The following is a 51,812-nucleotide window of genomic DNA, read 5'->3' on the forward strand; positions in this document are numbered from 1 at the left end:
AGCTAATTCGTGAATTACAAGTTATTTCAGTGTATCCCTTACTATTTTAAAGAATATGTATAAATTGGGGACTGGCTGAGATGTTAGGTGTAAAATTAGCCTACTGTACTTTTTCATGATCAAAACGCGCTTTTCACGTGTAAAAGGTATATATTTTACGACGCTTCGTTGACAATGAGTTTTGCCATGAGCATTTTGGTAGTGAAGCCCTATGGAATCCTGATTGGGATCACGTTTTCGAATTATTTATTGATATCAGTAAAAAGAAAGGTTATTATTTCATTAGATAGCGTAGCTATGAAATTAACATAGGCACTTATCCCCACAGGAATGTGCATATCAACTGCGAATTAAATACGGCGGAGAATAGTTGGATGGTTCACCGTGTTCGGCAGCTTCACTTCTGAGGGTTTCTTGACCTCCACACTGCAGCACAGGTGATGTCTCCTTGCACTAGAGACTTTGTTCGAAATATGCCTCAGTGAATTGGCTCCCGGTAGGATCAGATGGTGACTGTTAAACCCTCTGGCGCCTCGTGAGCAGCTTGGCTTGTATACTCCCCAGGAAGCTGAGAATGAAAATCAAATGCACACTGATCCATTGACCGGGGTAATAATAACGAACTAGTGTTGTTGTTGTTGTTGTTGTTGCTCTTCTTCTTCTTACGACTCTGTGAAAGCCTCTCGTCAAATCTAAATAAAAGTGTTTGACATAGGTTTGAGCACAGCGTATAACCTATGGGAATGCTGGTTGTTCAATTATGCCAATGTTCTTAAAAAACGAATACCCGCTCTCAGAGTGAGTGAGTTGGAATACTGACCGCTATAGAAACAGCACCACACTATCAGTCATGACTAGAGGAGGGTCACACAATTTGAGTATATGGTTCTCGCATCGAGTTTAATCGCACGGACCATCTCGGCTTGTTCCGGTACCGAAAGTAGAAAACAAGTATGTTCTAAGGGGAACAACTCTGGATGTCCTGGTTACAATGTCATTCTCAGGGTTCCACGACCTTCAACTATCAAGCGTATCGTACATATCTCATCTTATTATGATTCATACCATCTCCAACACTGTTATCGTTGATTTTCTCGAGAATGTATCTCACACGTGGATGTAATGGGACAAGAGGGCTATTTTTAGCGACGTGTCATTTGAATCGGACTCAAAACGCAGGCACTGTGGCGAATGGGTCCAGCATATTTGTATATGCCATTAGTCAAAAGGAAAACACTTCACGATTCAAAATCACCCATGTTCATATTCAGTTGTGATAATGTGATATACTTTTCTCTCATTCACTGGTTTTACATGAATCATATACTAACATTTTTTTTAATATAAACCCGTGAAGATCCGGGTTAGAGTTTGTGTTCAGCAACCCATGCTTGCCGTAAGAGGCGACTAACTGGATCAGATGGTCAGGTTCGCTGATTTGGTTGATGCATGTCATATCCCAATGCATTAGATCGATGCTCATGTTGTCAAACACTAGACTGTCTGGTCCAGACCGCCGTCATACGCGGCTTTAAACAACAAACAAACATTTATATTTAGTCATTGTCATTGAAGCGCCCGTAAAATAATTACCTATTCTGAAAGTTGAAATACACGCACGGCAAATGCATGTATGCCTCGGGGAAGATAGCGACTAATAAACAGGCGCGTCGGTCATGTATCTAACCTCTGCATACAGCACGGTTGCTTTTACGCCTGTTAGCTTACATCAATAGAATAGTTTGACATTTTCGACAAAATTGTGGCCTCCTTGTTTAGAATGTTGTTAAAATTGTGATTTCACAACCAGGGACAAACTACTACATTAGGAGATATCAAATAAAACAAATATACATTTACCGTAGGGTGTTTTCTTTTCTTTTCAAACACACTCGGTAGTTCCTTAGAGCTGACAAATATATCCGACGAAGGACTTGTTTATGCCCTGTAGCCTGACATGTTTTATTTGTTCAAAATAAACTGGCGGGCCCAAGAAGGTACACACCCATGTTTGATGTTGGGCAACAATTAAACAAACAAGAAATGGTTATTCGAGGGTGATGTATCAGATACGGGAGGCTTATCAAAGCTTGTACCTTAAGTTTGTAGTGTTTCGGCGACTGTTTTCAGACAAGTAACGCTCTGATAACGTTTGTAATGTTTTGATCAAATCCAACTTTCAAGTTTATAAGAACACAGGAACATGCATCCACGCCTTCGTTAGATGCATGTAAAAGCCCCAGGCTTCACTGTACAGGTTTAAACTATTGGTGGTTGTTTTTACCAGAAACGACAACGACGACGAAGCGATAAAACCCCCTGTTGCTGAGACGAAGACCTCGTCATTGTCAATCATTCACAGGAATCCATCTGTCCTTCTACTTACGGGTCGTTCGTTTCAAATATAACTGCTTTGAAACAGAAACAAAACCTTACCATACACACTATTTTCATAGCATTTGAACAGCGATACTCCAAAACAGGCGTAACTTTACAATCAATAGCCGCCAGTTATGTAAGGAAACTCGTTGCTATTCCAGCGATACTTTGCATCCATGCGTTTCCGACGTCCCAACATGAAAGGGGCCGAACAAAGAAACACGAACTCGTGTTATGGGGTTACGTCACGACCTAATGCCCATCCTGGGGGAGGGGATGCGCGCTTTCCCCGACCCCTCTCCCCACGGGCAATATGCTGTAACATGTGTTTACCTAATCAATGTACGCGCCGCCCGATCGTCTGTCTTCGTCTCCGGTCTTGAAACCCAATGGCAGAACAGCCTTTGGTTCTCAGACTACAAGAAGCTGATTGTCTGTTGTTATCGACGAGGTATGATTACATCATAAGGAACACCGATGTTGCCAAAATTATTCCCTCTGAAAAACACAACATTTGACAACCTTTATCAGTCAGGAGATAAAACTTTGTTCAAAAATGCATACCAATCGATGAATTGTTTAAACATTCCACATATCTTCTAAAAGGTTCGCTCGCTAAAATACTTATATTTGTATGATCAACACTATGCCAAAATGACCGCCACTTAATTTTTTTTTTAAATACACAACTACCTTTAACCGCCCTGAGATAAAACGCCGTTTATAAATGCGTACCCGTCGATAAATAGTTTTAAATATTTAACATATTTTCTTAAAGGTTTGTCGCTTGACAAATGCTTATATTTGTACGGTCTAACACTGTGTGTGACATGTTTAAGGGATTATAGCAGACTTGGCGGGCATTGCGCCATCTTGGAGGGGAAGGGGTTACCGACAATCAGGAATGTCCGAGATCGCGTCAAACAGTCGATATACGTCGCTCAGTCTTCCCCTCCCGACCTCTCTCTGTCGAGAGGGGGTTTCCTCCGAGCTCTGGCGTTACGGAAATGGTTCCACTGTTTTGGCAAAACTGCCCAGATGTGGCCAATTCTCCGGTATTTATTTGTCTGCGAGAGCATTTATTGCCATTGTTTCTATAATGGCATAGTCCTCAATATAACTGGCGCGTCTGTATGCTAGTCTGCCCTGCCCCGGGAGCAAGCCGCCGATATAGTATGCCCTTCTGTTCTCTGACATTTTCCTTGTGAGACCAGGTCTCTTCATGTGTTATTGTGTTTTATATGTGTTAATTGTGTTAGGCCACGTCTCATATGGATGTGATTTAAGCTCCACTGCAGTAGCGAAACGATCTGCTTCACGTCTCTGAATCTCTTCTCTGTTAATTACCGCCAAGCTTGCCGGAACCTGAATACGGAAACCAAATATTTATGTGAAATAGATTGGAGAGTATACATAAGCTCTTGAAAGCTTTGACTTTAAAAAGTGCTGATTTCAAATATATCGAAATTCAGTCAGCTGTGTGTAAGTGGGAAAAAATTGCCTGGAAATAAATTAAAAGAAACATTTTCAAACATAACGGTTCTTTTTCACGCTTCGTAAAATAACACGTATTTGCCGGAAAATTGGATTTTTGTAATTTTTTAAGCCAGTTGCACGTGTTGTATACGAGGGAGAGTTTCGCCTGATGATATAGACACGGGATGTTGGACGTGGTGGAAAAGCAACGCAAACAATCTCCGAAATGTTATTCATTGAGATAATTGAATGTCCAAGTTAATTACTTTCCTGCGTTACTAGATACAGTTTGTATAAATATGCAGTCGGGTTATTTAACACAGAATGTTAAACACGTGGTGCCCCGTGTGCAAGATTACCTCAATTGAAAAGTGCATGTGTTTCACCGAGCAATGAATGGGTACCCGGTAGGGGGAGATGATAATGTACCTGAAAATTCTTTGTTCCTTGTATGGTGATTGGATTATATACTGTGAAGGTAACTGAGTGAGTGAGTAAGTATGGTTTTACGCTGCTGTTAGCAATATTCCAGCAATGTCACGGCGGGGGACACCAGAAATAGGCTTCACACATTGTACCCATGTCGGGAATCGAACCCGGGTCTTCGGCGTGACGGGCGAACGCTTTAACCACTAGGCTACCCGACCGCCCCGAAGGTAACTGAAAGGAGATTTGACTAAAACTAACTCACCAAGGTAATAGCCCGCTACAAATACGCGAATTGGAGCCTGGCGATTCATAAATTTATTATTATCGTCATAGTTACCGCATTAATGTGTATGATGTCACTTATGTTTTAGAAGGACTGTACACAGAAACCTGTCACACGGTTGATATTAAACTTGAAACACATATCTGTAAACATTCAAAAATCCATTTCAGCTTTTTTGAAAGACCTAGAAAATAATTCAAATTTGTCGGTATAAGTTGTATAAGGCCGTTATACGAGGGCTGCCCAAAAAGTGCTGACACTAACAAACAAAACCAACAATTGTGAAAGTGTTTTCAGATTTAGTTTTCAACATAGTCTCCATGCTTTTTAATACACTTCTCATACCGATAGTGAAGCTTTTCAATTCCAGTCGTTATCGAAGAAAACGTTTTCACCCTGAAAAACCCATTCACGGCACCTTTGAGGTCATCGTTGTCGTCACAGCGCTTTCCACGACTTAGGGTCATCATCAAGGCTTGTTCTCCCAGTCTTAAACAAAGCTCTCCAACGTGTAACAGTGAAATAGCTAGGGTACTTATCCATATACACTTGTGACACGCGGTCATGAATATCTTGGGGACCCCTTTTCTCTGAAGTCAAAAACTTGATGACTGCTCGGTACTCGTTCTTTTCCATTTCTGTGTCCATTTGGACCTCTATCACGTTCAACTGGCTGTCACTAATATACAAACGGCCTCAACAGACTAAATACAGTTGCAACGAACTATTCAAACAATGTACTACATTGACTAGTTCACTTTGTTATGGCTCATAGTTGAAAGTTAGTCAGGCTTAGAACTTTCTGACCAGCCTTCGTACGGACATGTTGACACTCTTAGAAAAAGAAATGGCGTGCTGTAATGAGTGTGTACAGTTCACATGCTAACATATTGTTCATAAAGGTCACATTTGTATGGCATCTTGTACATTGCAGTATACAAAACGTATTATCAAATATGATTCAATGCAAACATCCCTGTCGAGTTTAAACCTTTGGGAGCACGGTTGTCCCAGTCGTCAAAGGCATCGCTATTCGATGTGCAGAGTTGCGTCCCTTGGGCATGCCGGAAACATTGTTTGTTTGTTTGTTGTTTAACGACGCACTCAGCAATAGTCCAGCTATATGACGGCGGTCTGTAAATAATCGAGTCTGGACCAGAAAATCCAGTATTTGACATCATGAGCCTCGATCCACGTAATTGGGAAACGATTACATGCATCAACCAAGTCATCGAGCCTGACCACCCGATCCCGTTAGTCGCCGATCGAGCGTTCAACTCCCGTTTCGCCCTTATTATGTTTCTAGGTTTGTCAGCACCATACGCGTGCTCGTGCGTTTCACCGAAATGGTAAAAGTCCAAGACCTGCATCACTTTGGGCTTTCCTCCCACACCAAGCTGACACAAGAATTGGAATACTGTTCAAAGCGGCGTTAAACCCAACTCACCCACTTAAACTTAGTTTAATATTAATACGGCGAAGCCCAAAACGCATTTTCAAATGACGTAACATTTTAGTCCAGAGCGGCGTTCCACCAGTGGCTCACAAAGATCGCTCCCTTGCATAAAGAAGATAAGCTTATCCCTTTGAGATAAATTTACAAAAGAAAGATAGAACATGTTGGCTTGTATCCACACGTTGTATCAGATATCTGAGTAAGTTTGTTAGACGACGCCAGAAGCTAGTGTTTCCCGACTCCACTGTGTTGGCATGTCCGCCTCTCTCATCAACCAGATCACGTGAAAATGACCCCTGTCCGAGGCCACAACGCATTCCTGGCCATCTACACCGTCGCAAGTTAACCTTTGATCATCAACAGGTGATTAACGACGTCATTTACAAATTCACTCAGCCTCTGATGTCTCAGGTAGGTCTACCTGGCCTCACCTGGAACATTCACCTGTAATGCACCTGAGATGTTTCAGGTAGGTCTACCTGGTCTCACCTGGAACATTCACCTGTAATGCACCTGTGATGTTTCAGGTAGGTCTACCTGGTCTCACCTGGAACACTCACCTGTAATGCAATCTATCGCCTACTTTACCTGACCCCAGCCGGACGCTGACCAGCCACTGAATTCACCCTCTTATGATGGAGATATCAATATTTCAATATCCTGGCCAAGGATATGATGAGAGTTATTATGCTACTAGGTGCATAGATAATGATAGATAATTACATACTTATATTTAATATCATTTATGCCAAGTTGTCAGTTTTGTGCATTTTAAGCAAGGAACAATAAAAAACGGTCAGAAAAAAAACATGAAAATATTATTTTGGTTTTGAAATTTCGAACGTAAATACAAACAATTAAAATCATTATTTACAGACAGACATACTAAATTATTCTTTAACCATTTGTTAAAACCCTTGTCGTAAACTAGAATTGCAGCTGTTTGAGGTTTTGTTTGTTTTGTTTTTTTGTTTAACGCCGAACTCAGCAATATTCCAGCTATATGACGGCGATCTGTACATAATCTGTACCAGATCCACTGGATCCAGTGATTGATATCATGAGCATCTATCTACGCAATATACTATGTCATGCATCAACTAAGACAGAATGAAGTATCCCTGTTATCGCAATCTTCGTGATTCTTGGTATATGGAGAAACGTTAGTTTGCAAAGAACGATTATTGTGTCAGTGTTCTCGGGTAATCACGGTCCGGACAACAAAGTGATATTAGTACTATGACTGCGTACTCACTGATCAGTGCATGAGTGAGTATTGTTTTATGACGCGTGTTATTTGCCGTATTGACTTTGATTGAAAAGAAACCGATCCTATTTTCTCGTGAAACTTTGATCAAAGTTTGATGACGTTGATTTAGTTTAGCCAATCAGAAAGCAAGGAACATTTACCCCTGTTCAACCGGAAGTGCACAGAGTCACGTCAAAACGAGCCAACTATTTTGGACTGGCGAGATGTTGGAAGAATTAATTGATCTGGTTCAACAACGAGCAGCTATTTTCAGGACCAGATATGCCCTTGCCTACCCCAACAACGCCTTCTCAACATGACAATACACAAAATACACATGACAACAGCAAAACATTCTTTGTCAGTAGCATCCATCTTGGAAATATAATTCACGCCAAAACTTTGACGGTCTGTCAAAAACGTTCATGAGTGTAAACAGCCCAACTTGGACCAAGAAAACATTTCTTTAACCAAGTTTTTAATCAAAGTTTTTGATAGTGTAACCGGGGCTTAAAAGCGTGACCGTCAACCATGACGTCACAATCTGAAATGACGTCACCTCCATATTGTTTTTTGCGGGTTTTATTGTGCGAACGTCACAGAAACCTTGAAAACAGCATAACCACAAAATAACACAGCATGAGAAAAAAACTAAACATTTGTATACAGGCGCGGATGTTTGCACCCCGTCTGTCAGGCACAGCCCCTTGGCACCGCTTGGTACGGCAACAGGTGTGCATGCATGCACGAGCAAAATATGAAACGGAAAAATAAGAGATTATTTTGTCAGTAATTATCTTCGTACTGGCGCCAGCGTTAGACGAAACTATGCAAGAATCTGTATTCTGTATTCACCCCTCTGCCATCTCATTATACTCCGTTCGGAGCTCACCGACCTTCCGGAAAACGATGTAGGGCGTGGCATTATACTTTTAAATGCTTTCATTTTTCTCTTCGTTATTATCTTTAAACATGACTCAGTCGACGAATGTTAACTACAGATAGTTACGGGCTATGTACGCTATGAATACGAGTCTTTCTTAATAGAAAGCCTTCATGATGAAGCTGTTTGTCTGACATCCATCATATTATTTCCTGATGAAAATGATGATTTACCCATCACTAATTCTGGTTAATATCTATACACTGAAACTATAGTAGTCGTTCTTGTAAGCCTATTTGGGCCTGTTTTCCCTGTTTAACTTAATTGTCAATAAAATACCGTATTCCCTGTATTATCTGTTCTGTTTTATGCTTACCGAATTGGTACGAGTACATCTGTAGGAAACAGTCATCATTAATCATCAACATGTCACAATATTGGAGACCCGGCTTCTATTTTGAACAGAGCGTATTACCCGGCGCCAATTAGTGGTCGACGTGTTTTGGAAATCCCTAATAGTCTAATAGAGGAAATACGGTAGTTCGAATTCATCTGTGTTCGCGACGATAAGATCTCCATGTATGGTAACGCAATATCCCTTCCACCAGAAATAAAATCCGACTGGTTATTGTAATTTTAAATTACCCTTTTGGAATCCTATCAGCATCCAATGCGTGTCATTTTGTTTTGAAAGATCGAGATAAAATGACATCATGTTTAATGTAAAATATAATCTAAAGAACACCCTTGAGAAATCGATCAAATTTCTGGAATAATAGAAAAATTGGTTTGAATTTCTCCACCGAAATCGAGATCCAGTTACCGAATATAATGACATGGCGGTCAGGTTACGCGGGGTAGTGGTCAGCGACGGGCAGCCTGCTCGAGTTACCATGGACCTTGTGAAGTGGGAGGGTGACAGTTGGACTGGATACCCCCAGGACTGCCCCCAGGGGATATGATCATGGTCTGTTATCACTTGTTCTTCTTTACACAGTGGCCACAGACAGAGACGAGTTCATTCACCATACACGGACATTGTCGCCCGACCACTGCAACCGGCCCAGGCTATGTTGACATCCTCCCAGGACAAACAAATCCTAATGTTCTAACACTACCCTTTGGCGGTCTAGGCCACGGTTCTGTTGTCCACTTGCGGTCAAACGGTCCTTTCTATTAAGCTTAGGAAGTCAAGGGTCATAGGTCCTTTGTTGGTGTGGTCAAGCAAGCGTGTAAACTCGGCCATTCTGAGTAGTCTTGACCGACTCACGTCTGGCGACATGGGCGGTCTGATAGACTTCGTCACGTAAACGCCGCCATGGCGGGCAACGGTTGCTGATCATAGAACCAGTCATCTTGTGTAATTTACTACAAGTCTTATAGAGACTATTCCCCTTCGGGCAAGCTCCACCTTTGTAAGAATCTACTAAGCGATAATTGAGTTGCAGTTACACGTCTCGATAATTGACAGGCTTATACTATCGTCGGGGCTAAATTCCACCAGCGAGAGACTTTGAGACTTAAATAGTACCTATGTATGAACGGCCCGGGAAGAACTTTTCTATCTACACTAAGGCCAGACATTGTTTTCGATTACGGATTTTGGGCCCAAAATGCCAGGTCGGTAGGGTTGAGATTTGTGGGGTGGATCGGGAACGGGATTGGGGGAATCAAGAGTTGTACGTAGTAGTGGAGTTGAGGTGGGCGGGGCGAGGTGCTGGGGCCATTGAGTAAGCTGCGTTCAGTTATGGAGTAGTAGGGACATGGAGTGAGTAGAGGTGGGTAGGATTTGATGGTGTGGTGGAGGTGCCGTTTAATGAGAGTTGGTGGGTGTGGAGGGGCTTGTACGCAATCGCGTCATCAGGCATGTGATGCCGTCAGCACTCACTCACTCACTCAACCACTCAATCACTCACTCAACCACTCAATCACACACTCAACCACTCACTCAAGCACACACTCAACCACACACTCAACCACTCACTCAACCACTCACTCAACCACACACTCAACCACTCACTCAACCACTCACTCAACCACACACTCAACCACTCACTCAACCACTCACTCAACCACTCACTCACTCACTCATGTGATGTTTAACTTATTTAAAACTACCTTCTACGATGTAATGTAGTTTAAATGGGCGTTATTTACAAACACAGTGTGGTGCAGCACGATATAACCGATTACCTGCTTGTATGGCTTGCTGTGTCCCTTGAATAAAATGAACTTTATAATACCCACTTCGACATGACCTTTGCTATAATCCGACTGCTATCTGTTGAAGATTACGTCTCGCCACCAGAATCAGTAAACAGGGCACCATATGACCAACCTCAACACAGTACATAACACATAATCTCCCAAACCTGACACACTCGTCGGGTAACGCTGGGGTGAGGGGAGCGGGGTATAAATCTCCTAAAGGGGTCGCTCAACATGCGCATAAAAAGAGGGCTGTTTGCATATACATCTCCGTGTTTCTTACTCACTGGGGAAATATTTGAGTTGTGAGAGAGCGTTAGTGAGTGGATATCGGTTATGGCGAAACATGCTGCGGTGAATGACAGACTGGATTAGACGCTGTCCCCCATTACTGTCGTGCCACCCAAACAAAACCTCGTCATTCATGGGGTAACATATGTGTGGGAGAGGACGAAGGGACAGTGGGGTGGGACGGACATGAGGGGTGGGGGCGGGGAATGTGGGCAGGACGCGGCCGGGGACGAAACAACACTCTACGCTCTTATCAACAACTTGCTAAACGGTCCTCAGATTAAGTACTGACGGACTTGTGTATTTCAACCTTATGATTTACAATGTATGAGGCCCGATTCGGCTGCCCGAAGTATAGACTTGCACAAGTCTCTAAGGCTAGAATTATTCATTTAAATCTTAATTTCTGGATTATATAAACAAGTTGTCCCTATAAGAGACTGGCGTCTTGTATTGTCGGTTTATCTAGACTTGCCTATAATAAGGAAATAATTACTAAACATCAATGGACTTACCAGTCAGTACAGCCTTGGAGCAAGGCTACCCGAAGTACAATTGCTGGAAATCTGGAATAGCTGAAAGCGGCGTAATACCATGGGGGGTTCAATGAGGTTCATATGAGCTTATATACTGATGAAAAGTAATAAGGGAACGGCTATGACTGGTAACGTGTTTTGGCATGACGTTTCGTATGTATACTAAAGATAACGGTAGTCTATTTTGACATGCCCCAAAATATGTATTTATGTCAATGAAATAGTCTCATATACACCCCGTCGAATATGACAGATATCTTGAATCAAGTTAAATGTATCGCGAGTGAAGGTTTTTTGGGGTACGATGATACACTAAGACAGCCAGCACCCAGTCCGTTTTGTAGCCTTTAATCACATGCATAGTAGGAATAATGGCAATTTGTGAGACTAGTGAGTGAGTGTGGTTTTACGCCGCTTTTCGCAGTATTCCAGCCATAACCCAGAAATGTGCTTAACACAATATACCCATTTGGGGAATCGAACCCAGGTCTTCTGCGTGACAAACGAACACTTTAACCACAAGGCTACCCAATCTCTCCTGTGTGAGAGTAATGACGATGGATGGGAGTTTGTTTGTTATTGAACACTCGACGATCGTTCGCAAATACTCGAATCAGAACCAGAAATGAACATCGATCTATGCAATTGGGATACGATGTCATGCATCAACAAAGTCAGCGAGTCATGATCACCCGATCCCGTTAGTCGCCTCTTACGACAAGCATGGGTTGCTGAAGACCAATTCTAACCCTGATCTTCACAGGTGACGATGAGTGATGTTCCACCTCGCTTTTTTTAATATTCCACCAACGTGAGAAACCAGAAATGGGTTTAACATTGTACCTTTTGAGAAATAAAACCCGGGCCTTCGGCGTGACGAGCGAACGCGTTAACCATTAGACTACCCACAGCCTCCGTTGGCGATGACCTTGCTGTGCAACCTTCCAAAAGTTCCTTAATTAATATAGCACAGGCGACAAAGTCGTTGCGAGCCATGTGGGGGCGACACCACAGGTGCCTGACCCCTGGGCTGGGTGCCCGACCCCTCATCTCATCTCTCATTTATATCGCTAAGTTTGCGCCGCTAAGTAGGGTTCGTGCAGACGGTGAGCCTGTCACGCACGAGTAGGGGCTGAAGCGGCTTGAGGGACTGTCTCAGCAAAAGGCAAACTTTGATCTTCCGTGGAATCACATGGGGCAACGCTGTTGGCTTCTTTGCTCTCGAAAGTGAGAATATCGCTGTCTGATAGCCAGGATACCGACGTTGCTACAAACACCACCAGGGTGTAAACCTCGTTGTCAACGACATAGCGACATCGTCGACCACGGTATCTCCCACCACGTGACCTCCCCGTACCTAATCCGACCCGTCATGCTGCGACGGCTAAGTCTACCACTCAGTCGACTCCATAGGTAACCCGCAGCAAACACATTAAGGTCGGAAATACTTAACTGCAGATGATAACACTAATCTTCCTTCTTGTCGCGGACAATTAGGGACGTTTGATAAAAGCAAAACATTCACACGAATTATCTGCCCTTGGTCAATGTCGTTTGCGTCTTGACTAGTTGGTAGCCACTGAAGTCATGGGATTGGGACAGACTTGCACAAGTCTCTTAGGCAATGGTTATAAGTTTCAATCATAATTCCTAGATTATAGAAATACTAAGAACATGTTGTCCCTACTAAAGACTCGCGTCCTTATAATGTCAGCTTATCTGGACTTGCCTATTATAAGGATAGAATTACTGTATATCCAATTGGAGCAAGGCTAGGTTTGGTTCTTCTATTGATATACAGTAAACTACGTTTATAACGAACACGCTTATAACGAAGTGACGGCTATAACGAACTTCCTTTTTTATCCCGACTATTTGCTGTAGTTATGCTGTATATATGCTTATAACGAACTACGGTTATAACGAACTAAAATTAGTGGTCCCTTTGAGTTCGTTATAACCGTAGTTTACTGTAGATTGTTTTGATTGTTGTTTAACGCTGTACACAGAAATATTCCAGCTATATGACGGCGGTAAATATATAATCTGGGCCAGACAATCCAGTGATTAACATCATGAGCATCGATCAACGCATTTGGATACGATGACATGCATCAACCAAGTCAGCGATCCTGAGCACCCGATCCTCTTAGGACAAGCATAGGTTGCTGAAGATCTATTCTAGCCCGATCTTCACGTGGTATATCTATATATTTGTCTTGTTTACTTGTTTTGTTTCGTTTTGGGGAGGAATGCAGCTGCACCTCTTTTCTTCACGTACAGAAGAGTGGGTGAGTGAATGTTGTTTTACGCAGATGTCAGCAGTGTTACAGCTGTGACGCTAGCCTGGAAATAGTTGAGTCTTGGCTTGGCTGTTCTGTGGTTAAAAGCACGAGAAACGATCCTCGCCGTCAGGACACCATATCACGAAAACATATCATGCCGGACACGCATTGTGACCATCCAATACTCATTGCTACAATCATACAAAGATAAGAGTGAGTGAGTGAGTTGGGTTTCATGCCGTTTAACAGTAATCCAGTTATATCACGCCGTGTCAGCTTGATGTGGGAGGAATTCCCGAAGTGATAGAGGTACCAGAAGTTACCACTTTGGTGAAACCCACGAGCACAGGAATGGTGCTGACAAAACTAGTAACATAATCGGGGCGAACGGGTATTCGAACCCACTTAGGTTTTCGGCGTGCCCAAGGGACGCAACTCTGCACATGGAATAGCGACGACTTAGACCACCGGGCGATGTATATGAAGGCGAGAACAAGGATGTAATGTCCAGGGAGTACGTGTATGTGTCCCCATGTGTGCGTGCGCGAGTGCGTGCGTGTGTGCGTGCGTGCTTGAGTACTGAACTATTCAGCAAACGACGTTCTGGACTATTTCGTCTCTACACTAATATGATGTTGAAGTTTTAAAAACCCCATTATGTTTGACAATCTACCACACACATACAACCCCATCAACCACCGCTCCCCCACCCCTCCCTCCCTCACTCCCTCCAACCTCTTCCATGGTTACGCGCAGCTACCCACGTGTACGGGCCGGGCCGTCTTGGTTGAAATCACCCCGAAACATTACATCCATCCATGCCCAGAACATTAAATCGAGCCCCCATAAATATACTGATATCATAACACAGGCATAATCCCTGACCTAACGAAGCGGAAACTATGCGACGACATTCTAAACTACAGAATAGCGAGAGGTGTATGAAAACATGGCATAGTTTAACAGACAGTCTACAACCGATGTACGGAAAAGGTCACACGCAACGTAACCCCAAGTTTATGTTTTTTTCAAATTTTCACGTCGTGTGTCGTCATGGATTATTCACGGTTCGCGGTGTTTGTAATCTGGGTCCATTAATCTTAAGAGTGCCCATTTAAAAATGAAATTGCTTCGTTTGGAGGCTGGGGCCATGGAGTGGCCCTTTCGCGTCATCCAGCATCAATGCCAGTTATTCATGATGCGAGTCTTTTATGTTTTTTCACCATTAACGCTAACCAAAATATCATTTCGGAAATGAAACCCCGTATCATGTGTCGTTGATGCTGTTCATTTGTTAGCAAATGACAAGATGGTGAAATTGGAATAATTTAAAAAGTAGAGTTAATTTTCGAAGGCTATGGTGTGGATCCAGGTCAATGTATATGGAAGTTCAAGCGTGTGTTATGAAACAGATATTGATGTCGCTTTTAAAGGAACTAGGCAGTACGTACTTAGTTTATATTTTTCCACGTATGTGGTCTTTTCAGAGTTAAATCAAGATGGTTTTGGAAAGCTGTTATAACAATATACTGTATATACAATAATTCTGGAACCCTTCGGGAAAGACTTTCTCCCTTTCCCTCAACCAAACAGATGAAAGTGTTCACCATCTCCTGGGGATTGGAACGAGGGAAACTTGTGCGAAAGATTGAGTCTTTAACTTCATCTGCAAGGTGTCATTATTACTCTACGTGTATTAATGTAGCATCATCTTCAGTCTCGGTAGTCGTGACTGTGGCGGGCTGCTGTTGCTGCAGCTGCTCCTCCTGATGTAGAGGCTGAAGTAGCCTTGCTCCATGGCTGTACTGAAACAAAAGTCCATGGATGTGCAGTAATTCTATCATCGAAATAGGCGATTTGTGGACAGAACATAGGGACAACTTGTTCTTATTAATTACATAATCTAGAAATTGTCATTTAAACTAATAATTATTGACCTACAGATTTGTGCAAGTCTAAGACTGAAGAGGACGTGGGGTGAAGTAAGTGGTTTGTAACGGATCAGCAATGGAATGCCATATTTTCAGCCATATGACGTGGAAAACCTGAAATATCTAAACTTTATATGAATTGTTTGCTTAGTTTGTTGTTTAACGCAGCACTCGCCAATATCCCAGCTATATGACGGCGGTCTGTAAAAATATCGAGCCTGTACCACATAATCCAGTGATTGACATCATGAGCGCTTGCTAAAACTGTATCAGCAGTAAAATAGTTTAGTGAGAAAAGAATGTGTTTTTTATTATCTCCATCGTTCCTGTGTATCATCTGTTTACAAACGTGAACAGGGAAGTATCCCGCCACCCAAAAATCCCACAACGGCACTAAATAATTACAACGTGAACGCCAGCGAGCCATACCATGTACGTTGTGGCTGGCTATGAGGCAACGTTAAAGACAGCGACTAGCTGCTTAATTATTATCAGTCGTGTTGATTAAGAAGTGTACAATGAGAGGTAAGATAGTAATCCTCTTGCCGCCAGGAGACAATCTTATCATTGCACTGCAATCGAACACCGCAGGCTTATAATCCACCTAAGCACATTTAGGCTTGTATTTATGTAATCGATTGAGAACAGACGGCCGCTCTCATGTAACCCTTTGTCTTGCTGTAACCTCGTGTGTTGTTTTATGTTGTGGAAACAGGGAGTCTGGTCTTGTTCCGATCGGTGGTTGGAGGGGTTTGTTTGTAGAGGCTGTGCCATCAGAGAAGCTGTGATAGGATAGACAACCAAACAGCAGCTCGACCCCTCTGACTGCGCCATTACCGTGGAGTATCGGCCACACGGCCTGTCGTGTTTGCTCTAAACCTAGGCCCCAACTGTTAGCCAGGCAATCTGACTCGCCACCAGCCCCCATTCACTGAAGGGGGCTCCACACCATAACGTTGTCGTCTGCTACGAGTTGCAGACGTTCATTATCGTCTGCTGGTCGGGAAGTTGCAGACGTGTTGTGTCGTCTGCTTGTGTTGTGGGTGACTTGAGAGCACAATTACCTACAACACATAGCAGCAACGTGAGATAGAGAGGGGCACACGAGAGTTTACAACGCATAAAGTCAGGACAAGGCGACCCTAGCATGCTCGCGGGGTGTCGGATCGCGCTGTGGAGCACTGAATTCGAGACAGGAGTCTTTCACACAACTGGATAGCTGCCTGTCATTTCTCACTCGTCCGGGACTCATTGTCTACAGTAAGTACAACCCATAGTTGTGTGTCCATGTTCCCCGAGTCCTCTCGACCCCGGGGCTGGACAAGACCATGGTATAATATAACATGCCTTGCAATGGTTCTTGTACATAAGAGGGTGTTTGCACCATTGCTGAGGACAGAGTAGATTCATTCAATCTTCTGGTGGATAGTTGTAGGATTCATCCCTGGGTAGGAATTATTTATTTCCTATTAGACGATATAAGGTGGGTATTTGATACGTGCAGCAGCGTGGTTTTGTCATAGTCTGATGAAGGAGTAAATCATTGGGACAAGGCCAATTACAAAAGCCTTCTGTGTAGAGGCTCAACGATTGTGGGGTTTACGTGTCTTATGTTCTTAGTCTTGCTGTATAACATGATATATGAACTGTGAGGTGAAATGGCCTTTAAAGTCGCCTTCAAGATTATTCCACTTTTGTAGCGACGTGCATACACGCGTGTGTGTCTGCTTGTAGTTCGGGACAAATGTCAGTTTTATAGTGTAGCCCACTGAGATACCATGCCGCAGTTTAACGTGGATATCTCAAACACAGTATACTGACTCCGAGCCGACAGCTTTTGCTTTATAGGCTTATAAACAACGTGTAGAGTGTAAAACGTAATATATAGACTGTAATACTAGAGACAGTACAGAATGATGAATATAGACTGTACATGATGTATGTACTGTAATAATAAACGAACCGTACAACACAATTTAGACTGTAATGACATACAGACCGTACAAAATAATATACTACTCAAAAGAAGTTAAAGAACACTCCATCTTTTCATATGGCTATAGTTAGTCTGTCATGGGTTGTGGGTATTGCAACACACCGCCTTCCACCTGAGGGTGTTCTTCTACTTGTTTTGAGTAGTATACTTAGACTAGTGATATATAGACCTTACAGCATGATGTATGCATTGTATGGATATATAGACGGTACATAGTGTATGTACTTTAATAATATATAGACCGTACAACAAACTTTATAAATAGTAATGATATAGAGATCGTACAAAATACTATTTAGACAGTGTCCTGCAAAGTCTAGACCAAACTAAACTAAGTCTAGTAACCAAAAGAGGAAATGTTCTTATACAATTATTTTAAAGAAATCTTTTAATAGTCTATCTATAGAATGTACAACATGAGTGTAAACTGTTCAGGGTGATATATAGACTTATAACCTGATATAGATAACATTATGACAAAAAGAATGGATAACATGATATATTAATGATATATATAGCCTATACTATTCGAAATGGACAAGGCCTATCCTACATAAGAAGTTAATGTTGAAATACCATCTTGGCTCAACCTGTGACTGGACCACTTCACATCTATAAACGCTGTGTGTTTGCTACACAACAATCGGGAGATCGGGGTTCATGATGTTAATCACTGGATTGTCTGGTCCAGACTCGGTTATTAACAGACCGCCGTCATATTGCTGGAATATTGCTAAGTACGGCGTTAAACAACAAACAAACAAAGTTATTACTCTTAGGTTGTGTGGTGATTCTCTCAAACAACCTGTATGCTTGCTCGCCACATCAATACTGACATCCCTCTCGTCATCAATGACTTATAATTCACCGAACATATATATTTCTACTTGGCACTAAATGTAATTACATGTAATACGACAGTACTAGAGAATAGACACACATTGTACTGGGCGTCCCTTTGGATGTAAAAAGATATGGGTATTTGAATCGTTAAAACTAATACAGTTGTAGCCATGGTATCTTATTTAAAAATGTATATCTTCAAAATAAAATATATAATCCAAATGTAAATGAAAACAATGCTGAATTTATAGAGCTGATGCACACTAGACTTGCCAAATCATTCTAGACTGGAGTTGGGTTCGTTTTTTTATTTATTCTCTTGTGTCTGGGGGACAGACTATGCGCCCACTTAACTGTCTAAATGATTTTTCCCATGAATCACTAATTTTGTTTCGGACAAGGAAATCTCCATCCATTATTTGCGTTAGATTTCAGAAATACTTTATATATTTTTTCGTCTGTTGGTATTAACTCTGGGACCCCAAAACTCGAGAGCCCACTTGACTTAAAAAGATATAAAATGCATAGAAATCACTACATTTTTTTCAAATCGAAAATATATACCACCCATTGTTTCCCTGTATGCTTGTAGTTCGGGGCTCTCGCCATCACTCCGTGCACAACAGACAACATGGCGGATAACGAGTCATATAAACTCGCCGTTACCTCTACTACAACACACTTGGTTTCTAATCCACCCAACATGCCCTTCGTTCACCAACATACCCTAGTCGCTGTTATCTGCGGGTGGGTACATAATGTCAAGATCCCACCCGATAAGCGAATTGTAATTGCCTTTAAATCACTATCTCGCATGACTTAGATATCATTCGTCATCCCTTGTATTGTACCCCGTGTCACAGCGTAATGTCAAACTGGGACCTGACTAGCTCGGCTTGTTGCCACCCACTGAGGGGCACCGTAAAATAAACCCGCTCTCATTTATATCGACATAATTACCCGTCTGTAGCGTCCAGTACACCCACCCCTCCCCCCGTCTCCCCACGTCTCCCCTCGGGGGAACCGTTTTGTCTGTGTCACTGCTTAAAATTCTCGTATTAATCTACGTCACTGTGTGAGAACTTATGCGAACTTGCCTCATTTATTACATCGTCAAGACCCTACCCGTCCAAACACGTGCTACTATCAATCTACTGAGCCTATCAAAATCTAATTTACCAGGATTATGTAGAATCCTTCCCCATTACCGCATTTTAAGGGCCGCTTCCGTGGGGTTGCCTTGCCATTCTGCTCATACAACATAGACTAGCAATGTCCAAACGGGTCCATGTTGATGTTTGCATTGGTTCCCGGCTCTATGTTGTACTGGCGCATCAAACAAAGCGTTTTTAATCACAAGCCCGGCTGACTGTATTAGAGGTTCTGTGATGTTTAAGCTATGAATTTGGTAAGATATTTTCGGAGATGCCACTTGAGAAGAAATTGGGAACATTTACGAGCCATTACACCCTCTTAGACAAATATATATGCGGGATGTTTGTCCAATAAATCGGTGGATATTTTCATAAGGCTCTGTCGCTTGTGTACCGAGTAAATATACCCAAAGCAACATCTCTGGGGGCAATATGTTGGGAGGAATATTTGATTCACATGTGTGTTAATCATTTTGTTGGTTTGATAAATATTACGTGTTGTGCGATGCGGGTGATGTGCTGTGCTGAAGTGTTTAATTTCAAGGCAGAATATTAAAATAGTTAGTGAGAGAACTATAGAGGACAAACACATAGTCATCCGGCAAAGTGGTAGCCGCCGTGACACACGATGGCTATAAAAGTCTTGCTAGAAGATGATATTTGTTTTCGCTATGGACATATATAGAGATTCTCACCCGAGTGTCTTTTGATATCAAATATATCAACACCAGTTGATAAAAGTGGAAAAAATCCGAGGCTTGCCGAGGATTTTTTCCACTTTTATCAACGAGTGTTGATATGCTTGATGTCAAAAGACACAAGAGTGAGATTTTATTTATCATCCAACATCTTTCTTCCAACTTTTTCAATTTGTAGACAGTAATTAGCAGTGTCTTCAGTGTAAAAAGTACTGCTAACAGCTTCATTAGCAGAGCCATTATTGATGTCATTTGATTGTGACGTCATGGTAATCAGTGATGTCACAATGGTCTGCAAAGCATCGTGATGTAATTTCATTGCAGCGATATCTACAGAGTAGATATCGCTTGATTTCATCCAAGCGATATCTCCTGTGGGAGCCAGTTTTGGATGATAATAAATTCCTTTGTTCCTACATTCGAGTCAGTGCCATCGTAAACATACAACATGCACATGAATTCATTTTTAAACTAAATATTTCGTGCAGTAACATACGGATGGTGAATATTCACTATAAACATATCAAGGTCTAGGAATTTTTAAAATGAATATCGAAATCGTCATGGCTGGTTTGGCAGAAATCATTTATTGTTTGATAGGCATTACTTAGAAGTTGAGGTTGTTGGTTGGTTTGCTTGTTGTTTAACGCCGCACTCAGAAATATTCCAGTTATGACGGTGGTCTGTAAATAATCGAGTCTGGACCAGGCTATCCAGTGATTGATATCATGAGCATCGATCCACAGAAGTTGAGGGATGACAAAATAGACACGATGTACGGATAACAACTTCTTTGTGTACTGTAAAGGCGCCGTTTCGGTATAGAGGTTATCCATAAATTCTGTCTACTTTGTTAGAAATCAGTTGTACTGGCACGCTATGAAAACGCGTAATGGAACTTGGAAATAATTATTAGCGAACTGGGAAAACAAAGAAATAGTATGTGGTAGGCCTGGAGGTAAGCAACACCTCAATAATAGTGTCCGAGTTTGAATCCTCATTCACGTTGTCATACTTGGACAAAAGCTTCGTCTCTTACGTATCTAGAGTCAAAATCTGTGTGTTTTCAAAGTGTTTCAGTATAAGATGTATTACTGCCTACACTTGGTGTTTTCATGAGTGTTTTGTTACCGATTGATTAATTACTAAATGATTAATTACTAAACCATTCCAAATTAGTCATTTTGTCTTCCATCTGTGTATAATATAATGTAAATGGTTTTGTTTAGAAATTTGACCCGCAACGTTAGTTGTTTGCTCCAGAGCGTAATGTATTGATCCACCGCCATAGCCAAGGTTTCGGGACAACGAGCTTGACAATAATCTATGAACGCTACTTGGAGAATTCAGTGAAGATACTGCTAGAGGTGCCTTGCTGTAAATGTAGAACGAAAAACAACAACGTGGGTGTAGTTAGAAAGGGCGACGCGTGTTTAAAGTGTTAAAGCAGCACTCCAAATGAATCAAGGAGGGCTGTGCATATTCCCTGCACTGTTCACTGTAGATGCGTGTTGGTGTATAAGTACATGTTTTAGCCGTAGTCAACACTACATTTCTGGTGTCCCCCGCCATGATATTGCTGGAATATTGCTAAAAGCTGCGTAAAAAATACTCACTCACTCGTAGCCAGCCACAAAATAATAAATAAATAATCGTGTCTAGACTAGGCAAACCAATGACTGAAAGCAAGAGCGAAGAGCCAAGCCATTGTGCACGATGAAGCGCACTCCAATCACAGATCCTCGCCACAGGGTCCAATTAAGTGGTTATTCTAGGCAGCAAAAGGGTGCTGGCGACCTATCTAACCCGGGTCCTACTGGGCATGATATTAATGGAAACAAAATCTGTTAAAATACGGACTTCATTCATTGTATGTTACAAACGTGAAGTTATTTTGATATTCAAAAATATGGATATTTGCGTATATGTTTAAGAGAAACGCCCAATAAGGGCAGAAAAAAAAATATAATTGTCATTACAAAAAACTGTCGGAACAGTATGTTAAAAATACAAGGATGGATGTAGAGGCCCGTTCGACTGCGTAGGCCCACAAGGCGGGCCAGACAGAGACACGGGAGCAAGACTCTGCCGAGTAGCCTGATATTGGTCCCAGATGATTGCATTTCCGGAAGAAGTTATGCAATGGGGAAAATGCACTTAGCAAGTTCTCAAAAATAACTTACAACTCGCCCCACAATTCTATCTTTAACATAAAAAGTATGCTGAGTTTATGAATGCCATCTTGCCACATGACGATAATCAGCCCCATATATCTGTAGAAATATCTCGGGTCGGTTGCGGAGGTAGGTCAATTTTGACAATATTTTGCGATGGTGAGATGGGCATGTAGAACCCGAGGTTAGACTGTAGGATGGGCAGTAGTTGGCGATGGTGAGGCAGGATGGTGTAGAACCCGAGGTTCGACCGTGTAGGGGGACAATACTTAACAATGGTGAGGTAGGCTTGTGTAGAACCCGAGGTTCGACCGTGTAGGGGGAACAATACTTGACAATGGTGAGGCAGGCTTGTGTAGGACCCGAGGTTCGACCGTGTAGGGGGACAATACTTGACAATGGTGAGGTAGGCTTGTGTAGAACCAGAGGTTCTACCGTGTAGGGTGAACAATACTTGACAATGGTGAGGTAGGCTTGTGTAGGACCCGAGGTTCGACCGTGTAGGGTGAACAATACTTGACAATGGTGAGGCAGGCTTGTGTATGACCCGAGGTTCGACTGTGTTGGGTGAACAATACTTGACAATGGTGAGGCAGGCTTGTGTAGAACCCGAGGTTCGACCGTGTAGGGTGAACAATACTTGACAATGGTGAGGCAGGCTAGTGTAGAACCAGAGATTCGACCGTGTTGGGTGAACAATACTTGACAATGGTGAGGCAGGCTTGTGTAGAACCCGAGGTTCGACCGTGTAGGGTGAACAATACTTGACAATGGTGAGGCAGGCTAGTGTAGAACCAGAGATTCGACCGTGTTGGGTGAACAATACTTGACAATGGTGAGGCAGGCTTGTGTAGGACCCGAGGTTCGACTGTGTTGGGTGAACAATACTTGACAATGGTGAGGCAGGCTTGTGTAGAACCCGAGGTTCGACCGTGTAGGGTGAACAATACTTGACAATGGTGAGGCAGGCTAGTGTAGAACCAGAGATTCGACCGTGTTGGGTGAACAATACTTGACAATGGTGAGGCAGGCTTGTGTAGGACCCGAGGTTCGACTGTGTAGGGGGACAATACTTGGCGATGGTGAGGCAGACTTGTGTGAAACCCGAGGTGAAGCAGGGTAGGAAGGACGTAATAGGTTGTGCAGAAATAGAGAGCGAGGACTGATTGGCACGTGCTGGCACCGAGCCAGATATCTCGACAGACGTAGTTCTGCTACATGAGTGAGTGTGTTGGATTTAACGCCGCATCGATCAGTGTTTTAGTAAATGCATGTCGGTTAGATGAGGGAGGCGGGTGATGCAGGTTACAGACCACTTTCTTGAAACCGACGAGCGCGGATACCAGTATATTGCTGGTCGAACAAGGATCATTATTTGGAGAATCCTCAGGCCTTCCAATGAAAACTGACAGACTGCAACAGAAAATACGTATGTCATATGCCTACATATACGAGGAATCTCCAACATAAAGCAATGACAACGTAATCAAATACTAAGAAACAGCATCATAAATCTGAGAGCACGCTGTCGAAAACATGGAAACAGCAGCACTAAAACACATAGACCGCTGCTTTCCAAACTTGGCATGCGCAGAACAATAAGGAAGTTGACAGTCATGATAGTGAGGATTCCTGCGTAAAGCTTGATTCTAGACCATTGGACGAACACCGCTAGGCTCAGTAACTTGCGATCCATTAGACTATGGGGCCACCCTATATAGAAACATTTTACAGAAAAAGAGCATTGACAGACATTAAACCAGTCCTGTCCAGAAACTGAAGCCCAGCTGGTAGACTTTAGACGGGATTAAACCAGTCCCGCCCTGAAACTAGTGTAATCCTGATTGACATTTAAAGGTATCACAGCCATTATTCCGCCGCTTTGTTTTAACACCATGGACGGATACAATCTAAAACTAAATATATACATTGTACCTAGAATCTGCTTGACCTATGGCAAGTGGTTTACCTTATCGGGTCGTATGTCAGACCACTCTAGGGGCGGTTGGGTAGCCTAGGGGTTAAAGCGTTGGGTTGTCACGTCGAAGACCCGGGTTCGATTCCCAACATGGGTACAATGTGTGAAGCCCTTTTTTCGGTGTCCCCCGCCGAGAAAATGCTGGAATATTGCTAAATAGGCGTAAAACCATACTCACTCTCCCACTTAGTCTAGGTTATAAATTGGTTCACTATCCTTGAATATTGCTAAAAGTCACATAAAAACAAGATTCACTCACTCATGTTCTGGGACATGAATTAATATTCTCCAACATTCTTTTCAAATTTGGGAATAGTATTCAAGAATGTCCTATCAAACATTGATATTATTTTGAACATCTTGTCGCATATCAAAACCATTGCGTTTTGTACGACCGGCCAAGTGAACAGGAAATATATGTTTCATCTGAAAAAGAATTATGAGTTGCAGTTTTTAAAAGATTTAACATTGTCCCTTTGTATATAATTATCAGTTGATTCTCATGATTTACACAGTACAGTTGTTTGATCTGCCACCCTAGCGTTCAGCGGAGACGTCTCCGGGGGAATAAATTCGTGGGAATGGGGGAGAATTATGTGAGTAAATAGCCCCGTAGATGTGTGGGGAGGATTGGAAATGAATGCGGAGACTGCAGCAGTGTCGTCCCGGAATCATCCTTTATCTAAGTCCACACACTATACCAGGTTCCGAACTCTCCAGATCAACGACAAACGTCTATGGAAATTTTGAGACAGGCAAACATGCTTTTTCAGCAATTTTATTTTGTTGATATCACGCCAAACAGACATCTACCTGTGTCATGTTCGGTTTCAAAAGGCCATCAACCTTTAAGCATTTTTGAAAATTTGGACAGAAGGTTCGAAAACTTCATTTGCAAACTGCATTTCTGGCGAGTAACAAAAGCTTGCGACCCAAGGTAGAGTACACGGCCTGGAAACAAACAGAGAAGTCGGGGACCGGTGAAAGGGGGCTATGTTAGAGGCCCGGTGTGCCTTGTTCAAAGGTGGCTATTTGTTTGCTGAGTGGCTGTAGCCGACCCGGTGCTTACGGCAGCCATTTGACGTGTTTTCATCCCACCATGTTTACAAACAAGCTTGACGAACAGGAGAGAAAAGCGGGCAAGCTCGGTTTTGTTTCCCTCACGTAGCTGGCTGTAAATACCCATCTCCCATCTCTAATTGATCACATCACATACTACCATCATCTATATAGGTGGGGGAGGGCGCCCCTCCCAGCGTCCCCCGTAGATGGAGGGTACGTGTATCCATCAGTTTTGTGTAGATGGTCGATCTTCTCCGTACCGTTCGGGTTTACAGAACCCATCCTTCCTCTATTCATACAACTTTAGATGGTACTTATCGCTCTAGAACCCATCCCATTCCCCAGGTAGATGCTTTTTGGGCTATCACTCGGGCTCTCCTCTCCTCGTCACTATCCTCAATAGTTTATGATTTGACACACCACTTGGGTACACTATGAAATGACTCTCCATTTGGGTAGACAATGAATTGACCCTCCACTTGGATAAACTATGAATTGACCCTCCACTTGAGCAGATCAATGCCAAACATCGGATCGTTTTTCGTTTATTTTATTTGAAAACCTGTTTCCATTACCCCAGCGTTGTTTTCATTTAAGGGCAATGCATAACTACGACTCTTTTTTAATAATCAATTTTAATTCAGCCAAATTGTATGTTTTGTGCAGATTTAACTATTCTGAAAATAAATGAAAAAGAATTTTCACGTTCCTCTAAATGTGTATATAGTGATCGTCATTTAGATGGTTCACATGGAGCAAAGCATGTTTTAAAAGTGTCATGTGACCAGTGCCAACCGCACGTTAGGTAAAATAAATAAATAAATAAATAAATAAATAAATAAATAAATAAATAAATAAATAAATAAATAAATAAATAAATAAATAAATAAATAAATAAATAAATAAATAAATAAATAAATAATGCAAGACTCAGAACGGTTGAACTTCAACCAACAGTACTATTCTACACACTAAGTCAACACACGATGCGTGGGCTAAACCAACACTTGCTAAAATGGAGAGCTAATTAGCAGAAAGCTAATTAGTGTAGTTGATGCCGATTGCATCCCATCAAGGTAAGCCGGTTTAACGAAGCATGGCCGTGCAGCACCTCCATCGTACAAACTGCTATTGTGGTAACCGAGGGCGCGAGACAGAGTTGCATTCCTGCTAATTACTCAATCCCGCATAAGCGTATGGACAATCGCTTGTAATTAACCTTTCCATTATTGATTCAAGGAATACTTTTTATTCAGTTAAACGAGTTGATCTCTGTGTTTTCGTTAAAGTGGATTAACTTCAAACCGTAAATGTGGAAGGTATATAAAGTTAGTGTTACGTTTTTATCCACGTCAGTTTACGACTTGGACTCATTCGTCACACATCTGAGCGTGTAAAGGTTTTAATTGAAGATATTTCACAGGAATCACCAGATGGTACGTACCGATCAAACCGTTTTGTATCACTCTGTAGCAGGGGGCCATCTTGTAATTCTATCAATCGGAACTGTTTGCGTTATTAGTCGAATGGCGCGACATAAAAATCTTGGAGGGTATGCCCTCCAATTGATCTTCGAGACGAGGTGGGGGTCCCAGTGAACTAAATTGAAACTAGACAAAGGCAGTATGAACTGAGATTGATCAAGATGGTCTGTCGTCTGCTTCAAGCTCCAACGTGGCGCCGGGTTTGGATCGATCGGTTCTTTAATTTCATTTAGACATAATTAGAACTTGCAGATCATGTCCCGAGTCTCTAATTGACTACCAATTTAAAAGAATCCATTCTTCCGTGTGGAAGAAAGGAGGCTTGTCCCGACAATATCCACGAATCTTGATACGATGGAAGTGCAGCGGCGCACATAGTGCAGATCCCCTCTGCTTCAGAACGCACGATAGACAAATATTTTGAGAGAGCACTTTTGTCGTTGTCGTGAATGGAACAAGCCCTAGTACAAAACCCGAGCCACTTTTCATTTGCTATCATTACCACCCTTTAACACTGAGTCCTGGTGCATGAAACAAGTATTTAGTCCTACAAAGGGGGAGCGAAGTTAATGTAGCAGAAGAGGTGATGTTAAAGATGAAGTCCGGTAATTGTCCTGTCCTGTCGGGACACAATGGGGGGAGCCCAAGCCTCTACGTCTATTGACTAGTTTCCCCGTATATCAAATTGCCTTCTATCCCTCAGTCTAATGACAGCCTGTCACGGCGCAGTCCTCTCCCTTCTCGTTCTGCCATTCATCGCCAGCCAAGCACCAGCGACCTCATAGAGGGCAGTTTCGAGCTGGTAGAAATGAACAGCAATTTTCTCAGCAGAGTCGCGCTTCAAAAGGAACACGATCAAATTCCCTACCCCATTGAGGCTCAGCCTTTGCGGCAAGAAGAGGGAGAGATCATTATTTTTTAAAGTCATTTCTTTGTAAAGGGCCCGGACGGAGGGTATTCACTTGTTATTTTCCGCCATAATTATGCATATGAACTGAAAGAGGGCCAAGGCACGGGAAAACTATTTTTTTCTGAATTCCATGCAAGTTTAAGGGCGATAATGACAACCTGTCAGAGATTGTAGAGATAGAACGGACACAGGTTTTGAGAGCTCAAGAGTGCACGACCTCAGCACCATGTCTCGTGCAGCACGAGCTCCATCAGAGCAGACGGCAATGGATAGCAGACGAGACTGGAACTAGGATGTGACCTGTCAAATGTTGTGTATTCTGACTTTTTCTTGAAACAGGTAGGATCGGTGAACACTTTTTTTATCAAAATTATGATATATATTCCATACTTTAACTTCTTACTTATCTTCTACATGAAGATAGGCGAAGTAGGTGTGGTGTTAGTGTTTACACGGACAAAGGAACTGTGAACTTCGTTTGTTTTCTTTTGTTGCGAATAATTCTCGAGGTACAGTTCCTTTGTAGGGACAGTCTCTTTTGGTTTTTCGTCCTTAGGAAAACATGTTATTTTAAAGGTTATGTTTAATTGTCTACCCGTTAACGTGGACAGAAAGAATATTGGTATATTTATGTACAAATACAACCATCTTGCCTCTTTCCAAGCGAATGGTATGTTGGAGGTTAACCACAGTACTAATGAGTGCAATTCTTCGTGCGGTATGCAGAATCCGTTGAAATATCTTATTTGAATCAATTTGAAAATATTATCAGTACAAGAAAACATGTATTTTCTGAACCAGGATTTACGTCAGGGTAAATTAAGGATGAACCACACATCAAACTTCGTTTTGAAAACAGTTACTTCAGTGTATGTTCATGTGAGCTGTAGAGGAATAATACGTATGTCCCCTAAGTCTAAGCCTAAGTGTACCAGTATTAACTCGACGTTATTTTGACGCCAAAAGTAATCTGGCTCGCCTGGAGTCCCGACACAGTGATTTCTTCCGGAGCAACACTGCGTGAAGAGAATTGCAGTCTATGGAGGCACTCTGCATACATAACAAGGATAACAGGTCGACCTTTGTGTATCATGCGTTTGTCCCTTTTGGGCTGTTTTCAGGTTTAGACAATATCAAACTTATTTATTAACATCTTGTCCAGACAGTTTAACATGTTAATTATCAAAGAGAACGGTTTTTTTCGAAAATGTGAAAATTGTATATTTGTGTATTTCGCTCGGTGTCGTGGAAATAATTCAATTATGTATTCTATAGTCAAACAAGAAAAAGCTCTTTGATCTGTTAAGGTAGATTTACACGCAGCTTATATTTCATATTTTAAACCACATAACACAGCATTCTGTCTCAGAAGCACCGAATATATTTATTGAGCTCTTGAACGCTTCGCCGTGATGAACCCTGGAAACAATGGTTTCCAGTACCCCTACTTGTGTAAGTCGACAAACACGATGACTGTGAGGTTGCTGTATGAGACCTTGCAATAGCATGACATCGTCCCTGACACCTGGCTTGGTGTCTATGCTATCAACCACTGTTTTATGTTTTGCCCAGACTCATTGAAATAATGCCGACTAAAGCATAAAATAACTCACTTTTAAAAATAGTTTATGCAAGTCTTGCTTCCCTGTCCGGTCTTCATTGAAAGGGAGTATGTATTGTTAAAATAAATAATAAATAAACTCGATCACAATACAGTAATGGAGAGGAGACAAAACACACGTGGCTCTAAGGTGCAACAGTTTAACTCTTGACAAACGGTATCACAGAAAGGGTGCATTTTTTAAAATGGTTGAGTTTTCAGGTAAACGATTTTATTCAGAAAGTGATCAATATTGACAGGCTTTAAATACATTTTACATTGGAGCCAATACGATCCAACCTTAGCATCACCAGACTAATGTTTAATTGTTTGTGTCCTGTAGTTGCCATACAGGCGATACTACTGGCGTCCTTGTGTAGTGTTGTTGAAACTAACACACACATCAATTAAGTACGCTTTCAACATTTAAATTCAAAATATTATTCTAACTCGTCTTAGGAATCGATACTTGTCCCTTTAGCAAATGCTTTGAAAACCAGGCGTCCCTGTTTTCTATATCAGCTGTTGTGTGTCCATTGAGAAGGCTTATATTTACAGATTGAATTGAGCTTATTTGTATCATGTTCAGCAGGAATAACATCAATGAAACCGTCAACAAAGGCATGTGAAGCATAGGCCGAATTATTCGTATATTTGGTACTTGAAGAAATAACGTAAAGCGCTTGAGATCCTGAAAGAAATTCGGTCAGTCATCCCAGCACGAGACTGGAGCTTGTAGCAGACGATAAATTTCGAGGGTGTGCACGGGTGCAGTCCTCGCGCGCTCACGTAGAAGTTGTGGGAAATTTAAGGCTAAAACTTTTGGCGAGTTCTTAAGAGATACTTCCAGTTGATTGCATGTATTCATTTTCTTTCGCAGGCTTTACAGTCGAGACTATAGAAGCCGCAACACGCTCCAGTGCCGACTGACGAGCCTCGCCGAGCCCGGCCGGACTTATTGCTGAGTACCACTGAGGCAGAAGCGATATACTACACCAGTACGGGCGAGACGGCCAACGCTAGGCGCTCCCAACAAGAAGGAGCGGACTGTGGATAGAGGATCGGGACAGTTGTGCAGAATATATACAGAAAGTGTGCCCTATACATGCTTCAGATGGACATACACAAGTAAGATGGCGTCATGATGCATCCCACCTCTTCCTGGATCCCCACCCCTGACGGTTAGCCACGTGGGTGATGGCAGTTCTTCGTGTTTACAACTGTACTCGACCGGCTATGGAGCTCACAGTGTTCCAGGGGTCCGTCCATACCGCCTCCCTGGCAGTGTGTACTGTCCTTGTGTTGTTTGTGCTCATCCTTGGATCTGTGGGTAACGGAGTCGTCATCCTATCGGCCATCAAATGTCGGAAACTGAGATCGAACTTCGATCTGCTGATTGTGAACCTTGCGGGTACGGACTTTATATTGTGTACCTGTTTGTCGCCCGTGTTTCTATACCTGTTGTTCACAGACCCGCCCACACCGAAACTCTTCTGTGGGAGCTTCCTGTTCCTCGGGACAGCGTGTGGCATGTTGTCTCTCCTGACCATTGTCGCCATCGCCATCCACAGACAGGCCCGTGTTGTGGGACACGCCAAGGGGACGCTCACCCCTACCCAGACCGCCGTTATTCTAGGAACAGTGTGGTTTATTAGCCTGTCCACAGCGTTAGGTGGCACCATGCATGTGACTTCAAACTGGAACGACTCCTTCCACAACTGCCAAGTTATCATCAACAGTGCAAATCTGAAAACCCACAACTTCATCTTGTTTTTCATCAGCCCCGTGGCTTTACTTGGCTTTGCAATCATCATCGTATCCTATTTAATCATCGCACGGGCTGTGAGGACCCAAAGTCAAGTCCGAGCAATAAAATCTCCTGGCACTCAGACCACCATATACAGACCGCCGAAACCAAAGTCCAATGACAAGAAACCTCTAGACAAACGGCCGTTAGCCTTGGTACCAAAGGACAAAGGAAAGAGGTTGTATCCCGGAAGATATTGCCCGTGTTGCAGCAACCAAGCTATCCTTGACAAGGAGAACAAGGCGGTGACAATGTGTTTAGTGGTTATTCTGACTATAGTGTTGTGCTGGAGCCCGTTGGTGATATCTCAGTTCGTGGAGTTGATTACAGGAGAATCTATCATTCTGTATCAGGTAAAGCTGTGTGGTATTGCCTTAGTGTTCCTCAATAGTGCTCTGGATCCGTACATCTATGCCCAGCATAACGGTCGGATTAAACACAAATATGGACGGATGATTTGGGAGGCGTTACGATGTGATTGTAAAGGACCCAGAAGGAAAATCATAACAGTGCCAGGTACGGGGAAAAGGGAAAAGTTAAAACACAAATCCCAATCTCACGTTGACCAGGACACGCATACGCTCAATCTAGCCTCACCAAAACAGACTAAAAAGTTCATGGAGAAGCGTGCTTTCCATGCTAATAATGTACTCCAAAAGACGTACACATCCAACATACTGCTGTACCACAATGCACCAACTACTAAACTTGATAAACCAACGACGCCATGCGGTAACAATGGTAGTGCATCTGTTAAAAAGACCAACCAAGTTGGGGACTTGCAAGCAGTTGTGTACGAGGTGAAAAGTTTTGTCCACAAATCCTGTTGCCACACAGGGTCCCCCGAGGACCATAGCTGGGTGGAGTCTTGACCCCGTCCCCTTATCACCCCCTCCGTACCAGAAGGGGGTGTTGGTTTACATGTACCCCCCGCCAGTGTTTTGCTACCCGCTTGGATTCAAAGGCCCATTCTTGCGCCAAGGATTAAGTTTCCCTTCTTATGGTAATGCCGAGAACACAGCGACTTAGCTGTCCCTTGTGATGTAAATCTGTAACTTCTTCAACGGCCACTTTTCAACTTATCACGGGACCCGAAACATATTTTTCACCTCTGACCTAAGTATTATCCAAAGTTATCAAACCATTTCGGCAGAACTGTACCTTGAATTACGCTCATTATGCTGCTAAGACGTTATCGTTCTCCACCTCGCCTTTGATGTGAGTTTTAACATCAAAAGCTCATAACAGCACAGGTTTACACACCGTAACAATGGAAGCTGTAATGGCAATGTTTTTTATCGAGCGTTAACAGATATATATAGTCTTTTGTCTTGAACATTTTATGTCGGAAGGCAGGAGCAAAATGTATTCTGATATGCAGTGTTCAGGCTGTGTGCTTTTGACATGCTCTCAGGTCACTGAGTCCGGCGACGTGTAACATGCCTGTTCTTACTTCCCAGGTGCTTGTATGCGCTATGGCAGGTACCAGCTTGCCATTTTCACGTCAAATAGAACTCTTGAAACACTACGATTTTGACACATGCTTCTAGAAACCCCAAACTGGCATTTGACGAATTCTCTGATGTATTAAATATGTAGTTTGTGATGTTTCGGCCTTTCCATATAGCAACGCCGTGAATTGTGCTGTTCTCAGCGTAAGTGTAAAGCATGATTTTGAAAATTAACATTTACTTTTTGCCTCTAACATGATTCAGCAACCTTTCCGCTGCCATAAAAGAAAAAGTCAATAGTTTTTTAGATCCTTCCCATATGGTGTACATTCTCTTTGATAGAAGGAAACTTTCTGTGGCTAGGGGGAACTGGCATTTTCGGTTTGGAAATGTTAGGATGTAAGGAAAAGGACTTGGATGACGAATGACTGGTTATTGACCTTCACTGCGAGTGCGGAGGGGGATAATGTACACACAACAAGTGCAATGTGACTTATAAGTTTCGAGATTTTACGAGACTTGGGCCCAGCCATCGTGACGGCTGGTGGTAAAAACGGCCAACCAAATCTTGGAAAAAAAATACCAATGGATTTTTAATGACTCACGCAATACGTAAAGATGTTTTATTAATAAACAGAACAATCAGTACGTGCTGGGCTTATAGTCGAAACCGTAGCTGCCATTTACTTTTTAAAAAGACGTTTGGCAGTCTGGAACAAAGAAACAGTATGTGTTACTTTGGCGAAGTAAGAATGTCTTTGTTGGAACTTTGTATTGTATTACAATGTGGGTGAAAACCGTACTGGTTGTATGTGAGACGGAGCAGTATTTTATGTGTGAGAGAACTTGTGTTCTCTGAATTGTACATATGTGGTAACTGTGATGATGAACGTCTATTAAATGACAGTCTTGCTCATCTTCGTCCGTGTTGTGGTTTTCTATTGCTGTTAATCGACACCTTTATGTCAAGATGACGTCACAAGATCGTTGCCATGGATACGTGTACTTATTTCATTACGATATGGTATATCCTACTTAGGTTTTCGATCAGAAAGTGATTGACTATTCTGTTTAAGTTAAGTGTTGAATACAGACATTTGGACGATGGAATTACCATATGTTTTCTTAAAATCGTCATCCATTTTTTAGAAATAAATCTTGTTAGGGTTTTCTTACCATGTGAAGGTTACAATATTCAAATATTTCCTACTTCGCAGAACAATGACCAGCGATTAACTATAGGGAGATGAGAACTATTTAGAAAAACTAAGAAACAAACTGAACTCAATGCTATCAGTCATTAACATGTGGTACTTTCAGAATCAGGAATGAGACTATCCATATGGTTTAAATATTTATGTGATATAAAAGTAGAAAACAAACATGAAAACGAACTTGTAATATGTTTTCACAACAATGACTTCCTGAAAATATATTGTTTTCAAGGAACAAGGGGTATTGGGTTGACACAATCATAGTGGTATACATGATACTGTTGACGTTTTTAATATATTTTCATGATTAATCTTTTCAAAGTAATAACTACATTGTTGTAATATTATTTTAAAACGAAGTTGATCTGTGGAGGCATGCAGGTACTGTTAACATTGAAAACCCACAACGTGAGTGCGTTCGTTATTTGTAACCATGAACTATACTTCTCTATGAGCGTTACCTCCGTAATTGTATGTTTATTCCTATAGCCTGACACATCAATTATTCACACCGTCCAGAAGTGCTAATATCTCGCTACATGGAAAATGGGTCAATGTTTCCCGCGATTTGCTATTGGCCTGCCCCAACCCTCTCGACAGGCAGAACCCGCTAAATGGATCAGCGTTTCTGAGGCACTGATTCTGATATCTTGACGCTACATCGATATACATTAGGTGTCACGATTCCCCAATGTATCACAAATGTGCACATGGAAATAGATATACGGCATGCCTACCTATGTATCGATTCTTGTTTTAATTCTGTGTGGATTTAAAACAAATATACATGCATTTTCATATTTTTGCAATAATCAGGCCTGACTACTCGGGCCAGTGCTACACTACTACCAATCATGAAACACGTTTGTTCCAGTGATTGGCATCATGAGCATCGATCCACGTAGTTGTTATACGATGACATGCATCAACCAAGTCACCGAGCCTGACCACCCGATCCCGTTACTCGCCCCTCACGACAAGCATGGGTTGCTGAAGAGACAAGAACCACAATTGCATATATAAACTATCAGAACTACCCAAATTTACCGATCACTCGAGATAAACTTAAACTGCTTCATAACAAAAACTTCAGATGAACCAGGTCACGTCGAAAATGGAGGTTTTCAAGAATAAACAGTGCATTGCCAAATGAGTATCGATATGTATCGATACTGAATTAGGCGTATAGTGACTTTAGTATCGCGATATGTACCGATACTGACGTAGGCGAAAAGTGACGAGTATTGCGATATGTATCGATACTGACGTAGGCGTATAGTGTCTCAAGTATCGCGATATGTATCGATACTGAATTAGGCGTTTAGTGTCTCAAGTATCGCGATATGTAGCGATACTGACATAGGCGTATAGTGTCTCAAGTATCGCGATATGTACCGATACTGACGTAGGCGTATAGTGTCTCAAGTATCGCGATATGTACCGATACTGAATTAGGCGTATAGTGTCTCAAGTATCGCGATATGTATCGATACTGAATTAGGCGTATAGTGTCTCAAGTATCGCGAGATGTATCGATACTGACGTAGGCGTGAAGTGACAAGTATTGCGATATGTATCGATACTGACGTAGGCGTGAAGTGACAAGTATTGCGATATGTATCGATACTGACGACATAAGCGTATAGTGACAAGTATCGCGATATGTACCGATACTGACGTAGGCGTAAAGTGACAAGTATCGCGATATGTTTCGGAATATAATATCAGTAATAGTTTTCTGTCAAAACACAGTTATTTTTATATAGTGAGATACGCTCATCGAAACACAGAAACGGGAATCACTAACCATACAGTGCTCTTTCGTCTGCCATACAGACCCCGAGACAAGTATATCCAACACAGCCCATGCAAGTCTATAATAGTTGGCAAGTCAAGATTACTGCAGTTTGAGAATGTCTCACGGCTCCTTTTTAGTATATTTAAATAAAATAATCAACGACTGTTTTTTTATGTAAAATATTTTAATTTCAGGGACAAGATGTTAGTCTAAGTGTTCTTGTACCAGCCTTGTGTTAGGTATCGATGGTATGACAAGATTTATCTAACTCAGACCAGTGTCAGATTGAAGTTCGGAAATAGAAAACGGAGAAGAGGTGGTGCCAGGCCCCACAGTTTTCATTGGCGATAGCATAAGGCATAGCTAAGCTTTGTTCTTCCTGAAATAGCGGTTGTTCAATACATAATTTATTGATAAGTGCCTTAAGAGCGGGAACAAACAGCAACATTTCCACAGAATCCGCGCCCTAAACACACACACGTGAACAAACACCCATAGTCGTACATAAGAAAGAAAAGAGGCCCACATTTACCAACTTTAACGATTGATAGCTGTGTTGTGTTATACAATGCTCCTGTGTAACCGTCAACATGTGTGTATATAGACGTCATATAGGAGATTACAGAGTCGCGCTTGATGCGGCTGCAGAACAGTCTGAATTCAGCGCGAAAGGTGAATTATGTCATTGTTGAAAGTGATGGGGTCGAATCTGGAACAGATAAACGAGTAGATTACATAACTACAAAAAGGTAACAAATTAAAAGCCCATCTGGGCCTTTTGGCCAACACGCCAGACGATGTGTGTGTGTTGGCCCGACTTTAACTGGGGAGCCAGCGCGAGCGAGTATGTTTGTACGACGTTTTTAGCAATATTCCAGCAATATCACGGCGGGGGACACCAGATATGGGCTTCACACATTGTACCCATGTGAGGAATCGAACTCGGGCCTTCGGCGTGACAATCGAACGCTTTAACCACTAGGCTAGCCCACCGCTCCTTTAACGAGAGAGAGTGAGTGAGGATATTTGTTTAGAATCCCTTATTATTAGACCCATAATTTCCCCAGCAGAATCCTTTATTATCTGACCCATACTCTTCCCAGCAGAATCCTTTTTTATTTGACCCATCATTTTCAAAGCAGAATCATTTATTGTTAGACACATAATTTTCCCAGCAGAATCCTTTATTATTAGAGCAATAATCTTTCCAGCGAAATCCTATATTTTTATCCTAAATGGACACCTTAATTTCTCAACAGAATCCTTTTTTATCCTAAATGGACATCTTATCTTCCCAGCAGAATCCTTCATTTCTCATAAATTGACTGTTGATGCTTATTCCAAATTCAGTTTACTAAGCAATAGACGTTAGGACAGGTAAACTTTACCGAGAAATATTCGCGCCCAAGTGCCTTACCCACAATCATGGCACCTTATGTAAACACAGATGATTTCGGTTAAAATCAGCTGTTTTAAAATATGGCACAGAAAAGCGAGCATGAATTATCAACACTATGACACTTCTCGAATTCTTATTCGTTTGAATGTATTTTAAGCATCTTTAGGACGAATGAATTGATTGGAATTTCTTTTAAGATAACAGTTTCTGTCCAAAGTTCTCACGCTTTGCGAGTGGTCTTAGCGCATCTGCACTTAGATGCGCCAGGCTTCAAACTAAGTGAACATTATTGTTTAAAAGTAAAAGAAGAAAAATGGAGTTCTTAAACAACGGTTCTATTTTCGTGCGATACATCACCAGTTTCTGCTGGTTTAATTGATGCCTTCCTGCACCTGGGAGCACAACGGAACAAACGATGAAACAAATATTCCTTCACACAGTGCCTTGGAGCCTTTTCCAAAATCGACAGAATTCCAAAACAACAGAAAGAATATGTCTGAAAAGGAGCACTTGGTATGGTAACTTTGAACTTGTCAAAGTTCTTGATGTGGATTCAACTATAACATATTGATCACTTCAGACTTTCCTCTCACAATAAGCTAATACGCCGTAGTATAACTGGAATACTGTTCAAAGCGGCGTCAAACCCAACTCACTCACTCACTCACTCACTCACTCACTCACTCACTACATCATACTGTTTACAGCTTTTAAAAAGAAAATCCATAACGTCGGTAGATAGTTGAAACAATGCTGATGAGAAGACAATGTTAACTCGCTCACTCGGAATGACTTTATAAAGAATATTATACACTACCGGGCAAAAGAAAGTATACATACATGCTTGATAGTGGCTAAAAATGAAACATACAAGAAATGGTTATTCGAAGTCGCTGTATTTGCTACGGGTATCATAGTTGTGTTTTAAGACCTTAAGTTTTCAGTGTTTCGGCGACTGTTTTCAGCCTAGGAACGTTTTGATGACTTTTGTAATTTTTTGTCAAAATCATTTTTCAAGTGTATGTGCCCGGCATTTTAGTATCCCAACTCTCGGAAACACCAAAAAATAACTTCACGCATTAAACCCATTTTCGGAATCAAACATGTTTTATTCTGCCTTAAGATCGAACCATTTTATGATGAGGCTACCTCATGTTGTTGATTACGACCTTACCCGAATGCAAAAGCTAAAATGTGGTACCCTTTTACGACCACTAGACTAACATTAAGTCTATGAAATCTTATGTTACACAACACCCTTCTCGACTCTAAAATTGAACAAATAATTTCCCCGATGCTGTTTATAAAATAGAGCTTGCTAGAGCTGGCTAGACTTGCTTTTGTATACATACCTAGATTGTTGGGTTTTTTTCATAAAATAAATATATTCCACAGTCATGGCGCAGGACTATACGAACACCTGCATGTCACTCGACCGATATGTACGTGTCTTTGTTGGCTTGTTGATACAAACTGCATGTGTTGAACCTTTTAACGTGAAAAAAAATACATTTTTTAAATACCAAAATGTACAGGTGTTGAAAAAAACACCCATCCGTGTTTTATACCACTCAATGGAAACTGAACAGCGATCAAATGTTTTCAGCATTCTCACACAATACATGTATATTTATCCCAAATATGAAAACTGTTCAAACATTTTGGGAGACTTTATTTACATAGCATATAAAGAATATACTGGGCGTTGCTGAACATACAGGGTCGATACGAACAAAGCATCTAACATGTCTCTTATGACTGCTATACCAAAGACGATGTACGTTCTAGTGTCTTAATCACGTAACTTTTACAGTCATAGAGTCAACAATCAAATCCTATAGACAGCGTTTGAAAACTGCAGGAGAAAGACTGTAAATTTTAATGTCATTTCCGAGTGGGTTTATTCACGGATATATGAAGACAGGTGAGCTTCAGTCCCGGTGTTTAGAATCTTTAGTTCTACTTATTTGTTTTTTAACCTTTTCTACATTTGCCGACAAGTATCCTGTTAAAGCGCATGTGTTTGTACATTCAGCAAATGCACCGGTCAACACTCAAGCGATATATGCATAAATCAGTTGAACTCAAACAAACTCGAGCCGACGTTTGTGAAAATTGTAGACCTAATTAAGCTTTAGACGAACTTTAAAGACCATCACCGACAGGAACGTGTTCAAAACGTATTACACGCTGTTAAAAGTTTCTCAAAGGAATAGAACCATTTGCTACATCATGTAATTCGTTATGAAAACAAATATATCGTGTATTCATATTTTGTAAGATTTATGTTCCGAGAGCTTAAGGATCGTGCCTGTGTTGGGGGCAGGACAGCATGGTTGTATTGTTGTATTGTCAGACGGGTTGGGCTAAAAGGAAGAGATGTCGCTGTTGTATTGTCCTATTGTCCAGCGAGTTGGGCAATGGCTGGTCAACACCGTGTCACAAGCACCTGCTGGGTGGCACTAATTTACCGCGTCGTCTTTGGCCGCGTTTTCCTCACCCAGCGCGGATATCATACCCACATTAAATACCCGTGGTCCGTGATGGCTAGAAAGGCTCGGTAAATCCGAGTCTGAATCTGGAACCCACCCACAAAAAATATGTGTTGCCAAACGCGAGAAGATAAAAGGGCGCAGCCTGCGCCGACAATAGAGTCCCCGCTTGTGTCAATATTGAATAAGGTCGGGAAGCAAGTCAACTTTCAACATCTCCGTCCTTTTCTCGACCAAAACGGGCTTTGACCAAGCCAGTAAACCAACAGGTCTTTAGCAGGGCCCCTCAGTCTATATGCTCTCTCGGTTTGTTGTGTGGCGGCACAACATACCAGTGTTTCTGGGGGGATCTCTAGGTCGCCAGCTAGCTGCGACATGCGGCCTCATCGTGAGAGAATGACGACAACAAATATTTCGGCGGTTCGCGGCACTATTGGGCTCAACTTGCTACTATCAGGCTTTTAAATATGGAAGTATGCCCCGTCTCTCCCGTGTTTTAAGCCCGACGTGCCATTGATGTTGAACGAGCGCAACAGCCAGAGCTTCATCCCGTCAAGGTCAAATGCATGGCGCTCACATTGAAAAAAGCGAGCAAATATGTGACGTTTTTTATTTCACATTTACGCTAAATAGAATTCGTAGAATGAAAATTGCTCATATTTAACTATTTAGCACTCGAGGGCAAAGGGACTGGTTATGCCAGGTATCTGTTTTCTAATGGTGTGTTACCTCCAGTCCGCCAATATTTTTAATTTGTTACGTTTGTAGCAATGCTTTAGTCTGAATCAAGAACAGAGGTGCACACAAACAGTGCCCGTCCCTGTCTATTTTAGAGGAGAAAGACATCCGTTTTTTTCTGAATTTGAAAAAATGGTCGAATTAGGAAGATCAGTATCGTGTAGAATTCAGTATTCACTTGGGTATTCATGATGGCATGACTATATTGTTGGCATATGTTTGAAAATAAACAAACACAGCAATAAAACTGAAGATTTGCATCTTAGTTATTGTCGTAAATAGGAAACTGGGACGTAAATCGATTTTTTAATGGCCGTTACTGCAAGGTGAGATGAACCAGTTGCCTGCTTGTCGTGCACTCGCATCGTCCTCCAACTGAATTTAGTTTGAGGTGTCAAAGAACATAACGTCCGAACTTTGTCAACGGCATTTAGCGAACTAATTTCCGAACTGTGCTTTATAAAGGGTAAAGAAGACGGTGTGGTATGGTTGTAAATGATCTCTGTGAGTGTTAATAATGCCACACTCGGCATTATTCAAGGTTTTAACGGCGAAAATATGTCCTCATTCACTACTGGATATCCCCTTGTGAAGATCCGGGTTCGAATTGCTCTTCAGAAACCCATGATGGGCCAGGCAAACCTGTGACTGAAAGCATACCGTATTTCCTCTATTAGACGCCCGGGCTTCTATTTATTTCGGACGAGCCTTTGACCCGGCGTCAATTAGAGGCCCGGCTTCTATTTTTTGCACTGAACAATTGACCCGGCTTCTATTAGAGGCCGGCGTCTAATAGAAGAAATACGGTAAGAACGGTCCACGACACAGGGAACAATGACGCGCAATCACATCACATAGACAACTCCATTCTCATCACATGGATCCTATAGTAACAAGCATGGAGTATTATAGTCCGCGCCAATTGAAATACATGTAGTTGGTTGGTTGGTTTGTTGTTTAACGCCGCACTCAGCAATATTCCAGCTATATGACAGCGGTCTGTAAATAATCGAGTCTGGACCAGACAATCCAGTGATTGATATCATGAACATTGGTCCACGCACTTGGGATCGATGACATGCATCAACCAAGTCAGCGAGCCTGACCACCCGATCCCGTTAGTCGCCTTTTACGACAAGCAGAGTCACCTTTTATGGCAAGCATGGGTTGCTGAAGACATATTCTAACCCGGAACCAATTGAAATAGAATCACGAAATTGCGCCATGATTAATTAATTAAGATAGTTGCATGTACTAGTACTTATGAAGTGAAATCCACCCATTCCGCCGATAAGTAATATTACTTACACAATGGCAAATGATGCAAAGTGCGCCTTTAAGAAATATCCATTTTGCTAGCGATAAACATCATCATTGAGTCTTGATCACGTGATTACTGTCCGGGTAAGATCCATGGGCTTGTTTTCACTGTATAAGTTTGTTTGTTTGTTGTTTAACGCCGTACTCAGCAATATTCCAGCTGTATGACGGCGGTCTGTAAATAATCGAATCTGGACCAGACAATCCAGTGTTTGACAACATGAACATCGATCTACTCAATTGGGATACGATTATATGCATCAACCAAGTCAGCGAGCCTGACCACGCGATCCCGTTAGTCGCCTCTTACAACGAGCATAGTCGCCTTTTACGGCAAGCATGGGTTGCTGAAGACCTATTGTAACCCGGATCTTCACGGGTGTATATTACTATTACTAGCCAGACCTAGATCACTTTTGTCTTTTCTACCACATTAAGCCGTTGGAATACGCGTTAACACTCACTCACTCACTGGCCAGCTATTTCAGTGTGGTGTGAATGGGGAACACATGCATTCACATAATTATGTCGACTGCACTCTAGCGAACAATAGGGGATGTGTAGTTTCTCCAGGTTGAAACATCATCCACGAACGTTAAGGTGCTACAGCAGAGGATCGGTGCCCATTTCCTGTTGTCCAAGGGCGTCATGTGTGTCGCGCCGAGACTCGTTCCACAAGCTTCCTTAGACCTGCTTCTGTCCCACTCCCCGGACGGTAACAACAAATTGCTTTGTGGAACTAGGATATTTTAAAAGTGCAAACGTTTTGCTGGGAATGTTTTTAATGTTTTTTTGCTTTTTAAAATATTTTAACAACGCTAAATAAATATCACCTCATACTCGGTCTGTTTTTTAATGACCGTCATGTATAGAACGCCCAAAATAGCAACCGTCATGGTTCGTAGAGACGGTTTATTTGGGCTATCTGGTTTCATGAGTCTTTTTTAGTCAATAACTGTGCAGGGAGTGCCCCTCGTTATGTGTCAATCGTCATTTTACTTTTACCAAACAACTTCGTCATGTATTGTAGGCTTAATTAGGGAGGTCATTTCAGAATGAGCCAAATATGGTATTTCAAATGAATATATTCAATAAATCAATACAACATTATCACATCGGTCTCCAAGTCACCGAGATAGAACTAGACAAACCATAAGTTAATAAGCACGAACCCGATCAAAACCAGCTGGCAAACCTTTTTTTACAAAACGTTTCTTTTTGGTTTTAGATTTTTGTAACGCCACATTCAGCAATATTGCAGCTGCCTGTGAATAACCGAGTCTGGACCAGACACTGCGGTGATTGACATCCTGAGCATCGATCTACGCAATTGGGATATGATACCATGCATCAACCAAGTCAGTGAGCCGGACCACCCGATCCCGTAAGTCGCCTCTTACGACAAGCATGGCTTGCTGAAGACCAATTCTAATCCGGAATCTTCACGGGTCTGAAGAACACGTTACCGGTCGGGTAACGAGGACACAATCACCTTTAATGCATGCATGCATTGTGAAATATGCTGAAACAAGCTGTTACTGTTACTGACCATCCCGTCCCGTTAGTCGCCTCTTACAACAAGCATAGTCGTCTCTTGAGGCAAGCATGGGTTGCTGAAGACCTATTCTTTACCCTGATCTTCACGGGGAACGAAACGAGGCCATGTAGTTTTTTTCTTATGAAAAAAAGATTAATTACTTGTCAATGGGGAATACAATAACTCTTGAAACATGTACTGTGCTTCTCCTTTCCGTGACCAATCGACTTGTCCCGGAATGACACGAGTGGTCACGAATGGTAACGTACATGTTTGTTTGTTTGTTTGTTGTTTAACGCCACATTCAGCAATATTCCAGCTATATGACGGCGGTCTGTAAGTAATCGAGTCTGGACCAGACAATCCAGTGATTGTCATCACAAGCTGAGGTGCTGAAGACCCGGATCTTCGCGGTACTGCAGCGGAGGGAGAGGAAATGTTTCTGTGACATTTGAGCACGTGCGGATCAAGGATCTGGTATATGGCGGAACTTTTACACCACGCTGATAAACTAATACGCCACCTAGCGTGAAAATTAAACACTGTAGAACTCTGGAGCACTGCGTGTACGGGTGGGGAGCAGTTCCACGTGTCCCGCCACGCTCGTTGATCGTCTCCTGTATTTATGCGCCATGTTGGATGCCCAGCTACCTCAGTGCCGTGTTGCGGTGATAAAGACCCACAGGCTGAAAACTAATAAATACACGAAGGAAATAGATGGAAGTGTGATGGTGTGGTCCGGGACATTTAGTCTTAAATCTCTCATTCTGCTGGGAAACATGGTCCAACGTGAAGAAAAAACGGTAATTTAACCAGCAGTTGAGGTAAATAATTATTTGTGTTACCGCATTGGTATGAACACGTATCGCGGTGGTCTCCAAATCTTCAACCGTAACACGGTGGTGTGGTATCGAGAAATCGCTGCAAGGGTTATACAGAAACTTTTTATTGCCTCTTTAAAACTCAATTTAAATTTAATCGTCTCTTATATTTGAATGTTTAAATGAATTCATTTGGTAAAAAATCGTTGGTGCATTTCAGACCAGGAAGAAGATAATGGCGATTAAAGCTGACAGATGAGGACGATAACTGCCCGCGTTTCACAACGAGTTGTTAATGCGACAACTTCAATGACAACGTCAATGCATTAGGGTATGCTATTCATGGCTGGCCTGTCACATGTGGTAGTTATGCATCAACAATGATTTGCTTTGTGACTAGTGTGAGTAGATTTCAGATATAATCCCCCACACATCGTCTCCAGGTGCCCAGAGGGAATTCCTGGGAAGAATATGTCCTCAGACTCCCATGTTTGTCGTAGGAGCCGACGTTGTTCATGATTTCAATCTCTGGTTTGTCTGACCCAGACTCGATTATGTACAGGTTGCTGTGATATTGCTGGAATGTTGAGTGCGGCGTAAAGGCGCATTCACTCACACGTCTCCAAGTACGTGATTAAATAAGCATTCGGTCAAAAACCTACGATTTTAATAAAAAAAAACTAAATTGTCCCCATAAATTCTCGAACTATTATACATGCTGAAATAAAATTGTCTTCCAGAAAAATACTTTGATGCAATTTGTTTTTTAGAAAGAAATGTTTAGGTTTATAGTTTAAATTTAAAACATAAACAGTCTCCAAACAAACACCCCCAACCCCAAATATCAAATGGCCGGTCGTTTATAAACGAACTCTGGCTAATAATGAAATAAACATGAAAAAAATCTCAAAGGATTACAGCACACCGCATCATGTTTACCTTTTGAAAACAAACAACGAATACGTTGGAAAACGTGAATATACAATGTGAACAGACAAAAACAAGCGAGCCATTTAACAACCACCGCTGTATCTGAAAAAAGATTCAGTCTCCAAACAAAATCTCCCAAACTCTCCCCCAGCCCCGAACCAGAATATAAAATGGTCGGTCCCTAAGTTTTGCATAAAACGGCAGGCATAGGTTGCTGGTTCGTGCCATGCATACACAACCGTATAACCTGAGCATTATATAAACAGGGATATCTGCATGCGCAATCGCACATACCATGATCAATGACTAGCAGTTGATTTGTTTGGGGCGCCAAGGGGACGCCACAAGGCAATAACTACCTACATGGCGTTTGGCGCCCATCCAAAGGTCGGCTGCAGAAACACAAGCACCTTCATCTTGCATCTGGATGCACCGTTAGGAGGGGTCACGGGCAGAGGGCAGATCCCGGAGGACCAGTTGAGACACGTGGAGGACATAACGAGGACAAATGAATTAAATAATGTTTACATGCATTCCTGCAAGCTGTGTACATTAGGTCACTATATGGATCATCGTCTGGCTGCGGGAGGAAGTCTTGTCTCAGTGGAGAGGCTTGTTATGGGAGTCGGATGCGGTCTCCCTGGGGATCCATCCCAACACGTGCTGCACGTGGAGATGACTTGGTTTCAGCAGACCGGAAGAAGGGCGTAGTTTGAATCAGTACTTACGCAGCACTTTCAATATACATGTACATACCATTGCATGTTTGTTGACAGCACTCGGCTCATCAGACTGTGAAACCCGTTAACTGGAAGTCTATGGGACCATGGGGCATGCACAGTACAACCTTCTTTTACTCGAACCCCTTTAACACGAAGTTTTAACTTTATGGTCTGTTTACAATAGTTTTGCGAGTCTCGAATCCGAGACAACTCTGTGTCGTTTTGATGTACCGATGACTTCTAATGAACGAGATGTCACGGTATGTCGGGTTATCCGTAGCTCGAGACAAGCAGAGTGCCGATATAATACTAAAATCCCGACAGGGATTCTATTAAAATCTTACTGGTGGCAAGAATTAAGGAAACGGGTAACACGGAAGGAATTTATCTGAAATGATACGAGGCACCGACGGTAAAGTAACTAGATGATAACATAAATGATATTATGTGATATAATGTGACATATCAGATGCTAATATTCCACTCTGTGTCTTATCATGTTTATTATTTTAAATACTTATGAAACATTAATATTGAACGTAGCAGTAACCCTTTCGCGGCTATATTTCTATGTGTTCCTGCATATGAAATTAGTATTTATGTAGCTATGGTTACGAATCTATTTAGACGAAGACCTGGTGTTAGCCATCTTCCCGAGGCAAGGGAGTTAACTGACTATAAAAGTCCAGTTTCCACACTTGCCGAACTAGGCTGGTATTATGGAGTTACATTTTGGCTGGGCTAACGAGTCTATGCATAGTCCAATCAAAATTGCGCACCGAAATCGAAATCCGGTTTGTAAAATGTCGTGCAGATTTCTGTCGATTGCAGGATTTGCAAAGCATGTGCATCGCCAACTCGTTGTCAACATATATTTCCAAGTCTTTTCATGTTTTTAATCAAGGTGCTCACGCGATTTGATGTACTTCGCGATGTAAGGCTCGTTTTATCACAATATAGATTTTGATTATCAATCAGATCGTATTGACTGGGCGCCACCATTTTGTTTGAAACAAATGCAAGTGATACGACAGGTGGAATCTGATCGGTCAATAGGAGAGGCTTAGAAGGAACATAACTCGTAAAAACCACTGGTGGCGCTACGATCGAGCCCAGGAATTCAAACCTAGTTCGGCAAGGGTGGAAACTGGACTTTTATAGTCAGTTAACTCCCTTGCCTCGGGAAGATGGGTGTTAGCTTGGTCTGGGAAGTTTAATACCAGCGTTTGAAGACCCCTTCTAAGGCTTATTCGTGTGTACCAAAGGATTCACATGCGTTACCCTCAGCAAATGTTAACATACAAACTGGCACAACATCATAGAAGCTGGTCTGCCTCCCAGATCCTGGAGAATAAATTGAAATTGAAACCCAGCTCTAGCCTGATTAGGCAAGTCTAGTTTGCCTCAGGTCTGAGATTAAGCATTGATCTGGGCTCCATTTTACTTATTATTTTGTGGATATATATTTTTAAATAAAAACTTTATTTCTAGGACTAACTGTTAGTCTGTAGAAGCTCAATCTCATTAAAGTTAGATCTCGCTGCCGATAAACAAAGATCTGAGGACATCCCATTAAGAGTCACGTCAGCGCGACCTTTCATCCGACCAATCAGAGCGTCGCTTACAAGACCGGGAAAAAGACGGTCGGGATGTGTTTTCTTATCATGCAACCTCGGAAAGTTTCACACGGAGTACTCCGAACTATAGTTACTGGCTGTACGACTGATAACGTCGAAATCATCGGCTATCTCTCGCTTCAATGGGATAAAGATTTGAAACGGAAGTTACTTTTCAATGCCCGAGGGAAGTATTGCCATACGATCTCGGCCATCTATCAGACACTCCAGAATCTTCGTTTGTTTTGGTGTCAAGTTTTGAGTCGCGAACTTTGTGAAAATATTTTTCTGGAATGGAAGTCGCTGGTTTGAAACTAGTGCCCTGAAGAAAGAGAAAGACGCTTTCTGATTGGCTAATACCAACTTCTTGTAAGCCATTTCATTGGTCGGTCAAAGCTCGCTAAAGGTCGCGCTGACGTGACCTGTAATGTAATGTCCTCAGATCTTTGTTTAGCGGAAGCGAGAAGTAAGATCTGATTTTAATTAGATTGTATGGAAGCCGATTCGACGTTGTTGCCAGAGAGGAGGACTACACCCAGTCTCGTTGCACTCGTACGACGCGCTTAGTGTTGAGCGCAGCGCAGAATACCAAGAGAACCAGACTGTAATCTTCGCCAGTAACCTTGACCTGTTTGGCTGATCCCCGGTTATCCATACACCAATTTCCTCGTCTGCAAATCAAAAGTTAACTGTTTAATCTAACAAGAACCGGTTACTCTAATCAAAAACAGACATCTTTCCAATTTAACACAGGATACTAATAGGACGCCAACCCATCCGTGCAGTCAAGTTGACATATGACCTAGAGATGACGAAACAACGGGACTTCCACAAAGTACATCATCTCCATACTTGCGTCAAGATAACATCTCATGGACCGAGTTATTTCATAATAGTTGTTTTGTCATCTGACACTATCATTAGTGTTTCTTCAACGTGGCGACACGCAATCCTACACCATTGTAAAAAACGCTCCCTCGGCAGCCATTGTTGAGACAACATGCCTTACAATGGAAACTGGGTGCCGGGTTACATCAGTTAACGGAATCAGGAGTCCGAACAATTGGGATGTTTCTATTCTTCACCTGATCCAAACCAGGAGTAACTCTTCCACCCCTACGTGGCCCCAGATCTCGTTTGATAACGCCTGCGGTGTAAGGTGATATGCCAGAGATAGAGGCCGACACGCAAGGGCCGTGAAAGGGTGAGCAAGAAAACAAAACGTTACTATTTCAAACCTCGAACGCTTACCGCGCCACAGGGATGATTGAATTACTGCCAGTGTCGAATTTACCTGATAACGGATAAGTGGCAAGGGGTCATCTCTACTTATATCAAAGACTCAACTTTAGATGATTTCAATATGGGTAAGATTGGAACTCCACCTCGAGTTTTAGGCCATAGTATATTGTACCTGTGATTTTCCAAACCCTCAAGTGAACTAAACATCATGCCAAGCCTGTTTAAAATAATATTTGTCTGTTTAAAATAATATATAAAAAAGCGTAATGTTTCCACCTTCAACAAACGTTTTTGAGAATTTCTGAAGAAAGCATCCACTGGGCCAACAAGACACCGCCCATTAAACAATGAGTGAGCATAGTCTTACGTCGCTTTAAGCAAATCAAATCCAAATGGAGTCCAGTGCAATGCTTAATTTCAAGACTCGACTTATTAATTTAGACTTGTCAAACATTCTAGACGTTGGATTTATTTCTTAATTTATTATCTAGGGTCTGTATCTCACGCTATCAAGGCGCTGGATTGTATCTCCTGCTATGAAGACGCTGGTTTGTATCTCCTGCTATCAAGGCGCTGGATTGTATCTCACGCTATCATGGCGCTGGATTGTATCTCCTGCTATCATGGCGCTGGATTGTATCTCCTGCTATCAAGGCGCCGGATTGTATATCACGCTGTCAGGGCGCTGGATTGTATCTCACGCTATCTAGACGCTGGGTTGTATCTCACGCTACCAAGGCGCTGGATTGTATCTCACGCTATCAAGGCGCTGGGTTGTATCTCAAGCTATCAAGGCGCTGGGTTGTATCTCCAGTGTCAGAGCGCTGGATTGTATCTCCTGCTATCAAGGCGCTGGATTGTATCTCCTGCTATCAAGGCGCTGGATTGTATCTCCTGCTATCAAGGCGCTGGATTGTATCTCACGCTATCTAGACGCCGGATTGTATCTGACGCTGTCAGGGCGCTGGATTGTATCTCCTGCTATCAAGGCGCTGGATTGTATCTCCTGCTATCAAGACGCTGGATTGTATCTCCTGCTATCAAGGCGCTGGATTGTATCTCACGCTGTCAGGGCGCTGGATTGTATCTCCTGCTATCAAGGCGATGGATTGTATCTCCTGCTATCAAGGCGATGGATTGTATCTCCTGCTATCAAGACGCTGGATTGTATCTCCTGCTATCAAGGCGCTGGATTGTATCTCCTGCTATCAAGGCGTTTGATTGTATCTCCTGCTATGAAGACGCTGGATTGTATCTCACGCTACCAAGGCCCTGGGTTGTATCTCGCGCTGTCAGGGCGCTGGATTGTATCTCCCGCTATCAAGGCGCTGGATTGTATCTCCTGCTATCAAGGCGCTGGATTGTATCTTCTGCTATGAAGACGCTTGATTGTATCTCACGCTATCAAGGAGCTGGATTGTATCTCCTGCTATCAAGGCGCTGGATTGTATCTCACGCTATCTAGACGCTGGATTGTGTCTCACGCTATCAAGACGCTGGATTGTATCTCACGCTATCAAGACGCTGGATTGTATCTCTCGCTATCAAGACGCTGGATTGTATCTCACGCTGTCAAGACGCTGGATTGTATCTCACGCTATCAAGACGCCGGATTGTATCTCACGCTATCTAGACGCCGGATTGTATCTCACGCTATCTAGACGCCGGATTGTATCTCACGCTATCTAGACGCTGGATTGTATCTCACGCTATCTAGACGCCAGATTGTATCTCACGCTATCACGACGCTGGATTGTATCTCACGCTATCTAGACGCCGGATTATATCTCACGCTATCTAGGACGCCGGATTGTATCTCACGCTATCAAGGCGCTGGATTGTATCTCACGCTAACAAGACGCTGGATTGTATCTCACGCTATCAAGACGCCGGATTACATCTCACGCTATCTAGACGCTGGATTGTATCTCACGCTATCAAGACGCCGGATTGTATCTCAGGCTATCAAGACGCCGGATTGTATCTCACGCAATCTAGACACCGGATTGTATCTCACGCTATCAAGACGCCGGATTGTATCTCATTCTTATGTCCCATTAGTCCGGCACAATTCTGGTGAGATTTTTTCCCCATCGATCAAAATTCGAAAACAACATCTATTTAACCGGCAACAAATATACCTTGAGGGACTGCTCTCGGGGGCACTGCCCATTTGGAAATTACATTTAACACCTGAACCAATTTTGTGTACCGATCGTGAACAAATCCCCCCCCCCCCCCCCCCCCCCCCCCCCCACCCCCGAGACCTGGCATTGTTTGCCGTTGTACGCTCTGAATCAACAATTTAGCTGTCTTGTGCGCAAGTATACCCGTGATGGGGAGCGCCTCTACTTTGTGTCCCTGTTCACTTTCAAGAGCTTCACGGAAACGCTCGTGAAAGCCTTATGCTCAAAGGTCAGTTTATCTAATGTTTTACAACAACCAAATCTAATTTAGTGTTTTACTACGCTTAAACAACACTGTGTAAACAGTATTGCAACAAGTTAGGAGCTAGTCAGTCCCCAGTGTTTAGTCAACGCCGCGTTCACCTCCAAAGTATTGTCGTTTAACAAAGGCAGTGCCCTTTCCCTACCAGCAGGTATTTGAACTTGTCGTTTAATTTCTTCTTCATATTTGATAAACCTCTCAGAGCTTTCAAACCTTTATTATGATACCTGCACAAGCAGACTTCACCTCACAAAGCAACCTTTACACTACCAATATACAGATCGCACACTGGTTTGATGCATAAATGCTACTTGCGTGTCGACTACTTGACGTTCAGCAAAGGACGGCAGATGTGCTGTACATTCACTGGCCTTCGTGGACCCGTGTAAATGCTGCTAAGTATTATCCCTACGCCCCTCATATTGTTGTGCCTTAACGCATGATCGAACAGGGCTCAAGTCTTACACATGCTACTTTATTATTTTGACAGTCGTCTGGAATATAGTCTTTTTATCTTCTCGAGACAGACTCTGTTGAACAAAGGAGCAAATGTAATTGATGACACGGGTCATTGAACTTGGTCTCGAAATCTCCTAAAAAAAAGTCTTATTTCTAGCTGACTGTCACCATTGGTATAAGTTCGCTGCGTCAGAGTGTGGATATTTATTCAGCGCGATTACTAGATCATGCCTGTCTGGTTTTGTTAACAAAGAGTTGCTATTAATGAGGGCGTGTAGCTAATGGCTTAGTGTGAATCAGAACGAGGCTGATTGGAGTGTCAAGGACACCCAGAGGTCAGGGCTGCAGATGCTGCAGTTATTGTTCAATCTGGTCGAGGACATGTTCATGACACAAAGGCAATGTCATGCTACAGACTTGCCTGATTGTTGAGACATGACACGACACTGTGACGGTGGTGCTAAAAAAATCTGAAATTATAACTGAACACAAAGTGAAACAATTTTCAAACAA

The 51,812-nt window shown here is 42.3% G+C and overlaps 1 protein-coding gene and 1 long non-coding RNA gene across 3 annotated transcripts; one reads left to right on the plus strand and one right to left on the minus strand.

Moving 5' to 3' along the window:
- Positions 1 to 402: 402 nt before the first annotated feature.
- On the minus strand, positions 403 to 2,754 carry LOC139442611 (uncharacterized). Its single transcript, XR_011651698.1, has 3 exons — positions 2,713 to 2,754; positions 1,861 to 1,952; positions 403 to 568 (listed from the first exon to the last, which is right to left on the minus strand). It is a non-coding gene; the product is annotated as an uncharacterized lncRNA (long non-coding RNA).
- Positions 2,755 to 15,864: 13,110 nt separating this feature from the next.
- On the plus strand, positions 15,865 to 32,755 carry LOC139442317 (probable G-protein coupled receptor 75). Of its 2 annotated transcripts, none has more exons than XM_071223108.1 (2): positions 15,865 to 15,931; positions 30,186 to 32,755. In XM_071223108.1, exon 2 carries the CDS (start codon positions 30,503 to 30,505, stop codon positions 31,982 to 31,984), a length of 1,482 nt encoding a protein of 493 aa, XP_071079209.1. In that variant the 5' UTR covers positions 15,865 to 15,931; positions 30,186 to 30,502; the 3' UTR covers positions 31,985 to 32,755. The 2 variants fall into 2 exon arrangements, with proteins under 2 accessions (XP_071079209.1, XP_071079208.1); XM_071223107.1 differs by lacking the exon at positions 15,865 to 15,931 and adding an exon at positions 16,104 to 16,666.
- The last annotated feature ends 19,057 nt before the right edge of the window (positions 32,756 to 51,812 follow it).

This window comes from Haliotis cracherodii, unplaced genomic scaffold (genome assembly GCF_022045235.1).
Source record: "Haliotis cracherodii isolate W230 unplaced genomic scaffold, xgHalCrac1.p SCAF_5, whole genome shotgun sequence".
In the NCBI taxonomy this organism is placed as follows: domain Eukaryota; kingdom Metazoa; phylum Mollusca; class Gastropoda; order Lepetellida; family Haliotidae; genus Haliotis; species Haliotis cracherodii.

What these genes read in the sequence shown, in the direction of transcription:
- LOC139442317 (XM_071223108.1), top strand. Translation starts at nt 30,503, where the DNA reads ATGGCAGTTCTTCGTGTTTACAACTGTACTCGACCGGCTATGGAGCTC.